Source organism: Diadema setosum, chromosome 18 (genome assembly GCF_964275005.1).
Source record: "Diadema setosum chromosome 18, eeDiaSeto1, whole genome shotgun sequence".
Taxonomy (NCBI): Eukaryota; Metazoa; Echinodermata; class Echinoidea; order Diadematoida; family Diadematidae; genus Diadema; species Diadema setosum.
In genome coordinates, this window is record NC_092702.1 from 15,837,701 (window position 1) to 15,909,789 (window position 72,089).

Consider the following 72,089-nt stretch of genomic DNA (forward strand, 5'->3'; position numbering starts at 1 on the left):
CGGCAACAAAATGAAAGTGAGACTTGACCAACAAATGCAAAGTACGAAACATCAACGCGATATAAAGGCAATACATACGTGTACTACAACCTGTACATGTATGTAGGAATCACGCCAAAAATCCAAAAGGGAGAAATATATACATACATTTATGTGTACTGCACTTATAAAACACGAGCACATGCATGTGCATGTGTAAAAGGGCCGTATGAAAGCAACTTGTTTTACTTTTGTTATGTTTTTTTTTTTTTTTTTTTGAGGGGGGGGGGATATTTCACTTATTTCAAAAACAATTTTCATTAACAACACCTCTTAGAATTGTATGCCTTGTAATATTTCATATAAGAGATTTCTAATTATCTCATATAAAGATAAAAACCTGAATTTCCATCCCAACCAAAACTAAACCAGCCCTTTAAATGCTGCTCAAATATTTTGCATCGGTTGGTATTCAGTTTTTGTTTTCACATTTTAATAGAGGAAGATATAGTCCAGGAGTGATTTCTTTGTTTCAGTAATCCCCCACATTTTCCTCAATTGCCTCTAGAAAAATCTTGTTTACTGGAGGCAACTTTCAGTATCTATGAGAAATGGGAAGTTGAGTCCCATAACAAATCTAGCCCCAGGAAATTTGGCTTCCCTGAGTATTGTATTTATTTATTTATTTATTTATTTATTTATTTATTTATTTATTTATTATTATTATTTTTTTTTTTGTGCTAGCAGGAGCAGAACTGAATCTTTCCTTTGATATAAATGAAACTTGAAAAGTTTAAATCCAATGTTCATCAGTTCATCAACACATGGTGCAAAGGTGATACTGATACAAAGTGATGTCTTAGGGGAATACCCTGTACCAATCCCATCCAAACCCTGCTTGGCTGAGGGCATTTCTCACCCACACACACACACGCACACACACACACACACACACACACAAACACACAAATGCCACTCTTTAATAGCATACATGAACAACAACAACAAAAAGTAACATGCCATTTTTTTTTCATACTGTATCTGATTAGTCTATTGCTGAATTTAAACAATATTCCTGCACTGTGAACTATACAAATCAAAGCAAAAGTGCTCTGTCTAACTACTGTATGTCTGTTTATTTCTCTGCCACAAAACATGGTTACATACTAAATTTATTCTACAGAATAACTACCTACAGCTTACCATGTGTATAAATGGTACAGGCAAACCCTGTTATGAGACATTTGGACCAAGAAAACCTTTCTTGTCTGAGATCGGACACCTATAGGTTGTAACTACAATACAGATGCGATACTTGTGTACACTGCACAGTGAATGTTATTTCTTTGCTTTCCATTCAAGGAGGTGCGAGGAGTGCCAGAATGTGCAAGTCATGTTTACAAGATACGTGCCTGGTTGTACATGTATACTCATACAGATTGTGTTGGAAAGTAGAGCTTATTTGCCCCCCTTTTTTTTAGAGCAAGTACTCTATACGCCGAATATTTCGCGAGGTTTTTATTTTCGCAAATTTCGCGAGTCAGCTGCTATTCGCGAAATTAAAAACACGTGAAAATATTGACTGTGATCCTGATATGGATGTGACGTATGCGTACACATTTCTCCGCTCAGTACAGGACTTTACGATCGCGAATTTAACCACTCCTGTAACTCGCGAAATCGTCGGGAAGTCTCGATTCGCGAAAATTTAGACTCACGAAATATATGGCGTATACAGTATGGGAAATGGTGGCATAACTACAATGTAAATACCTTGTGAAATCATCTTGTACAAACAAAATTTTGTTATGTGTTTCAGAAATTAGCTGACTGTATCAAGTGAGTTGTGGCAAAGATGTGTGTGAAAAAGAAAAAAAAAAAAAAATCAGGGAAAATATTATCGCAACAATTACGTCTTGCCATAACCTTGTGTGTCATAACAGGGCTTGCCTGTACCTATGTTCATTTTACATGGAGATATCTATGACAACATACATGTACATTATTTACAGGCTAAGTGAACACATGAATCTACTGTGATGATGGCTGGCAAACATGAAATAGGAAGGGTCAATCTTGCACACAGCAGCAGTGGACATACACACTGTGTCAAGGTATGGCATCAGTGACCTTACACAAAATCCACCTGTTCTGATAATCACTCAAGAATTTTGACTTGATATATCAACATTAACACTAGGCCAGTAAACACATAGACGTTGATGACTTATAAGCACGCAAATCAAACACACTAGAGATACTTCTGTCTATTTGCAAGAAAAAGGCATTTAGACAAGAAGCCTGTCCAAACTGTAGGCAACGTGCCCACTCAAAATAAATTGCTTGTACTTGCCAGTGAGTATTTGTGGCCAAGAGGAAGCAGGTCTGTAGTACAGTGCACTCCCGTTATAACGAACATGGTTATAACGAAATTCTGGTTACAACGAAATAAAAATCCAGGTCCCAAATTTATTGACTCAATGTTTTGGTGTTGTTTATTTGTTAGGATATAATGAAATTTCGATAAAACGAAAGAAATCTGCCCGTCCCGAGGACTTCGTTATAATGGGAGTTCACTGTACATTGGATGTATCTCTTTAATGGCCATTGCGATTAGATCACCTTCAGGTCGCTTTGTCTTATCACATCCAGCAAATTCCGATGTCTGTATCGTAAGTCTTTTCAGTCATCAGGACATTAATTTCCTTTGATGGGAGAACTTTGGGGATTGTCAGGGGAAAGCGAGAATATGACTGGAGGGAGGTTATTAAAGCCAAAACATAATTCTGGTACGCCTGCAAAAGTTGTCAATATTTCACTCCCAAATGTGCATGTATGCCTAAGAAATGTGTGGAATATCGCTGTAATAACAAGATATTCAATGGTTAATGACGAAACTGTGAAATAATAACCAAAAAGGTTCGCCGGAGTTCCAGTCTCAGAACTTACCCAATCGGGGTCAGGCTAAACTCGGACTCGGGGGACAACTCAGCCTCGCTTTGACGGCGGGACGGGTTGTCCCTCTGGATTGTACAGTGTTGTGCTATGGGAGCGGCCTGTAGCGCTTCGCGTTCTGGCCGGCCACAGTTATGGTCCGAGTTGATACCAAAGGCGTTTAACTGAAAAGACAGGAAAGTGCGCGCTAATCCTGTACAAAACAAATGGACAGCGCGCGGTCCTCGAGCGTATTACGCACATCACCTGAGATGTGGTGTCTTTGAAGTTGTTTATCAAGCGTCTTTGATCGTCTTTTCAGTATGGCCATCACAAACTGCGTGTAAATTGTCTGAAATAGGGCCAAGTTTTCCCTGAGACCGAGTTAGTCTGGATCCTTCTGGACTAAAAGTCGGTATACCCACTCTTATTTTTGATCTCGAAATACTCTAAAACAACTCCTCATCCCGGCAAATCGTGTCAGCCAGGTAGGTTTCTTGGTAGACTCTTTCGATATATTGCAAGCAAATATGAAATGGTGCCAGACGGGTTCTCAAACTCTTACCAAAACTATGTTTTCACTTTAATGGAAAGTTGAATGAAGAATAACAACTCAATGCTTTCCTTTATTCAGGGCTGTGCACTAATCCATTTGTTCTACTGGTTTGAACTGTCGATCGGACCAGTAGGTACCCAGTTTTTCCATTTTTTTTCTGGTCCATTCCAAAAAAGTTACTGGTTCAATGGTGATTTTTACTGGTCAGGGACCGTCAGACCAGAGCCAAAGTGCAGCGTTGCTTTATTTACAACTTATTTTTTCTGCAAAGGCAATTTGTGGGACACTGCAAATTAGACTTCAATGTCGATAACCTGCAATGCAGGGGTCAGTAAATTGAACCAGTTACAAAACAAACTGAATCTGGCAACGAAGTTTGTGTGAATTTTAGGAGGTATGATGAAGCACATTACATACATGTACCATTATCAGGACTATGTACCAGCATTCACTCACAGAAATCTTAGTGACACACATGTAAAAAGGGGAGGGGGGGGGGGGGGGGGGGGACAATTCCAAAGTCTGGAGACCTTTACATTCTTTAGGTTGTCCAGAAGCCTCCTGCAGAACCAGCCAGGCTGACAGCTCTGCATGTAAAAACATTTACTAGCAGTCAGCGTATTGCCAACATATGAAATGTTTGTCCACATTGGTACAAAACTCCCACATTTAGAAAGAAAGAGCATGAACCACTTGCTGCATAGTTTGCTGACTATTCAAGTGACTGTTTGGGTAATTGTTTCAATTTCTAATAGTTCAAATACCCTGCACTGCCATATAACCCCATCGTATATTCAAAGAGCATTAAGATTATTTCCATCTTCAGGGAACACTGCAAGGTAAAACCTTCCTTTTTAAAGATGGGGAAAAAAGGAGCTAAAAAATCTGAAAAAAGAAGAAGAATGGAATCACAAGACTACAAAAATTTTAAGATATGCTAGCACATTGAACACTTGTACACAAAAATGCACAGGATAGATTGTCATACATTTTACACAGAATCAAATAAGGTGAAACCCAATGTCCATGGCAATCTCTTGGTGTTTACAGATATGAACAAAAACCAGAAAAAAATATCAACTGAAAATTTAGTAATCACCTTCATTATCCCAACTTTGTCAACAACTTCTTTCTATCCATCATTAAACAGATATGAGTTCACATGACACAACTTTTTTTGAATGCCTCAATTCACTTGTCTATCTCATGACCTTCATCTCAAGACACCAATTCTCTTCCTCCTATAAACTCCCTTTCCAAGTGTCCAAAAGAGAGAGCATGAAACAATGCTTGACTCCTTCATCTTGACCATATCTGCTGGTGTGATACATGTACATTGTATCTTATTAAAGGGAAGATAAACCCCAAGAGCAATGTGGATTGAGTGAAAGCAGCAACATTAGTAAAACACACCAGTGAAAGTTTGAAGAAAATTGGACAATCAATGCAAAAGTTATGAATTTTTAAAGTTTTGGTGTTGGAACCGCTGGATGAGGAGACTACTAGAGGTTATGACGTATGAGTGGACAACAATACCAAGAAAATATAAAGAAAATTCTACAAAAATCAATTTTTCATGAAAATTACAAATTCCATCAACTTGATATTGACATATGTTAAGGGTAGCAATTATTCCCCCTGCTTTCTGAAAGAGGTTGGTCCATTGCTCTTTCATAATTCTAGAAGAGTGAATTTTTGTCGAATTTCCTTTATATTTTCTTTGTATTGTTGTCCACTCATACGTCACGTCCTCTAGTAGTCTCCTCATCCAGCGGTTCCAACACCAAAACTTTAAAAATTCATGACTTTTGCATCGTTCGTCCGATTTTCCTCAAACTTTCACTGATGTTTTCTACTAATGTTGCTGCTTTCACTCAATCCACATTGCTCTTTGGGTTTACCTTCCCTTTAAGTGAAAAGGACCTTTGAAATACTGTGCATGCTCATCTCACAGCGTCTCTCGGGTATAATGCAATGAACTCTCCACCATCAATGGAGCTAAAGGAAAAAGTGTGCTGGATTTGCAGTGCTGTGCTCGTCAACTGCATTCGATTTCCTCCCACAGATTTGCAGAGTACAGATCTTTGTGGTAGATCAGTCCATTGGTGTTGTTAAAAAAAAACAGAAACAAAACAGGAAACATGTTCAATATATTGATTTGCAAAACTCTTCCTCCATTAACCCGCTGAGGACAGGCTGATTTTTCTACAACATGCAATTCCCACAGACACCAGCCTGAGTACACCTGGGAATCGTCTTCAACAGGTTAACCTTCACAGTCATCTCAAAAAAAGGAAGCAGCACTAAATTCCAAATATGTAGGCAAGAGCTTCCTCTTTGTACCCTCTGTCAAATGTTCACCCGGATATCATCTCTTTGGGTCAGCAGAGCCATGGAATCAGGGACTTCACTTCATGCGATACAGCTGCCCTCATGCGATGAAGTCCAGGGGCCGGTTGAATCCTCCCCTTCTGTTCATGTACTGCCTGCAGATGCATCCATCCAAAGAGTAACAAAAAATGTAGAACAAATGTTACATTATTGTCAATGACAATGGCAAACACACTCAATTTGGTAAGTTCTCAATGTCACAGGTGATTTTTTTTTTTTTTTTTTTTTTTTTTTTTTTTTTAGCGGAGAAAACTTCATTCAAACCCTTTCAAATACGAGTTTGGCTTTCAGAGCGTCCAACACCGCTATACTTTACTAATTTCATGACATATTTCCTAACTCCTTCAATCACATTTAAAAAACAAAAAATGACCTATGAATGCACATTGCGTGAAAGGATGTGCCTAAAATGACACATTACCTGATAGAGTATTCATTTTATGTTTGTTGGTGTACCGGTACTTCATCTTGCTATGGATAGGTACACAACACTCTTTTGTGTGTTTGTTTTCAGCCAGGTTAGGTATGAATAAAGTCAACCCAAATGAAACTGCAATGATTAATACTTCAAATGATAGTTTGAAATGCACAATTTCCTGCAAAGCTTGTGATCTTACCTGTACTTTCTCTTCATCTGGATGTTTGCAGCAAAGGCATTATTTGAGCCAGGCACATGTTTACCCTGTCAAAGACACAGAATTATACTTGCAAGGTGAATCTGGTGAAATCTAAAAGGATGTACATGCAGATTTTCACTGCTGGGGTCACACTGCACTGTGAAAATTTGGATCTTGGTTTAAAAAAAAAAAAAAAAAAAAAAAAAAAAAATAATAATTAAAAAAAAACCCTCCATGTTCCACCTTTCGAGGGGTACACAGGAGTACCCTGATGTATGAACAGATCCTCTTCTGGTACAAGCCGGCATGTGTGACAACAGTAATCAGTTGCTGTGAGGTACTTTTAAATTAAGATAGTGCACATACAACAACTCTACATAAGACTTAATACTACCATCAGCACTGTTCTGGAGTATAAAGAGAGAGAGAGAGAGAGAAGGAGAGAGAGAGAGAAAAAAAAAACCCCAACAACAACCTAGATAAACAGATCTAGCCTAACAAAATACCTTTAAAAAAATTATGTTTCTAATATACCCCATTCATTCATACAATTGAATACTTTATGTTCTATGTTATAAAATATACACATCTTGTATCACGCACTGACTTACTGGTCCTACAGTCATTCTTATTCACGAGCGGAATCCACTGCAGCTTTAATATTACCGTCATCAACCATCCTGCATATCATTGATATCATCATTGTCACACATGTTCAAGGAAAAGAACAGATATACCTCACACACTTTGATACAAGTGATTGAATGGAGATTGCAATGTCATGAAAAAGTCTATAGTGCAAGATGAATGGCCCTGGTGTGGTGGTAAACAATTTTGACGGCAAATGAAAATCTCTCTATCGCACCTATTTGTGCAACAATATTTCCCTTCATGCATTCTTTCCCCCTGTTGAAACATAATTAACACAGCAATAATGATTACCCTCAGTGACAAAATATACATTTTGACACATACATTTTTATCAGACCCCCAGCTCTTTCATTTGATGACAAACATCTTTTTGATTCCATTTTTTTTTTTTTTTTTGCCAGTTATGCTTTTACCTGAGAAAGGTGAAATACAGATATTTTAGGTTGTCCATATGCCTTTTCATCCATCCCGAGTGACATATCTAACATGATATACGGGTAATAGTCATTTTAATTTTCATGATCTCTAGCCAAGATTTCTTACAAAATGTGTTGATGCAGAGACCAGGTTTGGAAAGAATTGTAAATAGCCAATAGTAAAAAAAGTTACTGAATTTGGCTGAAATTTTGAGCCCAAGGAATGTCCAAAGTTTTTATAAGCTAGCAGGGATAGAGACATGTGAATGATCATTTCAAATGATAATTTCATGATCACTTTAATGATATGGGTGAAGAGTTCAGACATCAAATGTCACTAAGTTTGGCTGAAATTATTGCCTTCCATGTGAATCTTTGCATAAAATGTCTAATGATAATGGAATTTGATATGAAGGATATAAATACATAGGGAATTAACATAAAATGTACAATTTCCAGTTAGTGGTCTATGGTAATTAAACTTTAGTTAAAATTGTCCTTTTCCAGCCTTATTTGTGATAGCATATGGTAATGGCATATTACCATATTACCATATTACCTGGCCAATTGTGTGCTGCTATTGAAATTTTGGAAGACCATTCCATTTAAGTACGAGCCATCTGAAAACACTGTGTACTGCAAGTAGAGGTTGTTGATAGGTGCTGGACTCACCTTCGTTGTATCAAACGATGCAAATCCCATCACCTTCATCATCTCAATCTCATCTTCCGTCATGTCTTCTAGTTTGCTCGCTGCAGGGGAATGAATTTAAAAACAAGATTCATGCATACACTCAGCTGGACTTTGAAAAAAAAACCATACCCCTCTCAGTTTTAAAGATGATTCTGGCTAATATATGAATATTTCACACTTTTTTCTGAACGCAAAATTTGACAGAATACTGAATACATGTGAACACTTTTCACTTCCCCAACCTCTATATTACTGGACAGGATATATGTTTTATCTGCCTGAACTTCAAACAGGTATCTCAGTATATCAAGGCTATGCTGGTTTCTCAATAAGATTTTATTTAGGATAAACTTTAGCATGCATCAGTTTGAATAGATTAAAAAGCTACAATATTCCATTTATGGGCAATTTCTGTACACAAAAGACATTATTTGAATTAAATGTAGGCACACTTCTTCTTTCTTTCTGAGTTATTTTCAAATCTCAGTCTGGTGTCTTGGTAACAAAAGCCAATGTCAAAGGTTCTCTCCCTGAAGTGATTGCAAGAGAAGCCAGCACAGGGTTATTACACTAACGGGGTGTTGCAAGCAATTGCAAATATCTACTGCAAACTTTGCAATACTGTAAAAGTGGAAATTTTCGCGGTGTTGAGATTTTCGCGCATTTCGCGCAATCGGAAACTAGCGCGAAAATAAAAGCACATGAATATTTTTGCTTGCTATATGTTCCTGTAGTTGATGTCTTGATACCGTGGAATTAAAAACATGCGAAACTCTTCTTATCCGGCCGAGCGCGAAAAATTAGTCGTGCAAAAACATCCGCTTTTACAGTAGATAGATCAATTGCAACTTGCAATCAATTGCAAGTTTTTGTTGCAAGAAGGGAGCTTGCAATTAATTGCAAGCTGAAATTGACTGCAAATTTGCAATCAATTGCAGGATTTACGATTCGGAGTTGCAATTGATTGCAACTTTCTTGCAACACCCACTTAGCCTGTCAAACCAGCAATAAGAGGCAAGCCCCTGGGTGATTGGGCCCTTTGAGACCCATCCGAATTATTATCATAACCTATACTTTTGCATTACAGAATTTTGCTGCCAGTGTTTAAGGTGTGAAATTCACCACTCATCAGCAGAGGTCTGTTTGAAGAATCGTCATGCACATACAGGGATCAAGTTCCACAGGTGAAGAGGCATCCTAAATTCCAACCGCACCATATTCAACACCATATTCAATGCCTACCATCTATCTCTGGTCTCTCCTCCCTTTCAGTTCTCTTGTGACTTCCACCAGCCTGCTCTTCTGACCTGCACAGGAAAGGGAACAGATAGAACCTTACAAGTTATTCTTTGTCATACATTAGGAGGAATAAGCAATGGTACATGTACTTAGAAATGCAAGCAATAACAGATTTGTACTGACCACAAGTATCGATCAATGTTTTTGCAATGGTAAAGGGCACATACATGTATTATGCTGTCAGTCACAATGAATTTGAGGTCTTCTCCACAGAGAAGTTTTCATTGTGTAGGTGACAATGACTGAAGGTTCTGTGTCAACAATCACAATTCTCAGAGCTAACTGGTTTTCGCAAAGATGTGTCATCATAACACATGCCCCTTCATGGATCTCGCCAAGGAGATGCGAGTAAACACTATTCTAGCTATTTCAAGAGATTCACTGCTTCTTTTCATGAAATTGGGTTATTGACTGCTGATGACAGCAAGCATTTATAAACTTTTAAATTTATCTATTACGAAAGAACTCCACCAATATGACACAACTACGAATTGGTTGATGAATTTAATCCTAACTTACATGTACCTGGGCTATTTTGTGAGCATACAGTCGTGGGGGGGGGGGGGGGGGGAGGGGCCATGATGGCCCCCTCCCCTTACGATCTCGGCCGCGGATCGCGCGTTCGTTGCGAAAATTGACACGCGAGTGACTCGTGATGCAATCTATTAGGCTGTGTACATAAATTTCAATAAATTGCTCTATTCTATTTTATATGAATTAATTATGTTAATTTATGCATAAAATTAGTATTTGGCTGTAAATCATTAAATAAAGCCCCCAAACTTCAAAATTTTTTGCTTGAAGACTTTTTGGTGAATTCTGATGAAAGTTAGGTGAAAAAAAAATTGGTATCAATTTTCATTTCTTATGTATTTTATTGTTGTTATAATTTCTTATGTATTTCTTTGTTTTTTTACTTTTTTTTTTTTTGTTCAATGGGAATCGTTGGCGACACAATTTCAATCATAAGAAACATAAAATTGATTGTTTTTAATCGCTAAAAGTAAAAATAATGATACAATTATGAATTTGAGATAGAAACCCAATTTGCATTGGTTTTGTACACAAAATCACGTTTTTGAGCAATTTTGGGTCTGACATGCACTTACATAATGTTGTATAACTTTGGAACCACGTACCTGGACGTCGCAAATTTGGTCTTAAAAGTTGCGCGAGGCTTTAAGGTAAATTGTCATGAATCGCTGTGTGGATGGGTTCTCGTGTTGCAGAGATATCGCGCAAAGTGTTGGGGGGGGGGCATTATGGCCCCCCCCCCCTTCATATTGCAGTGTGATGCATAGAAGTATAAACTGTACGCACATACAGATTGTAAGTATATGACTAAAAATCACGGCAGAGGACAGCTAGACCATTCATACTCTCCAGGGATGATAGTCATACATAGAAGTAAGTGCAAGTACTCTACTAAACATACACCTGTAGCTACATATCATGGCAGAAGATGGCTAGTAGACCCTTCTTATTTCGAAGGGGTAATGCAAAGAGGTAGGTATATGTTCATAAGTTTATGACTACAAGCCAGCAACAAAAATGGGTCTTGTTTCACTGCAAGGTCGTCTAATCCTTCTTGCACTTACGGGGACTTACTCCTCCGCCTTCTCCTTGGAGACGGTGTTCGGGATCTGTTTGGAATAGAAACAGACAAAACCAATAAGGACAATCACTGTGACACAGACAAGCACTGGAGCTGTGGCAGTATAAGATTTATCACTCAATTATCACCTTTTCGCGAAATTAAAGACACGCAAAAATAATGACTCTGATCCCTATATGAATGTGACGCACACATATACATTTCTCCATTCAGTCTAGTTTGCGAATTTTCACAAAATCATCGGAAGTCCCGATTCACGACAATTTAGACTCATTAAATATATGGCGTATACAGTAGATGTGTAGACACAACAAAAGACTGGAGTCTAGTATAAAGCAATGTGAGACCCAGTCATTAAGATGCATGACCAATACATTCGCCCGGCAAATATTACTGTAAAAGTGGACGTTTTATCAGGGTGGAAATTTTTGCGCATTTCGCTCAACATAAATCTAGCTTGAATATAAAGCATGCATTTTTCTATTTTTTTTCTTTTTTTTTATGGCTTGTTATATGTAACACTACTTCACATTTTCATCATGCTGGGTTACTAGTATGTAAAATTTGTCTTACTCAGCCGAGTGCAAAAAATTACTCAAGCAAAAATTCCAACTCTTACAATATTATATTGTCTCAGGCAAAAGCTGCACCTGAACTTGACACAAATTGTCCACACATGCATGGATACACAGTTGTGAATTCACCACATAAATGAATGTGGAATACGATCATTCCACGGACTGCAATAAAGAGACAAGTACCTTCTCCTTCTTGGTGATCTTGATCTTGACCTATTATCATGAGACAAGGAAAAGAAATGAGAAAAAACAAACAAACACCACAGTTATAACATATTGTAAAACAAGGAATGTTCGCGTGCATTTTAATTTTGCGAATTTCAAGAGAGCCAAGATTAGTGAAATTAAAATGCATGTAAAAGTTCTTGTCTACACTATATGTATTGCATGTTAGAGGCAACTTGTGAAAATTTCATGTCGTGTGAAAGGCTGTGGGCTCCAAGTTGCAAAAATTTCATGCCGAGAAAAGATTGTGTTTTACAGGAGACAGAAAGCCAGCATTTAAGTGGAAACATGCTGATAAAAGAATTCATGACAGGAGTATCCATATTCTAATATGTAGTTTATGCTTTGCTGTCCTTGACTCTGGCACTTGGATAAGGGAGATGCCAGTGAGTGGATGTTGAATAACTGATACACTGTAAGTACACTAGAAGCAACGTATAACATTGGTGTGCACCAGCCACCCAAAGAGCTTTGCTTGACCATTTTGGTTCCAACTTCTCGAGCTACAATTGACACTGTACATAAGCAGAGCATGGGTGGTAACAAAAGAGGTAAGGTGAAACTCCTCTCCATGTTCCCTTGCCTTTGTTTAAACTTAGCTAGTAAGTGTCCCGAGGATTTTGCAGCCATTGAAATGTCATAAAATTGGATAAATAGAAAAAAGTTTAAATTGTAAACTTTTGATTGTTTCACAAGAGGTATAAAAATCAAATACATTTACTTCATTCGCCATTCATTTATTTCACTTTAAACATGACATCATATAACTATATATAAGATGGTAATGCTAGAATACAATATTAGAATTAAAGTTAGTTTAATACAAAGAATGAATTTTTGTTCTGATGCTTGAAATTCATGAGTTAGATGTAGAATATTTTGCAGCATAAGTAGTCACTGTATGAAAACACAGAAAGAGCAGAGGGAGCTGAGGAGCATCTAGGGGTGCGTTCGAGTGCTCTCCTAAAGCTAACTGTACCGTACCGTACCGTACCCGCGCCAGAGGAGCACTCGAACGCTCCTAAAGTGTACCGTACCGCACCCGCGCCAGAGGAGCACTCGAACGCTCCTAAAGTGTACCGTACCATACCGAGCCAAAAGTGGACCACTTCCCGATGTGCTCCAAAAGCGTACCAAAAGTGTGCTGTAAAGCATGCACGTATCATGCGCATATGTCAAAATGCTAAAACATCATTCTCTTTGTTCGGGACAGCTGTAAGTAGTTCAAGTGCCAGGTGGATGACATTCTTGCTACAAAATGCGTAACCTTTTCTAAAAATAACTCGTGAGGTACGCTTTCTCAACAGAGCGCTCAAACACTCAAAAAATGGCATGGTATGGTATGGATCGCTTTAGTTCAGTTCGATTTGGTTCGCTTTAGAGCGCTCAAATGCGCACTTGGAGATAGGAAGACAGAAAGGGGGACAGAAAGACATTGACTTTGACATGTCACTGACCTTGATCTCCTGTATCTCCTTGAAGGTGATCTCGACCGTGACCGTGACCTACGACGCTCTGTACACAAGGTATGATACCAACAGAAATGCTAATGAACCAAATCTGAAGCAGGTCGTAACTTTGCCTACCTCTAACATGTACTGAGCAGTATTTTGTCCTGGGCATATTGAGCATCCAGATTGTGCTACATGGCAGACATATCACGTTTATGAAAAAAGCAACAAACTGTTTGTATCTTAATTCATTCAGAAAACAGAATAAGATTTTGCTTGTGAATAGTCCTATGGAAATACTGTCAGAAAAATAAAGCACCATTATGACAATGTAATCTTGACAGAATACCTAAGTTGCACTCAGAAATTGCAAATCATGCACACTACTATATGTACTAGTCATTGTACATAGTGTACATGCTATGACAATTTCTAATTCATTGAACACATGTCATGTGTCTACTAAAAAGTTTTACTAGTAGTAAAACTACTAGTGTAGTACTAGAGAAAGGGGAAAAAATGATTACCTGTGAATCTCCTCCTTTTTTCTACATCTCGTTCTCTTGATAAGGACCTTGAACGTCTTCTGGTATAATCTGTGAGAATAAGAAGAATGTCATTCAAATTCATGAAATTTAAATTGTCGATCAGTTGCAAGAATGTTTCCTCCATTTACCTTCACTGTAGGCCCTACTTCTGATATTCAATACACACGAAAAACAGATATCTACAGGTACAAAGACTATGTATTAAAACTTACAAACTTCTGCATATCACGATAGTCACTGCAGTAAGATGGTAGACCTACATGTATAATTTACCCTGGTGCGGGGTGCTGTTGGCGTGTTGGGGTCGCTGGTGCGGTTAGTAGACCTTAAATGCCGTAATGAATTTTTAATTCCTTGAAAAAAAAAATAGAGAGGTTCTAGTAGTACTGTAAAACGAGGAATGTTCGCGTGCATTTTAATTTCGTGAGCACCAAGATTCACGAAATTAAAAATGCCTGCGAAAGTTCTTGTCTACAGTTACACTATGTAGGCTATCAACATCATATTCGTATGCATTGAACGCCAGTGGCATTTCACAAAAATTTCATGCCACGAAAAAGGCTGTCCACTCCAATTCGTGAAAATTTCATGCCATGATGTTTTACAGTAACTGTCAGATACTTATAGATCCACACTAGACAGTGTCTAGAAGTCTAGTCATACTCGATAGACCTACCTAACCATTGTTAGAATTTTTCTACGTGAAAGATTAAAACATGTTTGTGCCCATGGAACATTCCCATGCCCTCATTAACACTGCAGAGTTTACACCAATACTTAAATTAATGCCAGATTGTAAACATTCTCTGTTTTAGCTTTCATTTAATATTGAATCCCATCATTTGATTCATGTCGATCTTTGCAGATGCCTGGGGCTGGATGGCAGTCAAGTTCCTGCTTCCTCCGTGCTATGTCATAGTGTCTAGAATCTAGTATGTGATTCAGGCTTCAGTTTGTTGGTGCTACATGTACATGCATGCTAAAACAACGCTACATGTTGCGGCTGGTTGCAGTACTAACTGTGACCAGCCCGAACAAGGGGTGCCCCGGGGTTAATAGTCGCAGTAAATTTACATGTATTGATGATGGTGGCTGCTTGCTGTGAACAGAAAATATCCCACACTTCACAGCAACCATTTTGTGACAGCCATGACAATGTCAATGACAATGTTCATATGCCAATGTGCATGTACCGTGGTGGAGGCAACTTATATAATGCATAGCACAAACAAGATAACCAAAACCTAAATGACTAAATTTTACACGGTTAATGACAATGTTTACCACACTTATTGGCATTATCGTGATAGTCCCCACTCCATTCACCGCCATTTATTTCGTCATGGATAGCCGCTGACTGCTTTCAACCTCCATGCACTTCTTTGCACATAGTGAAGGGGAACCATAGTGAAGACGCACACGCAAAAAAGAGGGGACCAATATCACGATTTAGCCTACTTAATATCCACACTACACTGATCTGTATGTGATGAGCTGAGCCGCGCCAAGAGACTGAGTCGAGTCTTGGTTTCTTGACTGCAGACAATATCTGTGAATCTACTACAAGGACTAGCTAGGATTGTCTAGGGTCTAAAAGTAGTGTAGTGCCTAGTGCCATTTAATATGGTTGAGGGGTCTAGATATCGCGCACGAAAATTTGTGATCTTGGATTCGTAGCCTCCGGAACATTCCACTAGGGAATTTTAACTGGAGGTGTGGCTTTGATTGGTCATTACTTTCAGTTAACTGAGTTTGTGGTTAGTTGGTCAGATAGTTTGCGCTTAAAAGCAATCAATTGTGTTTGCAGAGACTACAGTAGAAGGGAGGTCGTTCCATTCCCTTACAGATCTTGGGAAAAATGAATTTGCGTAAACATCAGTTCTTGTATGATCCAACTGGAATTGCCTGTCGTGTCCTCTTGTTATTGAGTGGGTCTTTGGGTTTATGTATTTGCGATGCGGATGGTCAATATCCAGGGTCCCATTCAGCATTTTGTAGAAGCAGGTTAATCTATTTGCCCGTCATCTCTCTTGTAGTGGCGACCAACCAAGGGAATCCTTAAGCGATGAGACACTTGTATCCTTGCCATAGGTTGATGTGGTGAACCTGGCTGCAGCATTTTGGACTTGTTCAAGCTCTTTGATGTTTTTGGAGGTGAAAGGGTCCCAGGCAGACGTTGCATAATCCAGATGAGGCCGGACTAGCGTCTTGTAGAGCTTTTCTTTACTTGATTGTGAGGTATGGTGGAAGTTCCTCCTCAGGAGGTTGAGTACTTTGGATGCCTTAGATTTAGCGTAATTCACTTGGGTATTCCATCTCAGGTCATTCTGGATATAGACCCCTAGGTATTTACTTTCCTTCGTTTCTTCCATTGTTACTCTCATTATGTTATAATTCGGGTAGGATTTGTTTCTCCCCCTGGAGATTCGCGTAGTGGTGCACTTGGACGGGTTGAATCTCATTCCCCAAACATCTGCCCAGTTTGTCAGCTTATTCAGGTCTTTTTGAAGAGTATCTTCATCTCTTTGGGACTTTATGGTGTTGTATACCAGACAGTCATCCGCAAAGAGTCTGACAGTACTGGAAATTCCATCATGTATGTTGTTAATGTGAAGCAGAAATAGGTGGGGGCCAAGCACAGTGCCCTGGGGTGCTCCACTAAGTACAGGGGACCAGTCGGATGATTTTCCATTCACAATTACTCTTGGAATCTTTTTGTGAGGACGGATGACATCCAGGGGTGGTATTCTGAGACTGTTTTATCTCTGTTGTAAGTCTATTGTAACAAATCGGTATTCTGAACACCATTTTATCTCTGTTGTAACTTCTGTTGTAACTTCTGTTGTAACTTGTGTTTTATCTTGCGCACTCTTTGCCTGCGCATACCATTGTCTTAGGGTATGCGCACGCGCGTAACAGTGGGCGCAAACCTGAACACCCATTAGATTACACGGTATTCTGAAAACTGTTTTATCTTCTGTTGTAAGTCGTGCCTCGTGCAAATTTATGCTTCTGAGATAAAACAGGGTGGAAGGTGTTTTAACTCCGTTGTAACTTTCGCTTTAACTTATGTTCGATAGTGAGATAATTCATTAACTAAATATTGTGGTATGCGAGTTCAAAATAAGAAAGATATACAAAAAATAAAAGCAATGTATGTACAGAAAGGCAAAATTTATAGCAGTTTGACAAAATGTAAACTCATTCCACAATACAAAATTTGGTAACAGTAACATTGCAATTACATACGCGTAGCATACTGTAATTATGCACATACAATTGTAGATAAAAACACAAACACATGAACAGAAAGGTTACCGGCACCGTCGGCAGTTTGTTTTGAGCACTATTCATTTCAAAAATATCTTTCAAAATATCAAACAGTTTTTTATATGATTTCACTATCTTCACCAATAAGAATTCATTATCAGTACCTTTGGGTGTTTCAAAAATATTTATTGCTGGGGATGGCGCGAATCCTGAGAAAAGTATTTAGAAGTCTAAGGCTCCATGATGGAATTTGACGTGATATTGATCTCCAAGAGATATCTTGTGGAGATAGTGACAACAACAATAATACTAATACTTCTACTTCTATTATACTACTACTAATAATGATAATAACATGGCATTGCTAGGGCTTAACTTCATTTAGAAGCGTCTAGTTCCCCATAAACCATGAAATTTGGGTTCCTCTTATAAACGCCAGATATCTTATTTTTTAAACAAAATTTCAAATAAAAAGACTCAATCTGAGATAGCTTTGCGAATCCCCTACCGCACCAACTATACGTCAAAACCGGTAAGAAGGCATAATGATCAAGCTTCTGTTGTAACTTTACTTTATCTCTGGCTCTCTTTACCTGCGCATGCCATTGTCCTATTTGTGCGCACGCCAGAGAAAGAGCGCTTGTTAAAACGCGCAGAGTTAAGCAAGGCGCAGTTGCCCAAGGGAGCAATCTTATTGGTTGAAATGTCTTAGATGCTACTTCTAACAATATTTCTTATTGGATATGATTATTGCAATGGGCGTGGTTATCATGACTTACAACACCGTTAAAACAATTTTCAGAATACCGATTTACAACTGTTTTAGCGGTGTTGTAACTCACAGACTTACAACACAAGTTACAACACAAGTTACAACAGAGATAAAACGGTGTTCAGAATACCACCCCAGGCTTTTGTATTTGAACGTATGCCATAGTGATCTAGCTTGATTAGCAGCCGCTGGTGGGGCATCACATCAAAGGCCTTGGTAAAATCAAGGATGGCTAAATCCGTTGTCAATTTATTGTCGAAGTTTTTAGCCAGGTCGTGGTTGGTAACAATCAGTTGTGTTTCGCAAGATCTCGCTTTGCGAAATGCATGTTGGTGGTCTGGAAGGATATCATGTTCTGACAGATGCCTCATTATGTTACTATCGATGATATGTTCAAGCAGCTTACAGGAGGTACAAGTTAGGGACACTGGTCTATAGTTAGCTGGGTCAGTAGTTTGCCCTTTTTTTTTAGATTGGTGTGATGTTTGCTCTCCTCCAATCTAATGGTAGATCCCCCGTGTCGAGTGAGTGCTGGAAATTATGTTGTAGAACGCTCGCTATTTCATCAGCTGCCATCTTGAGGGCCTGGTTTGGAATGTTATCGGGACCGACAGCCTTGTTGACATTGATGTTATGAAGTAGTTTCTTTACTCCTTCCTCGGTGATTACAATAGGTGGCATCTCAGGAACAGGTTCACCTTTCATTGATGGCTTAGGTGTTGTCTCGTCATCTTCCCTTGTGAAAACACTGTCGAATTGGGCTGCGAGACCTTTTGCTTTATCTTAATCATCTGTTAAAAATTTTCCATTTACTTTGAGTGGTTGTATCCCTGTGTTTTCCTTTCTCCTAGATTTTACATAACGCCAGAAAGATTTTACATTATCCGAATCCATGATGGAAGCAACATAATTTCTGTGAGCGCGTCTTATCGACCTATCTGTCTCCTTCCGAGTATGATTTACGAAAAATTCCAAGTCCTTCCGATTTCCTGATCGTTATGCACAAATATAATGTTTCTCCGTTTTCTTACACAGGCGTTTAAGTTTACTTGTGAACCAGGGTGGGCGCATATAACCTTTGACCGACTTGGTGGGGACTAACTCTTCAACAATGTTGCAAAGGTTGTTTCGAAACCAAGACCAATTTTCCTCGACACTTTTACTTTCAGGGTCACAGCTGAAGTAGTTTCATCGGAGCTTAAAGGCACTCTCCTTAAACTCTTCCTCTGAGACATCTTTCCATAAGTAAATTTTACATGGTGGTATAGGGGCGACTTTGATCTTTGTTGAAACTGAAACTGATGATACAGTGGTCGCTGATTCCAGGACAAGATTCAACATTAGACATTAGCGAGGGTTGGGTAGTTAAAAGCAGGTCGAGCGTGTTTTTAACTCCACTAACATCCTGACGGGTGGGGAAGTTTACCATCGGGGTGAGATGATTCTCTTGCGTAAAATTTATGATTTTTTCATGGAGAGTGTTTTTTGGTTCCACTGGGTCTTCAGACCAGTCAAGGCCGGGAATATTAATGTCACCTCCTAAGATTACATGGGTAGACTTTTTACTCTTGAATATCAGTGAGTACATCTCCTAGGGTCTCAATGGTTGTGGCCTTTTCATTTGGTGGTCGATAGAAAGATCCAAACAGAATAGTATGATCCGCTTGCTTTGAAAGTGGGGCCTGGCACCAGACAGCTTCAATGCAGTCCTGCCCAAGATCTTTCCTTTCAAAACAAGGTATGTCTTTTTTAACAGCTATAAGGACTCCACCTCCCATAGAATTTCTGTCTTTCCTGAAAACATTGAAGGAACTCTTATAATAGAAATTATTCCACAATCGTACCTGAATTTCTCAATGAATATCACGAAAATGCAGAAAAATCACCCCCCAGAATCTCCTGATGATACGATGACGGAGTAGCGCGCTGTCGCCGTTTGTATGTCGGACTTAATTTTATGCACTCAATTTCTCGGGGTAGGCCTATGTAAAGGTCGCGCAGCTGCCCTTTATGTAGTTTCATGCGTGAAAGTGTCTACCCCTCTCAACTCAGCTCTGTGGCTGTAACGTGCTTTCGTAGAATATTAACGATCGATCGAACAAATTACGAATTCTATCGGCTACTATCATACGAACGAGACAAGCGAGACGACATGTCTAGGCTACAACATCCTTCCTTTCAGCTAAGGTAGGTAAATTTAAACAAGGTAAAAAATTGGAAATTTAGTGAAAAATTTGTTCGAAAAAATTGGAAATTCAGTGAAAAATTTGTTCGAAATCAAAATTTCTTACCTGCTTCCTTCTCATGTTTAGCGGTTGTCAGGTATGTTTATTCCATGGGCGTATCGGCAAATTTTGCGCTTAACGTTAGGCCTAGTCCTACGCGTAATAATATTGCTTGCAAAGATAGTAATGTTAGAGATAATTTGATTGCTTGCTATACGCAGTTACGCTATGCGCGACCATTAAGTCCCTGCGCGAGACCTAACCACTGTCACTGTTAGGGCCTACCCTTACTTAGCCCCGGAGACCGCGCCGCCAGGCGCGGTCCTGGCGGCTTCCCCGCAGTTTCGCTTATGGGAGTAACGAATAGCTCCCCTATTGCGCTTGTGCAAGTGATTGTGAATTCTGTGAACATCGCATCGGTGAGCTGCTTATAAGACATCATTTTGTGCATCACAAACAATGAAATGCATCAAACAGTCGCCCCGATGATAGTCATTTAGGTTTCATCGACCCATGTAAATATTCCTAGTAGTTTCTGTTGAAAAATTAAGGAAATATAGCGCCGCAAAGGCACCCGTTTGTTCAACATGAAGATCTGAATGGGAGCACGGCGCAGCCGCCACAGCGGCTGTCGCAGTTATGCTAGTATAGGCATAGACTAACTGCGACCAGCAGCCCGGCCCATACGAGAGGCGAGAGGCTGGTCGGTCGCAGGCATAGGGTCTACTACGTCTAGTGTAGTGGAGTCAGTTTTTTCGTTTCACTGCCATGACTGCTGGGTATTTCAAACTTACCTCTCCTTTTCGGTGACCTCGATCGACTCCTACTTCTCCCCATCTCTGTAGAATAAGCTTTCTACTTGTATGACTTGGCTGTGCCCTAGGAATAAACCGGATGTCAGGAGAGGGGGTTAACTTTCGTTTCTTATCCCAGAGCAGAGGCCCTCTGAACACACATACAGCGACAGTCCGTTTAGTTAGTCCCATAGGCAACAATTACAGTCAGCAAGTAACACACACGTACTAGTACCCAGCGTAAGTAGCCCTACATGTAGTTTTGCTACAAGCTAGTTTTGCTTTTCTAGTATTAATTATATTTTGTTTTTGAATAAGATCCAAATGGATAATATGTCAACCCTTTTGAACATGTATAATTAAAAATTTCATTTTTTTTAAACTTTAAATATTATCACCAATTGATTTCTACAATACTATGTAATATAAATCAACAAAATGCTACAATGAGACTAAATACAATTTGTATAGACTATATATATAATTTAACCACCATAAGCGCCAACAGCCTCCGTGGCCTAATGGATAAGGCATCGGTCTCCTAAACCGGGGATTGTGGGTTCGAGTCCCACCGGAGGTGGAATGTGGGGATTCTTTTTTTTTTTTTTTTTTTTTTTCATTTTAATGTGGATTATAGTCTTTGAATTTTTAAGTCTGTTCATACGTCTCTTGAGCATGAAAGCTTTGATGGATCAGTATAGGCCTATAAAATGCACCGTTCCGTTATGTACAAGCATGTATTTACACGCGGATCGACCAAGCATCGGACCACCCTTCTCCCCACCATCTTGACAATCAATTCCATTCATTATCATCGATACAATATGAAGATTTCCAACATGACAACAAAGAAGAAAATACAATACAATATACATACATACATACATACATTGATAAATGAATAATCATAAATATTAAATAGATTTTTTTTTTTTTTTAAATGAATAAGAGAAAGGGAGGGAGGGGAATTAAGAAAATTTAATCAGCCTTTTGGCTCCTATAGGCCAATTTATGTAACCCAGTCGCTCACCACACGTCTAGAACATTCTCCACTTACCTTAGGTGCCTGACCCCTCCACAAATGCACCCACACCCACATGCATACGCACAACAATAAAGTTACCCGTATACTGGTACATGCATGTATATGCACATTTTGCACGTCACTTCTGAAGTTTAATATATTTATTGTTTTGTATTGTCTACTATGTAAAACCGGAGAATGACCATTGAGAAACCATGCTGGATCTATATAGACGCAGTTTTTAGTGTTATTGCTTCTCGTATACTGCATGGGCATATTAACACAGTGGCATGGTACGGAATATCGGCAACATTCAGCCAGAACAATTGATTATGCCCACAGTTTCTGAATGAGGCAAAGATGCCTATATTGTGCACCTAGTATATTTCTAATTGTCCTTTCTCATTTTGATCCCTCTGCTACATTACAATTTCATTGTATTTCATTGTTTATTGTTTGAATGACATTGATGAAGGAATCACCATTAAAGACTCAAGCATAAACCTTTAATTTGTACGCGTTACCTCAAAAAGTTTCGGAACTTTTCAATGTAAAATTTTTGAGTCTTGTGTCACCGTTCACTCTGTATTTAAGGATTAAGCAAAAATCTAAAGTTTGCTCCCCTAACCACGCTCATGCAAATTTAATACATCGGGCACGGCCTGTATCACTTTGATCACATACACTGGTACTCGGCAAACTTGGTTGTTATCTTTCTCGTCCTTTCTCGTCCTTTCTCGTACGCATCAATGATAATGCTTGTCACAAGTGGTCTTGATTGTCGTTCAATTCCATGAAACTCCTTATTCTATTCGCTCTGCACAATCAGTAGACCATACACCTATTAAATACATGTATAGTATACCGTTTATTTTCTTGTACGGTTTCGTATTGTTGTGACCCTGACACTATAATCTGAGGAACTATACGTACAGGCCTACTTTCAAAATAAATGATATTTATACCCATTAAAACATAAAAGTTGCGCCGAACAGAATACTGGCAGTGACTGGTGTCCATATTGGTGTCAATATCTTCGTGTCGAAGTTATTGATTTACGACAAGCTGACATCTACAATTTGTCAAATACGACGATCCTAATGTCATCTGACATAGCGTATCGATGGGACATGAGAAGGTCATCTTGTAGAAATACCGGGCGATGCCGGGTGGAAAATTTACCTTGCAGAACATCACTTAGTGTGTTGTCAACACGAGGACAAAACTAGGCCTACATTGACGCACTCGTGTTTTTACTTACTATATAGGATTTACTGACTTTCATTCAAAACCAAATAGGACTCAATCACATTTAGAACCTAGAGGTCTCCTTATAACAGTGAACCATGTACAAAGCATAGTAACTGGAAATTTATGGTAAATCACATTGCATGTTAAAACAACCATTGGAACACATTAAAATATCGGATATGCGATGTACGAAGCATAAACAAACGTTATGACATTAGACGTGTTAGAAATGATAAGAAAAGAAAAATCACATTACGCCATGTAGGAAAACATGCCGAGAACACACAGGGAAACATACAGCAGGAAATTAACCCAATCAGAACCAAAGAGACACACAGTAACAAGTATAGGCTTCTAATGTAAACAGACTATTTGGAGCAGGTGCATTTATATGTTTACTCGGGTTGTGCGATGATGACAAAAACGACGGGTATGACTCATTCACGAAAACAAGAAAATCTAAACATAACAGTATGATTTGTATACATTGTATACCTATATCTACGACTCGTGTAACTGTGTGTGTTATGTGTGAGTAAATGTACATGTGTGTGTGTGTTTTGTCTATAATTACCTAGAGTAATCTCTTCAGATTAAGCACTCTTCTCCTATATAGAAGGATCACACCTCCGCGAACCCAGCGCCCAGTTATAGTACGCTTACTAACTCGTTGGGCAAGAGGAACATTAAAATGGGTCAATGTTTCAAAGGATGTTCAAAACAATCTGGGTATAAAATAGGCTACGTCTGATGGAAATGATTACTTAGTGGCGGTTAACAAATGCCATCTCAGAAGACCGACGTTCACATACAATGTTCATTGTCACAACTTTCTTCGAACATTCAGCTGACTCGATGTGTCTCTGTACGATGCAATTGTTTCAGCGCGTTTGCTCTTTTTTTTTTTTATAATCCCCAAGAGTTCCAATGAGTCTCTCAATCAGAGCTTTGGCATTACGTGTCTCTGGATCACAGAATTGTGCAAGCTCCAAGCCAGGCCCACGTCCCGCCTCCGTGGAGCCGGCGGAGTCTCTTCGCCTCCCGACGCCTCCTCTGCCTCTCAAGCTGTTCTCGCTTCTTTCGATCAATCTCATTCTGTCGATCGATGCAAGCCATAGCGAACATTTTAAACTCCTTGTAATCCAGTTCCTGGATGGAGAGTTAGGAAAAAGTTACAAGTTTACTCCCCGTTGAAAATGTATTTTCGTATTATTCAACTTAATTTCTGCATCTCTTGTTATGTATATCTTTTCATGTCTGAATTTCATAACAGTTGCATAGTTAAATTATTACATATTTGATTATCACCGCTTTGACACTGTACCAGTTGTGAAAATCGTGATATCGATTTTTTCCCCCGCTGTTCTTATCTTGGATTGTGACTATGTGGATCTCCCGAAATGATTATGTTAAAAGAAATAAATACATGTCATAGTAACTAATACAGAAAGTGACAGAATAGGCCTACATATTATAATGAAATACTGTAATGAGCAGGATCTTGTAATAATTTAAGGCATAATAGTCTTTTCACAAAAATAAACACCTGATCTCCTGAGATGTCAAAATCATTGAAAATCTGTTTGACGGCATCGCCGTAGAAGTTAAAGAGAAATCCGAAGGCCGAAAACTCTTGGGCCGAGATGCTTTGAGATCCGTCCTCATCCAGGAGTTCGAAGACGGTGCGTGAATGGCGGTAGATGAACTGCTTTTCGTCCTTGTCCTGCGTAGAGAAACGGGCCAGGGACGAGGTGGTCAAGCAAGAAAATAAGTCAGTTCGGTGTTCCACTTTGCGCATGAGCACAAAAAAGTAATTTGTGCCGACAGGGCGAGTTGGTTTTTAAATTCACTGAGATATAATACATCTGTATCATGATTATTCAAGTAATCTTTATAAATGGTGCTAGCCTGCACATCCACCTGACAGCAAAAGCGGTATTTCGCAATATCGATTGAAAAATATTGTTGTAAATATACATTCAAAGCAAAATAATGCAATGAATGTTTTCCCAAGTGTAAACTGACTGACCATTCTGGTCACCTTCGATGCAAGTTCATCCTTTGTTTGAACATGTTTGATGAATTCCATGAATTGTTATGTCGGGCGGGCAAGCTTTATATCCGTATCCTATAATATGTCGCTTTGAAAACAAGAAAAATGTCTATTAACCACCCGAGAAAAGGGTCATCTGAATGTGCACTAATTATTACTTAAGCTAACTCCGAACTGGTTATAGGCATCATGGCTAAAATGAGACCAATCAGCAAAAAGTATGGTCCGGTCTCGGTACAGGCTTATAATCAGTGGCGTATCTAGGGAAAACGGCGCCCGGGGCAAGCACGAAAATTGCGCCCCTAATTTCTGAAAAAGTGTTCAACCCCAACCCCATCCCGGTAGGGACTTTAAACAAGGTCCACATGATGCTTTTTCAAGCACTTAAAAGGGATCTTTTGAGGGTGATTTAAATGTAATAAATTTTGATAGATTTTGGCGAGCGAGCGCAGCGAGCGAGCCGAAAATTTTTGTATTTCAGCTTACAAAACATGGAATTCTTGTCATTTTTTGCTTACCAAATCTTACATTTCTAAACAAGATATAGTGACGGCCTTATAGATAACGATTTATACCAAAAAACTGAGGACTTTAAAAAATACTCTAAATTAGTGCGCGCGAGTGAGCTGAAATTTGTATATGTCCTCGTCATCATCACGTATTGTTCTTATCTTTTTTAATATAAATTTTGGCGAGCGAGCGCAGCGAGCGAGCCGAAAATTTTTGTATTTCAGCTTACAAAACATGGAATTCTTGTCATTTTTTGCTTATTAAATCTCACAATTATAGTGACTACCTTATAGATAACGATCTATACCAACAAAGTGAGGACTTGAAAAAATACTCTAAATTAGTACGAGCGAGTGAGCCGAAATTTGTATATTTCTGCGTCATCATTACGTTTTTTCTTATCTTTTTTGATTTTTTTTTGCGCCCCCCTCCCCCGTATATGTTCGAAACCGTTGGCGTCCTCTTTTGATAAAATCGGCGATCGCTTCAGAACGAATGAAATTGCAGACGCTGCTCCGTGTAACATTTTTCCTGCTAAATATAAAATGACATGAGTGAACACAATAGACATTGTCATTTTGTCCGCGTCATCGTCACGTTTTGTTCTTATCTTCTCTTTTTTATACAAATTTTGGCGAGCGAGCGCAGCGAGCGAGCCGAAAATTTTTGTATTTCAGCTTACAAATCATGAAACTCTTGTCATTTTTTGCATATTAAATCTTACAATTCTAATCAAGATAATAGTGACGGCCTTATAGATAACGATTTATACCAACAAACCGAGGACTTGAAAAAATAATCTATATTAGTACGAGCGAGTGAGCCGAAATTTGTATATTTCCGCGTCGTCATTACGTTGTGTTATTATCTTGTTTGATTCGGGTTTTTTGCGCCCCCCCCCCCCCGGTATGTTCGAAACCGTTGGCGCCTTCTTTTGATCCAATTGGCGATCGCTTCAGAACGAAAGAAATTGCAGCCGCTGCTCCGTGAAACATTTTGCCTGCTAAATATGAAATTACATGTGTGAACACAATAGACACTGTCATTTTGTCAACATCACGTTTTGTTCTTACCTTCTTTTTTATATAAATTTTGACGAGCGAGCGCAGCGAGCGAGCCGAAAATTTTTGTATTTCAGCTCACAGAACATGGAATTTTTGTGTGAACACAATAAACATTGTCATTTTGTCCGCGCCATCATGTTTAGTTTTTATCTTGTTTGATTTGGTTTTCTGCCCCCCCCCCCCCCCCCACCATTCTTCCCCCCCCCCCCCTTCCGGGTGAATTTTTTTTTTTCCTTCTTCTTCTCTTTTTTTTTTCTTCTTCTTCCTTTTTTTCTTCTTCTTTTTTTTTTTTGCGTTTTTTTGCGCCCCCAAGGAGTGGCGCCCGGGGCACGTGCCCCCCTTGCCCCCCCCTAGATACGCCACTGCTTATAATCTTGTGGCCAGGCTTGGCTGCTGAATGCGTGCACAGGATCGTTCTCTCAAATTCGAGATTCCTCCACAAACGCCTCCGCGTAGATCGTGTTTGTTTAGTTTTATGATGAGCCGAGGCCGATAGACGTTAGGAAACATGATAGAGGATAGTGGATGCGTATAGTTTATGCAAGAACAAAAGTTTCTTCCCTGTTATAATTATGTAGGCCTAAACCTTAAAGCCATCTCCCCCCTCCATTTTGAAGTCATAAGTTATTCTCTCATACTGTAGGCAAAACTGCACGAGTATGGCAGCACAACGTCCAAGGGAGCCTGATTACAGCGTACATGAAAAAAAAAATACATTTTTATTTTTTTATTTTTTTTTCATACTTCTCATTTATGAACATTACAACAGAAACCAGACAAGTTCTTTTACCTTGTGAACAATATGCAGAAAACAAACAATATACATGGTGATAACATAGTAATTACATGTAATGATAACTGGTCAAAATCGAAATCGAAATGGGGTTGATCAAAGAGAAGTATGACGGGACCTACATGAAAGCTAGCTTGTTTGGCTGTAAGCCCCGAGTAATCAGTGTTTGTGAAAAAGAAACGGAGAACGGATAGAAGATAAGACCAGAATGATGATGTAATAAGGTTGCCAAATTTTATGTGATAAAAAATAAGAAGAAAAAGAAGAAGAAGAAAAACAAACAAACTATACTTTAATATGAACTTACTGTGACCGAGCCATCATTATTATAAAGCCTACTTTGGTATATATACTATAAACTATTGTTGCATTAAAACTATCACCAGGATATGATCAGTAAGACACAAAAAGTAACATGTACAGCTATTAAGTCATTTGGTGCCTGCCGTCAAGCTCTGCATAGAAAGTTAGAGAGGGGTAGAGCAAAGAGGGAAAGAGGAAGAGAGGGAAACGAAGTAGAATGTGGAATTGCTAATGATGAATTCAGAGAGCCTGATGGCAAGACCCTAAATGGAATCTGCAACGTGCTGACAAAATGTTTGATTGGACAATAATATACCACAGTATTACATAAGACATTACGACTATTCAGTGTCTGCAAAATATGCACTCAATAAAGACTCTTTTAATTTACGTTTAAAAGAATATATTTAAAAGACGAGCAGCTTGTTATTTCGGGGGAGAGGTCATTCCAGTATCTAGGGCTCGTATACATTATCGTTTTTTTAGCGAAAATTGTTCGAGTACGTGGAAGGTGAAATGCGTCACTTTGGCGGGTAGGATATAACCTTATTATGAATCAAATAGTTTTTCCTGAACATGCGAGTAAAAACATCCGGTAACTCCTTGGCAGAAAATTTGTACATAAATATGCCGACGTTGTAACTGAACAGATCTGATATTTTCAGTATTTTATTTTTTTTAAATAAATCATTCGTGTGGGACAAATATCCGACATGGTTGATATTTCTGATGGCGCGTTTTTGAATACGGAACAGTATATCAAGAAGATTTCTAGTTGCATTCCCCCACACAAGAATACCATAATTAAGGTACGGAGTAATCAAAGTAGAATAAAGATTAAGCAGAATTTGACTTGGAAAAACACTCTTAAAGAGACTGTACAGTACTGGTTGAGGTGGGGATTCATGTTTTGAACATTCCTAAGTGAGATAATGAAAAGCCTCTTATGAAACATGAAAGAGCATGTAATTTTAAGAAGGATCCAACATTTATTTGATGAAAATTGGTTTTCAAATGGCTGAGATATCCAAAAAAGTGCTAATAATAAAAGGCGACATGCCACAACTTTATTAGGATCTCTTTGTTTCACATTGTGTTTGGATATCTCAGCCATTTCAAAATCGATTTTCATCAAATAAACTTTTGATACCCCTTAGAACTGCATGCTCTTTGACATCTCATAGAGTGGTTTCTGAATATCTCGCAAAACGTTAAAAGCTAAATCCTCACCTCGACCAGAACTGTACACACCCTTTAAGTTTATTAAGAACACCCGTATTTTTAGAAAGAATATTACTTAAATAACTAACGTGGGATTTCCAAGATAAATCACTATCAATAAAAAGCCCTAAAAATTTTGTACTACTAACTTGATTTAATTCAGTTTCATTAAACTTAATATGAAAAGGAAGGGTTTTAAGACTGTTGCTAAAAAGCATACAATGAGTTTTATCAATATTAAGTGACAATTTGTTGGCGTATATCTAAGATTGCACAGATTTAAGTTCTTTATTCACTGTGTTAACAAGAGTATAAGGATCTCTGTGTGTAAAAAAAACAAATTGGAGTCGTCAGCAAAACAAAGGAAAGAATTGGCGAGGAACTAGAGGATCGTTAATGTACAAAATGAACAATAGTGGGCCTAGTAAGGAGCCCTGTGGAACACCACATGAAATTAACTTTAACTGAGAATCACGGCCATTTATACTCACAATTTGTTTTACATGAATATGTTTATATACAATGTAGTTATGCTTTGCAGGTGAGTTTTTATTGTTATGTTTCACCATTTTCATTTATTATACCTTCAGTGAGATCAAGATGCAGACGAGGAGATAGAACTCATCGAAGTCGATTTGACCAGAGCCGTCGATGTCGAGCATGTCGAAGACACTGTAGATTTGGTTCCGCTTCAGATCCGTCATTGAGCTGAGGACCTGGTAGAACTGGATATCTGTGAGTATAATGACGAGAAAACGCTAAGGTTGAAAACACTTATAGGTTTCACGCACAAACGAAGAAGATAAACGAAGCTTAATATGTTATTCAAAACGTCTATAGGCCTATCTTCCGCCATAACTGTCATTATCGCATAGCTCCCTTTAAGAGTTTCAAATGTCAATGAAAATTTACCTTATAATCGGCGCAATGGCGGATCTGAAGAGGAACTAAATCTACTTGGGTTGTATAAACTTATAGCCCATGAGATTGCACCAGCCTTGTCCTTCCTCTACCAACAAAGCTATGACAGTAGTGTGATTCCGCCTCAATGGAAGCAAGCATTTGTCACGCCAATCCACAAATCTGGTGACAGAAGTGATCCCTCCAACTATCGTCCAATTTCCTTAACCTGTATATCCTGCAAAGTCATGGAACATATCATGCTGAGTCACTTATCCAAGCACATAGCAATAAACAACATCTTTGCAGACTCTCAGCATGGTTTTAGACAAGGCTTATCAACTACAACACAACTGTCTTCTGCTGTCAATGACTGGTCTCAGACACTCCAAAATCGCAGCCAATCTGATGTCATCTTTCTAGACTTCCAGAAAGCCTTTGACAGGGTGCCACATGAGCGACTTTCTATTAAGCTACGCTATTATGGCATTACTGGAGAGTCTCTCAACTGGATATGTGCTTTCTTGGCTGATAGGTCACAAGCTGTAGTCGTTGATGGAACCAAATCATCGTGGAAGGAGGTCTCATCAGGAGTTCCGCAGGGTTCTGTTATTGGCCCTACCCTCTTTCTACTGTTCATCAACGACATCCAGGATGGCATGTCGTCACCCATCCGTCTGTATGCTGATGACTGTGTGACCTATCGGGAAATTAGGTCAGAAGATGACTACAACACTCTCCAACAAGATCTCCAGACACTATCATTATGGTCATCCAAGTGGCTCATGAATTTCAACATCAAGAAGTGCGGAGTAATGTCAATCACTCGAAAACGCAATCCTAAAATCTACAAATACCACCTTCAGAATGGTGTCATTCCAAGAGTTACGGAGTATAAATACCTTGGAGTAACTGTAACACCTGACCTACGCTGGAATACACACTGTCAAAACATCAGGTGCAGGGCCAGCAAGACCCTAGGACTTATACGCCGAACATTGCCATCATGCTCAAAGGAAGTGAAGTGTAGAGCCTACACAGCATTGGTTAGGCCTAAACTGGAGTATGCCTCTGAGGTTTGGAACCCTCACACCTTGACGTCCATTAGCAGCCACGAACAAGTGCAGAAGGCAGCAGCCCGGTTTGTTGCTGGTGACTACAGTTGGTCTACATCATCTACCCGTCTGGTGTCGGCACACGGATGGAACACGTTACACCACCGACGACTCCTGGACCAATGTTCACTTTTTTACAAAATCCACTATGGAGTGGTAAGCCTACCATTGCCCTCAGCGGTTACCCCTGCAACCTACTATGGAAGGAACGATCATGACCTCAAGTTCAACATACCCAAGACAACTATTGATGCATTCAAGTACTCATTCTTTCCAAGGACAATTTGGATCTGGAACCGCCTGCCTAGTCAAGTTGTACATGCCACCACCTTAACAACATTCAGAGAAGCTGCTCTCCCATGTATTACAACCTTGCAGCCTTCTTCTGGATCACTCATCCTTTAAAAGGAGGATGCATTCAGATTTTACTCGCACAGTGCACACTTTTATTGTGAATAGAGATCATCACCATGGCACCTCCCAATTGCACACATGTGTAGTTTCATCCCAGTATAGCTTCTTGGAGCTGCGAGAGGGATTACAGTATCAAGTATCAAGTATCAAGTATGTCTTTGACATGCTCGACATCGACGGTTCTGGTCAAATGGACTTCGATGAGTTCTACCTCCTCGTCTGCCTCTTGAAAGCATACATCCGTAGTATACGAGTATACCCAATTGTGCTCATTGTCTTGTTCATTTACTTTGGTCTAGCTCCCCCTCGATCTATACATGACATAGGATTTAGATGATATTAGGATGATTACCAAATGCGTCGACCTTATCAAAACAAGCATTAAATGCTAGATGTATTGTCTCGGCCCATCGATTTGAAGTTCGCAAACATTCAAACATCCATTCACCAATTGATGCCAAAATGGATTTGCTGTCAAATGTTACAGTATAGACTGGTCTAAGTCTAATGAAAGTTTGTTATATTGAAATGATCATTAATATAGCTGAAGTAATTGATACGTTATACACAGTGGCGGATCCAGGTCGGAGGGAGGGGGGGGGGGGGCGCACCGGGCGCGCGCCCCTCTTATTGTTGTTGAAACAAAAGAAATGAAAAGAAAAAAATAGATGAAACCCGGAAGTAGCACTAGAAATATTGTTTGCGCCCCCGATACATAATAAACGATTTTGATTGTACACAGTAGAACACACTTCTTCTTCTTCTTCTTCTGGTTAAGTCTGCCTCCTTCAATAGCCTGAAGATTCTTGCAGACTGGTGCTATTTACATTATAATACAATTTATTTACAGATATTTACAAGCACATAGAACATTTGACGAAAACAACTAGCCACTGTGATCAACCGTTAGACGGTTTCGAAATGATCCCACAGATGGCGCAGAAACAATGTCTGACGACAGGGAATTCCAGTTCCTTACAGTTCTTGGGAAGAACGAATGGCGATGCGATTCAGTTCTCGAATATGGTATGGTAGCCCTACTACATATCGACCACCCTTATTGAAACCGACCGCGTATAATTCGCGCACTGAACACTTAGTACGCACTTCTCTGCGCGCAAAGCACATAAAAATGGATTGGCTTTGAATGTAGATTAGGATGGTGTGGGAAAACGCGATAATTCACTGTTCATTAACTGTTTTAATCAAGGACAAAATTTCGAATGAATATTTTCACCGAATCGTAATGACAGCACAATGTAATGACTATGGAAGTTTCTAAAAGGCTTCTAAAAAGCTTCGTACAACACGGTGTTCAATACAACTCGGTTTACGTGCATTGTCAATGTAAAATCAGCGGTCGATCCTAAAAACGCGATTTACCGCGGGGAGCTGAACCGAGGCCACGCAAGTTCGTCGGCGATATTTTTGTACTGAAACTTCGAATCGAAAAGGGAACAATGGCATTTGATAGAGCTGGATTTTCTCAATCACGTAGGTCAAGTTTTTTACGTGAATTTCAGTGTTAAATATTCTTATCAAGCAAATAAACATTAGGCGGTCGATTTGTAGTAGGTCCAACCCTACCTGATAGGAGTGTGGTTGCGAGGCTCTCGTTAACTGAGTAGCCTGTAGAATATACTAGGCCCATATGTAGGGTTGGACCTACTACTAATCGACCGCCTAATGTTTATTTGCTTGATAAGAATATTTAACACTGAAATTCACGTAAAAAAAACTTGACCTACGTGATTGAGAAAATCCAGCTCTATCAAATGCCGTTGTTCCCTTTTCGATTCGAAGTTTCAGTGCAAAAATATCGCCGACGAACTTGCGTGGCCTCGTTTCAGCTCCCCGCGGTAAATCGCGTTTTTAGGATCGACCGCTGATTTTGCATTGACAATGCACGTAAACCGAGTTGTATTGAACACCGTGTTGTACGAAGCTTTTTAGAAGCCTTTTAGAAACTTCCATAGACATTACATTGTGCTGTCATTACGATTCGGTGAAAATATTCATTCGAAATTTTGTCCTTGATTAAAACCATTAATGAAGAGTGAATTATCGCGTTTTCCCACACTATCCTAATCTACATTCAAAGCCAATCCATTTTTATGTGCTTTGCGCGCAGAGAAGTGCGCGAATTATACGCGGTCGGTTTCAATAAGGGTGGTCGATATGTAGTAGGGCTACCATATATGGACTAATACATGTAATAGTTTCCACTTCTGTGTTCTACTTGGGCATATAGGTATATTTCCAGAACCACCTATATTTTTTTTTTGTCACTTTAGAGCTCACAATACTCAACAGCACACTTAGTCAAACTTACCATTGATCGATTTTTCCTCGTGAACGTCTATCAGATCAAAATATTCCTTAAGGGTCTTAACATTTTTACCGGTCAGCATGCTGTAAGTTTTGTCCAGATGAAGATGTTGCAAAATGCAAGGCTTTATCTTCATGTTTCCCGCAAATTCACTCAAAAAGCACGAAGAATCACAGAAAATATGGACAGTGGCAACGGTCTGGTTGACAGGTGGGTGCTTTTGTTGCTGATGATCCCTCTCACGTCGTTCAGTCTTTAACGTTACACCACTTGCGTGCACTGGCAGCAGGTTATACGTTATCTACTATCTTTGGTTATAAGTAGGCCTACCCTACGTGCGACGTGAAGGCATAGCGCGCATGCAGCTGAACATGCGCGAAAATAAATACGCGCACTGCGATATGCGGGGGAGTAGCCAGAAGCTAGTGGTGGTGAGGAGAATCTCGGAGGACAAAATCTCTTTGGTAAAAGCATGCATTGGCTAATTTGGACGATATCCTTCGGAGGGTATATCTTCTTCATGTTCTTATGATTTTTTTTTTCAGATTGTATCATGCCATCATTCTCAGTGGTTATCCTAAATTGTTATGGCGATACGTTCTAGTTGTAAATACCTTGACAATTCGGAAGGATTAATACAGCAGGCCTACATGACATCATCTGTTCCCAATAGGGCCTACATGTACCCTATAGATAAATGTTGTCAGGAATCATAATAAAACTGCCAGAGTTTAACTGTCAAACTGGAACTGACAATATTGTCTATATACGCTAATACACGAAGCATCCGCAAAATATTTCTCATGGAAAGAACGCAACTTCTACTTGTGTACTGCATGTTTAGGGCGATATCATTTCCCCTGCTCACAAACAAGTCGAAGGAATGTTTAGGCCCTACTTTCCCCCTGTTTTAAAGAAAAATTAAATTTGTATAATTCTCTTCATTTGTTTTCATTTAGATATCATTGCCTATACAGCTATACTAGAGAGTGTGATCGCCAAACTATTCACACCTATGTGGCGTCACTGAAACTTTAAAACTTTGTTAAGTTTTCGAGGGACTTTCCTGAAACTTCACTGGTGTGTTCTACTGTTTGGGTAAACTCGTTCTTATAGCTCCTGTCTTCATACCGTGTCCAATCATGTTATAAACAATTGATATATGATAATGCTGTTTTTCGGGGCATTGTTAACATCATTCTCCCAAAGGTTATAACCACCTTGTTATGTTTGAACAAAAAAAAAAAAAAAAAAGAAGTCCACAACAGTAGGCCCTACTGTTTTATATACAGAAATAAAATCGCATGAAATTTTACTTTAATTGAAGACGGCGTCATCGCACTAGCCATGTAGTTTGCACATCAAAGTTTCAGGAAAGTCCCTCCAAAGGCACCTCATTGGACAATAAATACTTAGTAAGCTCATTGTGCACATTTCGGGAAATAAACTTTTTTTTTCTCTCATTCCACTGACCATCGCAGGCTCATCTGATCCCCATGTTTCGCGATGAGTTCCGATAAAGTCTGACCCGATAATCCCCATTAGAGACTCGCGTGCACCAACACTGAGTGCCAGAAGAAGACTCATGTTGACCTGTCTGATGCCTGTCCAATCGACGGAAAATCAACAGACTGTGATGTCTCAAGACGTCGGCTGGACACGTCCGATAGCCGCACAACACAAGTCTACCATCGGACTGACTCGACACTTATCGGACTGACTTGACACTATATCCGACACCGATTGGACTTGCGACTGAAAATGGCGTCCGTGCTTATAGTTATTTAGTGAGACGACCTTGCCTAACGGGGATCTGTGGAACGGGGGTATCCAAGGACAGATCTAGCTTTCCACATTGTTTTTTGTTTTTGTTTTTGTCTTTGCTGCCACTTCCTATACCCCCAAAATCGGCTGACCAAAGGAAAAAAAAAAATAGAAATAGGCCTACAATTTTTTGTTGCCATGCACTTCTCTCAAAAAATCCGCTAACAAAACAGAAATAACAAACAAACAAACAGTCAAACAGTCAAACAAACAAACATAACCCATAACCCCCCCCCAAAAAAAAAAAAAAAAAAAAAAAGCCGGTGGTTAAGGCGGTTAAACCGCCTCCCCCCCCCCCCACCCCGATCAGCCAGTCTTGTCTGTGGAACGGGGTATTTATAGCCACTTCACTCGCTTCAAAAAGTACAAATTAGTAACAATCAAAAGAGGAAGTTGCCTCTCAATCAGTATAAAGAAGAAGCATTCATTTCACATGTATTGCGTATACAGGATAACAAAGTAACAAACTATAAGCACTAGAATTAAGGAACACCTGAATCATTACAACACATAGATTCTTATCTCAATGAATTTAATAACATGTATTATACGGCGAATTTCACCTTTTTTCTGTTCTTAATGCGCAAAGTCGAACTACGAAATGGCTTATTGAACATAATCATGTTGAACAGACGAAAGACAATGTCAAGAGGCAGACAAAAGTACATTATCATCCCATACAATAACAAACAAAAACAGACTAAGTCTCAACACGGGGTATAGTATCACCGGATGCACATCATTAGCTCGACACCCACGAATCATACAGCCTACTATAATAATCATATACAACCCAGGAGTCATGCATCCCACGAGTCACACTGCCCACGAGCTATAGACATCGAGTGAACAAAACCCATGGATCAGCTAGACGTCAGTTACAATAGACCCACGAGCTATACGGTCTACCAGTTCGACACTCGGCAAATAAGGCCCATGATCTCGACACTAAGAAAAAAAAAAAAAAACCCAACGAGATGGCCAGTAACTGATCAGTGGGAATCAGTGGGAATTGGATGCTGGGGGATGATTGTTCCAATTCTTGTGGAATCATTTAAGAGTGCCCTGTCACTGTACAGGCATGTTAACCTGGAAACATTAAACTGCACATAGACCATTCTGAATCAAATAATTTTCACACAACAATAGATATATAATGTACTCTTAAATGAATCCCACAAGAATTGGAACAATCACCCCCAGCATTCCTACTGATTCACACTGATCAGTTACTAGCCACCCCCTTTAAACAGTGTCGAGGTCATGACCTTATTTGCCCAGTGTCAAGCTCGTGATGACCCCAATAGGCACTGTCAAAACAGTTACAGGGTATAATATGCATGTTCACCGATATTCCGACATACGGTCTGTTATAAATAAGATTTTTCCCTCGGACAACACGGGAAATGACATGAGAATATAACACAAAGACTGGAGGTGATTTATTTTGGAAATCTCAACTATCTGAGATTATAGTTAGTTTGAGATTATACTTAAGCATAATCTTTTTCAGTGTGGTCCTGTTCGTTGTACAGCGTCAAATTCAAGATGAGAAAAACTATCGTTTTTGTTCATAATCCCTTTCTAATATACCATTGCCTGATAAGGTCAACCAAATCATTGTTTGCCGTATACAATCGGCTAATCCTCGTTTAAGAAAAAAAAATCCAACAACACCGAACAAAACTAAATAAAGCAGATATAGAATAATAGAGGCAAATAATGCGTATAAATAATGATCAGGAATAAAGCCTAGGAATTTGTGCTCATAAAATGGCAGCAACTTTAGAGTCATATGAAATTCCATTATGGGGGGGGGGGGGGGGGCGATGACATAGATGATACAGATCATTTATTTTTTTAAAGATGCAAATACCTGTAGGCTTGCTGCATAATTACATGATTCAGTCATCAATCTTTGCGACAGAATTATCTCCCCCATTAAACAACTAATGACATCGAATTTTCATCGATGGATGATGTAAACCGACCTTCATCGACTACTTTCAATGATTGACTCTATGAATACAGTCATGATAAGCCGATCTCACACGCCTTTCTCTCTTCCCTCCGTCCGTCAACTGAAACAGTGTGTTGATGTGACCTATTTACAGACTATCCATATTTACTGTCACTAGTCTGTGTACATACATCTTGGGGTTTATTTGAAGAGCTTGATTCCAAAAGGCCCCAAATTTATCGCCTTTTGGTTGAAAGCTCTTCATTTATATATATCAAATAATGGTGATATGATTTGTTTTAAAGATATTTTTTCTTATTATATGTAGTATCGCCCCAGTGTTTGTTTGTTTGTTTGTTTGTTTGTTTGTTTGTTTTTTGCTGTTTTGAACTAAAGTATATCTTAAGAATATATTAATTTGGCGGGTTTTATTTACTTATTTTTGTTATGAGCAATGATGAAGGATTGTGTGTGATATACTTCTGTATTTTGGTAAAATATGTGGTAATATTTTTGTGCAATGTATTCGTATTCAGTTCTGATTTCTTTATCATTGTGGCTGTTCTGTATGACAACTCAATGTGTTCTATTCAATTTGGAGGTATTTTATATGCTATATTGCGATGTACTTTAGCCTTCGAGCTACGACTTTGCAAATTTTTACCAAATATACCGTTGTAATAATAGTAATAACAGTAATAAAAATTCCGCCTTCTATGTATGATATGTTAATTTTCTTCTCCAGGCTGTTGTCTCTTCAATCTATATGTATTTGCTTGTTTAGTGACAGCCTTCTACACTTTTTAGACCAATAAATTCTACAATAACTTAGTCAGATCACCGTTTGTTCTTCTATCCTGAACAGTTTTAAATCAACATTATATAGTAGGATCTTCAAATTTTGTTACCATGCGGTCTATCACGTATACACCTCGACAATTACATTTGCATGTACCAATTATCTCTTATTGTTTTCGATGAACTGGAAAAGAGAACAAAATGTACTTCATTAAATTTAATGAAACACAATTATTGTGCTCTATGCAGAAAGCTCTAAATGAATATGAATTTGTGTTTGAAATTGAATGTGAATATCTGCAAGTACTCAGTTGTAGAGTTTCATGTGTTCATGGGTATTATTTATACGTGTCATATTTTACGTGTTAATTATCTCATTCAATAATCTCACAATATCCTACCTCGATATATTCGAAAGATTACAGTTTTTGAAGTTTATAGAATTCGGAAACTTGATTATCACTTGTGGAAGTCATTGGTTGAAAACAGTTATTGAAACAGTTGAAAAAAAATCAGATTTATTCGCATTTTTATCTCTGCTGTATATCAATTCTCTACCCCCTGTAAACCGAATCAACCCTGCCTTATTATGTTTATCTTCACCATTACATATTTTGGTGTTTACAGTGCAAGGTGCTGCTCGTGCGGAAACCAGCTATTCTGTTCATTTCATTTCATTTCATTTTTTTATTTTTCTAAATCTCAACATCGCAAAAGTTACGAATTTCAACATGAGTTGTAAATAAAAAGGGGAATCCATTGTACTTTAGAAAGGGCTGGGGCAAATATATAGACATCATTACAAATAAGCATTACTACAAATAAGCATTATCAATCAGCACTATTACACTTATACAAAGTGTCTTTATGTAACCATTCTTTTAAGAAACAAAGTTTCACAGGACTGCATTCTTTCAAAGGCAATATAACATAATTGATCACTGTGTACACAAAACTGTTCTGTTATGCAGACACACTCCCTTGTTCGTTTCTTTTTAAGTCTTCTTGCATGAATAAATTGTTTAATTGAGCTTTATTGCTTTTCTGTGATCGTTCATGCACATACTTCTATGTACGTGCGTTTGGATGTTCTATACAATGTACTTAACAGTAGCTGGAGCAAGTTTATCAAAGATTGACTAATCATTGCTTCTCTTGAATCGAAAGAGCTTGCCTCACCCTAGCCCCGAAATGATTAAACTGAATCTTACAGTGTCTCCACGAAGTCTGTTCATCAGTTGACTTGTAGTTACACAATTATTAGCCACACCTTCTGTCCTTGCATTGGAAAAGGGAACACAAACGGATCATAATTATGTATGCTTGTTTATTTGGTTGGATTGATTTTTCTTTTTTCCAAAATATACATAACAAAACTATTGAATACAAACATACATTTGAGCATAGCATTATTCGATATGTAGGGCTTATATCAGACGGTGATCCTCGACTTCAAGAATATTCGGTAGTGAGCTGTCTTCGAGGCTAAGCTCGGATAGAAAAGTATGGAGTGTTAAGTGTCGCTTGGTTTCTGTTGTCAACGAAATTGTCATTTTCTTACGAAATTGTCATAATCTTTGACAAAATTGTTATTTCGGTGACAAAATTGTCATTTCGTGACGAAATGACCGATTTCGTGACGAAAGTTCCCATGCGACACTTGGCGTCCCATGTTTAAGCCCCGGTCACACAGCGCTTTACGGCTTAATCACGGCCAAAACCCGTCTAAAAGTGGTGTCCCGTGAAGCAGACGATGTTGTTCGCGTTGATGTCGAGTTAAGACGAGCTACGGTCGATTTATAGACGTTGCAGGACGCGGGGAAAAATCGGAACGGCGTCGGACGCGGTAAAAAGTTTTGAATTGCTCAAAATTTTATTCCGCGGACAACCACGGGCGGAACACGTGGTAAAGACGTGCAACACAGGTGAAACCATGGGCGTAAATCCCGGGGGGGGGGGGGGATGGGGGCCCCCCCCTGAAATGGAGGAGGGGGGGGGATGGCCTGTACAATCATCCCCCCTGAATTTTGAAGAAAAAAAATGGAGGAAGCAGAAATGTGATTGTATCAATTTTGGCATATTGCATGACGTTTGTACGCCGGCCTTCAGACAGGTAACAGAGCTGAACAGTATTCTATCTTGTAGGAAATCGAATGCATAATTTTCTCAAGCGCTCGCTCGCTTCGCTCGCTCGCGGACATGGACATATACTGTAAGGTATGGCTCAGACGTTGACAACGTCAAATAGTGGGTATAGGCCTACATGTAAACATGCTAAGACGAGAGTAACTTGGTACCATCTGCAAAATATGTACGAAAACAAACAAACAAACAATAACAAAACTATATTGCCATAATTGAACCCCCTCCATTTCCTGAATCATTCATGAGGAACGACAGTGACTGATAATTCAGTCAAGATACATCTATGGGTATACCCAGGGAAGATCAGGGGCGTCGAAAATATCTCGGGGGGGGGGGGGGGGGCAAAGGGCATTTGCCCCGCCCCTACGAAAGTGTTTAGGCAGGCAAATCATTTATCCCCCAAGCAATTTCCGAGATGAGGGCAAATTTCGAACTTTCTTAATGGAATTATTGTCCAAATACCGCCAGAACTATGCACCAAATCGTTGAATTGCAATCATAAACATGCAAAAGCTCCGCTATACTGGATCCCTTTCGATAAGTACACTGTTGAGATTGACGTATATTTCCCTAATTTGTCAAAGAGTGTGCAGCATTATCTTTCACTTAACAAAAGCTCCCTCATATGCAGAGGCGTCGATGGGGGGGGGATGGTTCCCCCATAAAAGTGGGACAAACCAAATCGCAAAAATATAGCTAAAAACGGCAGTTTTTGGGGTGTAAAATATCAAAATTTTAAAGCTCGCTCGCTCCGCTCGCTCGCATTTAAGCGCTAAGCCATTCCCCTGATGTTGCTACCAGTTGTGATTGACAGCAGTTGCGCCCGGTGCTCCCCCCCCCCCTAATCTCCAAAGCAAAAAATATAGCTACAAATGGCAGTTTTGGGGACTGTAAGATGTCAAAATTTTTCAAGCTCGCTCGCTTCGCACACTCGCATTTAATCATTATGCCATTCTCATGATGTTGCTGCCATAAATTGCCAGCAGTTTTCGCCCGGTGCTCCCCCTTAATTTCCAAAGCTAGAAATAAAGCTACAAACGGCAGTTTTGGGACTGTAATAAGTCGAAATTTTGAAGCTCGCTGGCTCCGCTCGCTCGGATTTAATCATTATGCCATTCTCCTGATGTTGCTGCCAGTAATTGCCAGCAGTTTTCGCCCGGTGTGCCTCCCCTTAATTTCCAAAGCGAAAAAGTACAGCTACAAACGACATTTTCTGGGATTGCAAAATGTCAAAATTTTAAGGCTCGCTTGCTCCGCTCGCTCGCATTTAATCGCTATGGCATTCTCCTGATGTTGCTGCCAGTGATTGACAGCAGTTGTGCCCGGTGCGTCCCCTTTAATTTCCAAAGCGAAAAATATAACTACAAATGGCAGTTTTGGGGACTGTAAGATGTCAAAATTTTCAAGCTCGCTCGCTTCGCACACTTCTCATGATGTTGCTGCCAGTAATTGCCACCAGTTTTCGCCCGGTGCTCCCCCCTTAATCTCCACAGCGAAAAACATAGCGACAAACGGCAATTTTGGGACTGTAAGATGTCAAAATTTTGAAGCTCGCTTCACTCACTCGCATTCAATCATTATGCCATTCTCCTGATGTTGCTGCCAGTTATTGCCAGCAGTTTTCGCCCGGTGCTCCCCCCCCCCTTAATTTCTAAAGCGAAAAATATAGCTACAAACGGCAGTTTTGGGACTGTAATAAGTCAAAATTTTGAAGCTCGCTCGCTTCGCTCGCTCGCATTTAATCATTATGCCATTCTCCTGATGTTGCTGCCAGTTATTGCCAGCAGTTTTCGCCCGGTGCCCCCCCTTAATTTCCAAAGCGAAAAATATAGCTACAAACGGCAGTTTTGGGACTGTAATAAGTCAAAATTTTGAAGCTCGCTCGCTTCACTCGCTCGCATTTAATCATTATGCCATTCTCCTGATGTTGCCGCCAGTTATTGCCAGCAGTTTTCGCCCGGTGCTCCCCCTTAATTTCCAAAGCGAAAAAATACAGCCACAAACGACAGTTTGGGGGACTGTAAAATGTCAAAATTTTCAAGCTCGCTCGCTTCGCTCGCTCGCATTTAATCATTATGCCATTCTCCTGATGTTGCTGCCAGTGCGAACTGCCAGCAGTTGCGCCCTGTGCGCCCCCTTAATTTCCAAAGCGAAAAAATACAGCCAGTTTTTTTACTGTAAAATGTCAAAATTTTCAAGCTCGCTCGCTTCGCTCGCTCGCATTTTATTGTTATGCCATTCTCTTGATGTTGCTGTCAGTAATTGCCAGCAGTTTCACCCGGTGCCCCCCCCCCCTTCATTTCCAAAGCTAAAAATAAAGCTACAAACGGCAGTTTTGGGACTGTAATAAGTGACTGTAAGATGTCAAAATTTTCAAGCTCGCTCGCTTCGCACACTCGCATTTAATCATTATGCCATTCTCATGATGTTGCTGCCAGTAATTGCCACCAGTTTTCGCCCGGTGCTCCCCCTTAATTTCCAAAGCTAAAAATAAAGCTACAAACGGCAGTTTTGGGACTGTAAAATGTCAAAATCTTCAAGCTCACTCGCTTCGCTCGCTCGCATTTAATCGTTAAGCCATTCTCCTGATGTTGCTGCCAGTACGAACTGCCAGCAGTTGCGCCCTTTGCGCCCCCCTTAATTTCCAAAGCGAAAAAATACAGCCCAAAACGGCATTTTTTTTTACTGTAAAATGTCAAAATTTTCAAGCTCGCTCGCTTCGCTCGCTCGCATTTAATTGTTATGCCATTCTCTTGATGTTGCTGTCAGTAATTGCCGGCAGTTTCACCCGGTGCTCCCCCTTAATTTCCAAAGCGGACAAAATACAGTCACAAACTGCAGTTTGGGGACTGTAAAATGTCAAAATTTTCAAGCTCGCTTTGTCAGAAATATATCACTCTCCTCCCACTTTATATTTCATGCAAAAGAGTGAGAAATCCGATCCCTGTAAAGTGTGTGTGTGTGTGTGTGTGGGGGGGGGGGGGGGTTACCAAGTTTCTCTCATCCCCCGTCCCCCTCAAGGCTGCGCCGGTTCGGTTATGGGCTTGTATTCTAAAATCGTGGTGATGGTGACTATCGCCGATCATCCCCCCCCCCCCCCACTCCTCAGTATGGATTTACGCCGTTGGGTGAAACACACGTGATAATCCGTGTTCCGGCAGTGATTAAGACTTGGGGAGACGCGGTAAGACGCGAAAGTTTAGCGATCTGTCACGGGCAAAGCACGGTCATCTGACGCGTGTTACGCGTTGGTATCACGGGAAATAGCGTGTGTTTAGCGGCTTATCACTGACAAATGGATTTTTCCGCGTACATACACGCGGCTGGACGTGGTTAGCCGTGATTAGGCAGTGCTCCAGCAGTGGAACAGTCGCTGACGGCCATACCCCGTACAAAAGCACGGCCAAACCAAAATTGACCAAAAATTACCACTGACGACCACGTCCACCAGATTTTCATAACTTTTTGTACGTGATTTAGACGTGGAGTGCTGTGTGACCGGGATATTACCTACAAGCTTAGCGTCGAAGTTAGCTTATCCTCGAAGTTAAGGATCACCGTCTGAACGTAACTAAAGTAATTCAAACGGGGATGATTGAGAAAAGATGATTGTAAATTAGCTAGGCCTATATAATGATTGCATATTTATTCAAGATATGAAAAAGATAGGGAAAAGAGCCATTTAAAGGGCGGTGAGTTGGCTCAGTCGGTAGCGTGTCTGCCTCACGATCCTTTGAGCCCGGGTTCGAACCCGAGTCTGGACTGAGCAATGTTGTGTGTAAGCATACCGTCCCCTCTAGCAAGAGGCAAAACACTCTGTCCCTCGGATAGGACATAAAATGGAGGTCCCGTGTATGAGAGAGTAACAACTCATGCACGTAAAAGATCCCGCTTCATTCATTCATCGCAAAGAGCAGGGTGTTTAACCCGGTGAAGTGGTCCCACCCCACATCCAACTGGATCCAATGGAAGACCAGCTTAACCCTATAAAGCCCAAGCTATTTTGACCCTTCCCAGGCCCAAGGGGGGGGGGGGGCACATTGTGCCCCCCTATATAACTTTGTTATTGTTTGATGTTTCATCGTCATATTTGGCACATGGGTAGAGCAACTCATACTCTACATGACCGCATACTTGAATTTTTCAAGGTCACCCACAGAGGGCGCTATTTACCAAAATATAAAGAAATACATAGGAAATATGCTTAAAAACATGATTTTTCTGTATTATTTCTCTATCCCCAGTATATATGTCTTATCATAGACCAATATTTTTCATATTTGCCACAAATGATGTGCAAGTCAAAGCTCATTATTTGTTATGGTTGAAATTTCTCAAGGTCACCACAGGGGGCGCTATTCATAACAAAAATAAAGAAATACGATATGAGACCTGTGAATTCAGTAGTGTGATGTATTGTTTGGGATAGGTACATGCATAGTTATCATATTTCATATTCCCATAATATTGGAATTTTAAGTTTGCAGATTGATAATGTGATACACAAATGATATTAGAGGTATAACTTGGGTGAAGGAATCAAAATGACACAAAATAGAACGCCAATCTGTGGAAAATACTGTTATTTTCAAGTATGTCTTTTATATCTATTGTTTTATGCCGTTGTCACAGAAAAACAAAAAAAAAATAATAGGAAAAACATTTCAGGGCCATAATTACTTCATATTTGCTTCTTCAGCAAATTTCAGCCAAGAAACGCCCATTTCATACATTATAATATTGTTAATTGGAATTGGAGCAGAAAAATACGCAAAATCTGACTGACATGGTTGTCAGTTTACGGTTGCCATGGCAACCAGCAATATCAAATATAGCTATATTATATATATCAAAATGTTCGGAATAAAATTTTAGGAAAAGTCACCAAATTTTGTTATAATTGGATTAAGGGCGAAGGAGTGGCGAATGAAAATCTGGTGGGGGGGGGGGGGGCACAATGTGCCCCCCCCCCTTTGGGCTTTATAGGGTTAACGTAGCTGAATATGGGCTATCCAGCCATCTTCTCAGATGGAAATGAACAATCAATCAATCAATCAATCATTCAAAGTAATAGATTTGGAAATTACGTATCTGTAGTAAATTATTGTAAGAAAAGAAACGCAAAAGATAGCGATCATAGCAGCTGCTTGACATGGATCGAGGCCTTGGAGTAAAATTCGAAATTGTATGACTTTTATAACTATGAGGGACATATCCATAAATAGAACATTATAATCCACTACTTTGTTTGGTCAAAGAGATTAAAGAGAGAGAGAGGGGAAAAGAAGAAAAAACGGTTAAGATTTTATTTGTTTTAAAGGGGAAAGTGTAGGAGTGTATGTATAGGATAAACAAACTATAGTACAATATTGTGCTGAGGCGAGTGTGAATTACAGCAATTTGGGTTGAAGTTTGGGTGTGCATGTATATGTTTAGTTTGGTTTGCTCTTAGTGCCTGTACATCATTTATCTATGTCGTGTGCGTGTGTGTATGTCAGTAGTATGCTTCTGTTTGCGATATTAGTTTCGATATGATCGTGAGTATAATTTGAAAATACACTAATGCTGCGTAGTCAATCGTCTCCTACCTGTGTGAGACTGTGTATTAATAAGGTAACCTAAATAGTTTTCCTGGGGGTATCAAAGGCTTTTTCATTTCAATTAAAGGTGCTGTTTCATAAGAGCCTTGAAGGAATATAGTTTAGTAGTGGCCTTTATTCGCTCAGGGAGATTGTTCCAAATGTCTGTCCCATGATGTCTAGTTGACATGTGTCAAATATTTCCAACAAATACACAAACTAGCACAGTAAACGTCGATCAATTCTCAGGTTCAATGCGAACAAAAACTGCATAATAAATAATTACAATAAACGACATCGGTCTATTACGTCATGATGATTGTACAATGTGTGAATAAAGTGTATCTGAATATGCGATGCCTCTATTACTAATACATCAGTAGCTATTGCAGTTACACGACATGACATTTCTGTATAGCTACGTATCTATGTGTGATTTTATCTCATATGAGTCTAATCGCATTTGTATTAATTACATGAGACAAATATTAATAATAACAAAACCAAATATTTCGAGCATCCACCCTAAAAGATAACGGTTTCAATATCCTTGATAACTTTATATACTTAGAGAATTCTACGGTACGACAGAAACTTTCAGAGAGGATCCCCCTCAAACACGTATATTTTATCAGATTCCTTTAATGCAGATAAATTAGTATAGAAAACATCGCTAGAGAAATGTGTGAGAAAATAAAAGAAATGTTTCCAAAATAGTGAATTCGAAAAATTTAAATTTCGCTGGGGTAAATCGCCTGATAAAAGCTCATAATTCGTGATGTCACGAGAGTACGAGAGAATTTCAACTTATTCTTTTTAAACTGACACATTCTGTCAACTTGTTAATGACAAATGATAAGAGTAGCAGGATTCTCCCTACTAAAGGAGTTGCAGTAAGAAGTGCTTTTAATAACAAAACAAAACAAAACAAAATGTGTGGAATTCTCCCCAGTCCAGTCAAGCGACAACAGCACATCGATTTGTACCAAAAATTTATAAATTCATAACCTTGTAATGGATTCTTTTTTTCCGATTTTCTATAAAATTCATTGGTTCGTTTTAGAAATATCTCTGCATTTCAATCCTCGTTATAATCATGTGTTTGAGGCGAGCTCCCCTTTTATAGGCAATGAAAAACCAAGCGTGTATTTTTTTTCTCTCATAATTTGAATTACGTCATGATAGATTATGAACACCTCCAACGACAAATGCAATATAGGCAAATGCAATATACAATAACATAATACACCATCATCTACTTAGATATAGTCATATAAGTTGTATGTATGAGTTTATGTGTAAGTCCTCACCGTTTCGAATACTCGTATTCATCGTAATTACGTACTCAAAACGTTTTCATTCATCATTCTGACAATATTTTATGTAATTCTTATCAATATCTCTGACAATCAAGTAACCTGCTTAACCATCGGTTAATTACAGTATTATGCGAATGCGTGCACTGATGGCATGTTGACCAGTGTCACACTGATTACAGAAAATGAAATGTACCGGTAACATCATCAATATCATGACAATTTTTTTTTTTTTTTTTAAGTACAATCATCAACACAGTACGTATACATGTCTTGTATCTAACCATAGAGAAAGACAAATATGGCAAAGTATACTACTGTATAGTGTTTGCATATTGAATACATAAATTGGTTATGATTATAATGATTCCTAATAGTACACTGGATACAGCATTTGATTTTGTGACTAATTCTGAAGCGCAGAAGGACACAACTAGAGCGAGTTCATTATGACATATTTGTTTGTTTGTTTGTTTAATAGATACTTTATTTTCTGCAAATCATAAAATCAATCAGCAAATCAATATACAAGGTACATAATCATGAACATGTGGGAAATATACAAAGTAATTTCAAAACAGGGTCGTTTGACTTGCATAAACAAAGATATAAAAGGAAATCAATGATATGATATGCTGTATGCATGTCTATGCAGCAGGGATTACAACAAGAATTGTAGTTACGAAGCGATTATGCAGAGGGCCGCCATTGTAAGCATAGCTTGAAAAGATGGCCGGCCCGAGGAAAAGGTAGGGACGTACTAGATTCGTAACAGTACAAATTCTGCTGCGACATGTTAATGAAATATCATCATGAAATATGATATGCATACAAATGAAACATTAGAACTGAATACAAGAAGGGAGAGATGAATATGCATGTATATAATAATATGTATCGACACGTATAATATAATATGAACACGTCTTAGAAAATTCATTTAAAGCAAGACGTAATAAACATGCATGATTTTAGATTCTATTTGAATGTTTCTATGGATTCTCCTGATTGGATCCCAAGTCATGCCAGTGGAAGAGCTTTCCAGAGAGACGGGGATGTAGAAACAAAAGCGTTTTGTCCAAGAGTTGAGATAGTTCTTTGGACTGTTAATCGTTTACTGTATATAGTTTAGCACTAAAGCGAGGATTTCAAACACCCATTAACCAAGTTTTGTGGAGCCAGATGAAAACTTTGATAACTGCATGGGGTAATAAGAGAATAGCGAGACGTTTCAATGAGGACCCCATTCAATAAAATTTGTAATTTGGCTACTTAGAAAGATGAAACCTTGAATTCGAAGTGCATTTCTATAATCAATAAACTAGACATAAAGTCAAAGGATAGCAAATGCGGCAAGCTTATTTGATGACTTTTTTGATATACATTATTCTGTACTGTGATTATTGCGTAATGCACATAATACGCTGATAAACATGTAGTTGTCAACAACCGTCAAGATGAGTTACAATTGACATTTCAGTTTTCTATACAGCTTGATAAAGATTTCATATTAACACGAATGTACACAATCACTGAATACGGACCCTAGCTGCTAATTAAGTGGTTTGAGACAATTATCGTAATTTCATTTTTTTTTTGGTCGTCATTCTGTGAATGTTTGTCCTGTATCATCTATGACCCCCATATCATCGACACAGACTTCAAGTTCATGTCTAGTAGAGGTATCACTTTTTGAGAGAAACAATAAGTGTTCTTATTGAAGTTATGGAGCAATTAATATCGATATTATATATCTCTTATATATCTATATTTCTTCAATATTATTGAAGAAATTTGAACTACTGAAAGAATGAGAATAATATGTTTACACTTTACACTTTTACTATAATATACAAACGTGTCATGGTTAAACACATAATATAGCAGAAATGTGTATCATAGAAATGATATTTTTAAGCAATGCCGACGGTTTTATGCAGAAGCTTAACTGAGCTCAGACTTAGAGTAGTACTACATCACAAGCAGCTAGAGAAGTACCACTCTAGACGAAAATGTAAATATGCAAATGACATTTTATATGCTTTAAAATATATAAAGTTATTCTTCTGTTTGTTTTCACATATTTCGCGACTTCTCGTGCCGTAATGCAAGGGGAACGTTCCTTTTAATTATTGTTTGTCTCTAACATAAAGTGTGAGTTCGATAACAAGACATCCAGAGTAGTGCATGTAAATTATATTACATGTATGTGCACAACTGGCCAGTTTGGTCATGAAGCTCCAAATTTTTGGGTCAACCGCAAATTTTTAGACGCACTGTCTAATTAATATCGGTGTTCAACTTGCATACAAAATCTTTAAACATGACGTATAAACAGTCGGGAGTCTTCGGGTATTTTCCCTCATTTCTGCGGTCAAATATTTCTAACTGCATATGCGATTTGTCTCTGTGTCTCTTCTTTGAAGGCTTCTTTTTCTTTCTCTGAAATATTGAAAGGAATCATCTCTAAGGGCAGAATAATTTTCTTCCTGCCCTCAAAGGGGTGCTTCACCTCTGAGCCATGGAATTCACAAAAAGTATCCGACCAAAGAGGTTTAAGAGATGGTGTTACAACAATCACCTATTTCCTTTGAATCCATGCTTGATGCCGCCACTCAAAATATCTCAGGTATGTGTCAAACATCTGCCCATGTAAGGCAGACAGTTAATTCAAGTGTTAAAACATTGCGACCAGCCGATCTCTGTAAATATAACACGTCTTCGTGATGGTAATTACTTATCATAATCGATGTTAGTGTTAAAAATCTAATAATTTAGCTGGACTAAATAGTGACATCATGGCACAGCGATGCGCGAATAGAAATTACACAAAGACTGATAAAGTAAAGATCATAATCACTCGACTGGACATCTCCAGACACTAATCTGACATATTATTTTATAAAGAACTAAATTTGAAGATTATGCCATATCTGTTATATTTGACGAAATCAGTGGGAAAAGTGAAAACATCAGCCTTCCACACAAAACACAGCTCTGATTTACACTTTTGCACATGATATTATACTGGGCGGGATTACGCTTTGCTCTATTTTTTCTTATCATCAAGGAATATTTCATTTCATTTAATGAATAAACAAGAAAAATATACCCGCCTTTAAGTTCTTTCTCCAGGTTGCTCAGAGAGGTGGCGATATCAAACCCCGATCATCAAAGGCTCAAATGCACCTGCTGTAGATTTTGTGTGTGTGTGTGTGCGTGTGTGTGTGCATCGCTATAGTACACTGCCAACTAATTACAGCCAGTTGTAACTCCAGCTCTTGAACCTTTTGGTGACATTATGTGACGAATATGTTACGTAAAAACAAGGGGGTATCACCCGGGGTATCACGCGCAAAAACCCCAGGAAAACAACATAGAAATAACACAGAGGTAAAATGGGAATAAAGTCGCATGGCAGTCGCTCAGGTTGCATCCTGACATGTCTGAGAAATTTGCTCATAGATTTACTCTCTAAAGAAAAACGAAATTAAAGTTAGAACGTGTCTGAAAATCGAAATTTTCTAACACTAGATCCACCCTCTCACCTCAATGAACAGACGTCAATGTCAGCAATAAATTCGAGCAGCTATATTATTGAAAAGTAGCAGCTACAATTCGTCATTTTGATACACAGGCTCGTAATAGCTACATCCTGGATCAACCTCAAAATTTCCAGGCGCATCGTCTTTCGTACCGCTGATCAGCTCGCATTCATCCGCCTTATAGTTGAAAGATAAACATTCGCAATTCTTCAGACATTCTCCTGCGCACTGAATCTTGCTCTTCACATCAGTAATGGTCGCCATCACACTTCCTCGTAAGCATTTATCCTTCACTGGTACACCAAACTCGTCCTTCACCAACGAATAAAGACTGGATCTCATTCGGGTTGGAAGCAGAGGTGCAGCTGGGGGGGGGGATATAAACATGAAGTAAAGAAATAATTTTGGCTTTTTAAAAATTTCATATATGGTAATTTTTGGTTTGTGAAGAGCGTATGAATCTTTCTTGATTCGTTTTTAATCACTAGGAATTGAATTATTTTTGTGGAACACATGATAAGTAAACATTTCATTCTGTCATTATTTTGAAGAACTTAAGATGACGATAACAATGTGATAAAGAGAAGCATGTCACTCTTCATATGGACCACTCTATTATGGTTCAATCAAATCGGGAGGAAAATAAATCCTGTAAATTCTTACTACTATTCACCTGTTGGTTTCCTCAAGAGAAGTTATATGTTCATATTTTTCAGTTTTGATGATTATTGAAGTAAACGGTTGACTGAGGTACGACCGATTGCTGAAACTGATAACAAGCAAGCAAGCAAGCAAACAAACAAACATACAAACAAATAAACAAGCAAATGCAAACGCAAACACTTTGGACACTGAATATGAAAACAATGTGTAAGAACTGTCGATAAACTATCTGTAACAGTTGTGCTTTTGGAGAAGTATCCACATATCAAGGAAGCATGAGCTGCATTTTTTTTTTTCTGACGAAGACTGGTAGCGATAACAATTCGTTCTGAGCGATATATCGCCTGACAAACAATGATTAAACATGATATCAAAAATAAAATTGGTGTTAGACTAAAAGTTCTGAGAGCCATTCCTTGTTTTCTTATTTTACCGTAGGCTATCGCCATGTTTAAATCTCTTGGGCAAATATGTCGTTTCTTTGTGTGCCGTATGAGCGTGTGTATTTGTGTGTGTGTGTGTGTGTGTGTGTGTGTGTGTGTGTGTGTGTGTGTGTGTGTGTGTGTGTGTGTCTGTGTGTCTGTGTATGTGTGTGTGTGCGTGCGTGCGCGCGTGTATGAAAAGCGGAATTGCTTGTAGAAAGAGTAGCAATGGATGCAGAAGTTTCCTTCTCGTTGAGGTACAAAACTAGAAGCTGGTGATGCCCTCTCATTCTGCCCACGACCCCCTCCTCTAAAATAAACCGGCGTAGCCAGAATTTGATCTTGGGGGGACATCCTCGCGCCCCCCACGGTGAGAACTTTTTGTATTTTGATGTTGTAAATTGTGCAATTTGATGCATGCTTGTGCGTGTTTTACCGACTTGAAACAGACCTGCCTGTTAAAGGTAGCAGTATATTTTGATATAGAATATTTTTGAACATTTAGCCTATAAAATAGTTTCATTTCAATAAACCTCTTGCATCAATTATTATTATTCTTACAATGAATATCATGAACGCTGTCTGCTATGCAATCAAACAGAAAAAGGCTGCACATAGACCGTGTAAACAAGGGGTATTTCTCCTCCCACACACACGAAGGTGATTTTGCATTGTCAGAGCTGAAATCCAGAGATCTGGTGCAAACATTTGGTGCTATACTTACAATTCTTTTTTGCAGCCCCCCCCCCCCCCCCCAAAAAAAAAATAATAATAATAAAAAATAACGAGATATGAAACTCGTCACCGTGAGGACGAGTTAGGTGATACGCTGGGGTCATCAGATGTCGGTCATCTGTGATCGACAAAGAAAAGAATGTGATATAGCACCTTGAAGTTGTATTGAGATATTTAGTTGAACTTTTTTTGGACCTACATTATTCAGATCATTTTTTTTTCTGTCACACAAACTAAGTGGAAATTCTGTGCGTGTGCGACTAAGTCGATTTACAGGCTTTTGAGTACATAGGGCTACAGTGTATTCACCCAGTGATCCTCGACACGAACAAATTAAACATGACGAGTGTTTTAATAATCATCTTGGTATTAACATTGGCCTTTTAAAACATCACCTTTGACACTTATTCACATAACCAATATGATTCCCTCTAATCTTGTTACCATAATTGGTCAGTTCAGAGAGCTCTTACAGCTATATACAAGCCTGTGAGATTTACCAGCAGTACAAGCAATAAAGCCTCCCATACAAAACAAAGGCATATAGAGCAAGTGTGTCTGTTTACATGAGAATGTGATTTATACCTGGACGAATATCAAATGGCATTACCTCAATTGAAGAAAAAAGGGCAAAAGAAAAACTGAAGAGTTTGTTCCCCCCAAAAAAACCGATAAGTCCATTTTTGACGACTTTGAAGTACGGTCTCTGTCATAGAGTACAAAATAATACCTTTTAAATGATATATTGGTCACTACATAGTAAGGGTACATTTTTGAAGTAATGGTCAGAAGAAGTAAAAACTTTATTATCCTCCTTATTTTTCTTTACCTTTAATCGCAAATATCTCCATTTGGCAAATATGGTCTTATCGGTTTTTGCAAACAAACTCTTCAACTATTCTTGCTTATCATCCTATAAGGTTATTCTAAAATTTCACGTGCCAAAACGTACGGCTCCTGCGAAAGAGACGGCGTCTTTAACCATGTAAATGTAGGTCTCCTCCAACCAAGAGTAGTGAACGTAAGCTAATACGTTAATGATAATTTATTTGACGATCCCACGTGATAGACACACATTCAAAGGGGACAATTAGAAGTGGAAGGAGTGCTTAATCGTCTCATTAATTCCTAATCAATGACACCCCTACATACAGGCATACCATAATTTCGCATCTAAAATCAATGGTATAGGACTCATGCACCATTACTTGTATAGTGCATAAACTTTGCTTTGTAAGCTATGAGTAAAACGTGTCGTAACATAATTCTGTAATACCATCAGCAGTGATTAACATAGTAAAGAAGAAAGATATATCAAATTGAACGCCTAGAACCTAACCAGGGGGATTATAGCATTATACTCGATTCTTTACTGCCAAGATGCCAACAACACCCATCACCCATGGCTACGAATAGAGAAGCAGCCATGGTGAAAATAAAGATTTGCTTTTTTATAGGCACAATGACACACAACCCCTTCAAACACACTGTACTTTGCTGTGTGTGTCATGAAAGAGCTCTTAACTAATACTAAACAGTGTATACCTTCCACTCATGTGGCACGAGATGCCTCTATAGCAACAGATAGCCAGTCTACAACTCCGATAGACGAGCAATAACAACCTGAAATTTCTAAGAGATGAGCGAGACGCTATACACCTGGCCTAGAGTTAATCAATTCAGTTTTCATTCCAAATACTCAAGTTGGATTATGTTAGTAGAAACATTCACATCTGCAGTATAACTTAAACAAAAGTAGAGGAAAGGGAAAAAAGAAGTGGGAAGAGCAAAACTGCGCAACTGCAATTTATATCCTTGCATGATACAAGTGAAGGAAATGTTTCAGATGTCATAGCATAGTCTTAAGCTTAGACTGACAAATAGGCAATGTCTAATTCAAAAACCATCAACTTAATGTCAGAGAAGAAACTAACTTACAATTAAAAATGCAGTAAACCGTAGCGTAAATCGCTGGTCTACCACTCTGCCTAGGAACATCCACACAAACACACGCACAACACACACAGACACACACACACACACACACATATGTTAAGGGAAAGAAACAACTTTACATATAACCATTTTTTGATAAAAGGAAACGAAAAAGGAAAAATGTTCGCATCAGGATAACAAACGTGTCCGCAAGAACACGCATGGTATTGATGGTTGTCTCATTGATTTAAAAGCAATGATTCCTTTACCACCACCACCATTACCACGCAACAATGACGTCTCTGAAATCAATGGCAGCACTCATGCACATGTGATTTCATGGTGCATTAACTTCCGTTTTCCTAAACTACCAGTCGAACGTGCCATATCATAATATTGTGTATTTCGATCAATAGTGATTGACTTTAAAGAAGAAATTATAATGTATCAAATTGAATGCTTACCTCATTACTCAGTGTGATTCCAGTTTGATACTGATCTGTTCTACTGCCCCAGATGCCAACAATACATAATTATCACCTACGGATACTAATGAAAGAGCCATGACGAAAACAAAGGACATAGAACCCCGTCATAAGCACCAAACTTGGCATATTGTAGCACGAAATACCTCGTACTGAAGCCATATAAAGCCCATTCCTTTCCTACCTGTCTACAACTCCGTTATTAGGTCAAATAATAACAACTTGGAATTTCAAAGAGATGAGCGAGACGCCATACACCTGAACTAGACCCCGTTTACAGTGCGAGGCTCGGCCGCGGCCGAGCCGCGGCCGAGCCCAGCCCCGCTTCAGTGTAAACGCGCAAAAGGCCAAATGCGAGGCCAAAATTGGCCTCGCATTTGGCCTCGCTCTGGAGGTGGTCTCGGCCGCGGCCGAGCCGCGGCCGAGCCCGGCCTCTTCTTGGTGTAAACGCAAACTGGGCCAAATGCGCGGCCAATTTTAGTCTGGCTTCCAAACCCTTTGCCTGTATCTTTCGCTATTCAGGATATTAACCCCCTCAACGTCGAAAACTAGTATAGTTTAAGGTGGTTTTGTCCTGCAAAGGATTTTTTCCTTCGGCAAAGGCCTTTGCCAGAACGGCGACTTCGTCGCCACGGAATTCATTTGGCAAAGGGTCTGAAAACCAGACAATACCAAATTGCGTTTGTTTACAAGCAGAGCGCCACTACGACAAAATATTGAAAGGTTTGAATCAAAAGCGCGGCCGAGCCCAGCAGTGTAAACGGACAAAATTGCGAGGCTCGGCCGCGCAATTGAGGACGGACTCGGCCGCGGCCGAGCCGCGGCCGAGCCCGGCCCCGCACTGTAAACGGGGTCCTATAGAGTTCAGCAATTCAGTACCGATTCCTGCTAGTTATGTAAACGTCCACATTCCTACCTATCCTGTTACATCATATTACAGTACAGTATGTGTGTCTTTACATGACAATGAGGTTTATACCTGGACGAAATATGGTGCTATACATATTGTAACTACTTACTGACCCACTTTAAGGGCTCTGCTGCTTGAGTATCTATGTTCAGCTAAATGAATTGTTATTTGGCGATAACCAAAAATTCCCATGAGCAATAGAAACACTCTAACCTCTGATACAAAACAAGGGAAATTGCGTGTTTATGTTGGTGGGGTGTGTATACTTGATGAAATAGTAAAATAAATGACATCGGAGTGAAGCTTAACTGCTTAAGAAAAAAGAAAAATAATGAAAGCCCTTACAGCGACAAGCCTGTGAAATTTTCCAGCAGTAAAAGCGATGAAGCGTCCAAATACAAAACAAAAATAAGTAGAGTGTGTGTTTGTTTACATGACAATGTGAATTGTACTTGGACGAAAGCGGTATTACCTCTATCAAAATAAAGAAAGAGACATCGCTTCTAACCACGTAACATAACGGTAAGTCTCCTCGAACCAAGATTGTGGAACGCAAGCTTCTACGTAAAAGATGAATCATGACGATCAACCGTGACCGACACATCTTCAAAAGGGATAATTAGAAGTGGAAAGAGTGCCAAGCACATTGTCTCAGCAATTCGAAAGCAATGTCACCCTTACATTTAGTCACAGGGGCGGATCCAGGAATTCCGTAAAGAGGGGGCGCGTTTACAAAATTAAAGGGGGGCGCACGCACCCCTCCCCCATTTTTTCCTTTTCATTTCTTTTGTTTCAACAGAAAATAAAGGGGGGGGGGGCGTGCGCCGGTTGCGGTCTTCCCTGGATTAGCCCCTGAGGCATATCATAATTTCGCCTCTGAAATCAATGGTATTAATCATGCACCATTGCTTCATATTCCATAAATTTTGCTTTACAAACTTTCAGTGAGACGATTCAAAAAATAATTCTGCAACTCCGTTTGCAGTGATTGACTATATAAAGAAAGATATATCAAATTGAACGTTTAGCACGTATAACCCAGGGAGATTTTAGCCTGATATTCTGTTCTTCACTGCCCAGATCCCAACAGCACTCATCACCTACGGCTACGTATAGAGAAACAGCCATGCTGAAAATAAAAGTTTTGCCTTTTCTTTGGCAGAACGACACACAACCCCTTCAAACACACTATAATATTGGCAGGGAGTGACAAGAAAAAGTTCATTACTAATACTAAGCAGCATATGCATTCCACTCATATGGTGCGAGATACCCTATAGCAACATAAAGCCTGTCTACAACTCCGTTGGTCGAACAATGACAACCTAAAATTTCAAAGAGATGAGCGAGACGCTATACACCTGGCCTAGAGTTAATTAATTCAATTTTCATTCCTACTTCAAGTTGGATTATGCTAATGTTATCATTCCCATCTGCAGTATAACAAAAACAAACGGAGTGAAAAGATATAGAAAAAAAGTTAAAGATATAAGTATTTTGTTTCGTGCTCTTATGGGGTTCGAACCCGTACGTGTGCACCCTCACATCTCTGAGACGTCGCCTTTATCCTCTCGGCCATGTACGTCTTGACGAGAAAATATGAGGAACGTAAGCTTATATGTGAAAGATGATTCAGGAATCGTCTGGTCCACATTCCATTCTCATTTTCAGTTTTTAGCTGCAAAATTATCAACCTGATGAGGAGATTTGAAAAAATAAAATGCATGATTACTGCAGCTTATTGTCTGAGCTACGACATACTTAAGTTTCAGAGGAAATGGAGCAAAATCAGCTGAGATAAAGGTGCTTAAACGTTGTCAAGTCAATGCATGGTTTAAAAAAAAAAAATCACCTCCCATAGACATAAAACATCAACTTGTCTGATTTTGAGTCTTTACCTTTAATCACAATTTGAAGTATGATGGTAAGTCTTCTCGAACTAAGAGTGTGGAACGGAAGCTTCTACGTGAAAGATGAATCATGACGATCACCCGTGACCGACACATCTTCAAAGGGATCAGTTATTAGAAGTGGAAGCCCTCGTGCCAAGATATTGTCTCAGCAATTCCAAAGCAATGATAATCTTACATTTAGGTATACCATAATTTCCCTCTGAAATCATTGGTATTATTCATGTACAATTGCTTGCCTTGTCCATAAACTTTGCTTTACAAACTTTCAGTGAAAGGTGTCATAACATAATTCTGTAACTCCATTAGCAGTGATTGACTACATAAATAAAGATATATCAAATTGAACGCTTAGCGCGTATAACTAAGGGGGATTTTAGCCTGATGCTCTGTTCTTCACTGCTCAGATACCAACAACACTCATCACCTACGGCTATACGTATAGAGAAACAGCCGTGACGAAAATAAAAGTTTTTCCTTTTCTTTGGCAGATAGACTCACAACCCCTTTAAACACACTATAATTGACATGGAGGGACATGAAAAAGTTCATTACTGCTACTAAACAGTGATGCCTTCTACTCATGTGGCACAAGAAACCTCTATGGCAACATAAAACCTGTCTTCAACTCCGTTATTGGGTCAAACAATAACAACCTGGAATTTCAAAGAGATGAGCGAGACGCCATACACCTGGCCTAGAGTTAATTCATTCAGTTGCCATTCCTGCTCCAGTTGAGTTATGTAAGTTATTTTCCGACCTGTCTTGCGACAGTGTAACAGGAACAAACGTAGAGAAAAGGAAAGAGAAAAGGAAAGGTGGCAAGCGGGGCACTGTACCAAGGGCAATTTAAACAATACGTATGATAAATGAAGCAAATCCAACCTCCAGCCTCCGACAAAAAAAAAAGGGGGGGGGGGAACTTGAGTGACTGTGTGTCGTGGGGTAGTATACTTGATAAGATAATACGATAAATGACATCGCCGATCGGAATAAAGCTGAACTGCCAGAAGAAAAACAAAGAAAGAGAGAGAGAAAAAAAATGATAGCGTCCTGCGGGTCTCGAACATCTCGTCCTAAGGTAGTACATGATGACCATGCAGCGCGCTAAGCGACTATAAAGCCACACGGCTGTCCCGAAGATTGGATGTGAAATTTATATCTTTATACCATTTACAACATGAAAAAGTTCATTACTACTACTAAACAGTGATGCCTTCCACTCATGTGGCACAAGATACCTCTATAGCAACATAAAATCTGTCTACAACTTCGTTATTGGCTCAAACATTAACAACCTGGAATTTCAAAGAGATGAGCGAGACGCCATACACCTGGACTAGAGTTATTCAATTCAGCTCCCATTCCTGCAAGTTATTTAAACGTACATGTTCCTACCTATCCTGTTACAGTATAACAATAACCAATGAAGAGAAAAGGAAAGAGCAAACCAAATGTGGCAAGCGGGACACTGTAACAAGGGGCAATTTACAACATTAAGTGTGACAAAATTAATGAAGCAAACCCAAACTCCAAACTCCAATACAAAACAAGGGAATTAATAGAGCAGCCGTGTTCACGAGTTACGTACATTTGATGAAATAATACGAAAAATGACATCGGAGTAAAGCTGAACTGCCAAAAAAAAAAAAAGAGAGAGATAAAGAAAGAACGGAAAAAAGTCCTGCGGGAATCGAACTTCTCACCTTCCGGTAAGGCGTTATGAACACCCAGCGCGCTAAGCGATTATGCCACACGGCTGTCCTGAAGATTGAGTGCGAAACTTAAATCTAAATACTGTCGTGAATGTGTTGACTTGTGATGGCGCTATTCAACTTCTCACAAGTGGCAGCGTGGATTCGATCAATATACAGTTGCAAAGAAAAATTGGGAATCGTTCTGTACAGATTGCATTCTCATTTTCAGTTTTAAACTACAAAATTATCAACCTGATGAGGAGATTTGAAAACATAAAATGCATGATTACTAAAGGTTATTGTCTCAGCTACAACATACGTATGTTTCAGAGGAAATGGAGCAAAATCAGATGAGGTAAAGGTGCTTAAACGTTGTCAAGTCAATGCATGGTTTTAAAAAAAAATCACCTCCCATAGACATAACACGTAAACTTGTCTGATTTTGAGTCTTTACCTTTAATCATAATTTCTAGTATGATGACGTCATCATATTTCAAAACCATCACATGGACTTGAGAGGCAAATGTTCAAAGTACAACATATCTGAATTTGGGATAATATTGAGCTTAAACAACAGAGATACGAGCAAATGAATGTCAGAAACAGTACCTCAAAAAAATCAATTCCACTTTTTTTATTTAAAATGACGATATGATGACGTCATCGCGTTTTCCTGGCAATATTGATACTTGGAATGTTATTTACAATTCATATACTTTTGTAATATGCAATAGAAATATAGGGTCAACGGACGATTTAAAGAGCTATGGCGAAATAAACAAAGACATGTTTCTTCACTATATTTGCAGAAAGACGCGCACGCGGAATTTCAACTTTGACGCCAGTGCATTCCTTTGTTATAGGTCGAAATCGATCGGAAATCAATGGATATTGTTACTCAAAGTATAAGGAATCCAAATCAGTCAAAAAAATTGCATTTTCATGTTGCTTACGGGCTCTGCGCGCGAAATTGCGCGGACGGACGCGCACGCGAGAAAATGTTTGAAACGCTTAAAATTGTCTGAAACTTCGAGATTTCCCATTGGGAAATCGTTTTGAGCCTTTTAAAATTTTGACGCGCGCTTACGCGCGCGTAATGATGACCTGTGTAACTAGCGTTAAAAAGTAAGATAGAGCGTGACCTGAACTTCATGTCCACCGAAAATGATACAGAAATGACATCTAGTTATGAAGTTATGATCGATCATGTGACAAGGTCCGAAAATCACAAAATGGCGCCTAGATGACGTCATAGATATGTTACTGTCATGAAAACCTTATTGTGGCTAGATTTTGTCATGAGACATGTTGACTGAAAATGTCATGTTATTTCGTAATGTCATTCTTGAGATATTGACGACACAAAATTGTCCAGAAAGAAAGAAGAATAAAAAACGAGATATGAAACTCGTCACACTAAGGACGAGTTAGGTGATACGCTTGGGGTCATCAGATGTCGGTCATCCGTGATCGACAAAGAAAAGAATGTGATATAGGCACCTTGAAATTATTCAGCGTGCATGCAAATCCGTTTCTCTAACCACTCGGCCACGGGACATCCACGGAAATGGTTAGGCAAAAAAAAAAATGTATAGATATTACAGGGGGAAAAAGTCAATGCCCACTCAACAAACGGGGCCGCGTGAACATGTATTGCATTGCTAGACGGAAATGCGGCCTTGTAACGACTGATGTCGCTATGCCATTTCTGGCGACTTGGGAAAAATACGTGCCGTAGACAGAAAACCTATAATCGGCTGGTTTTGATACCTTGCCTTTAATCACAATTTTCAGTGTGATGACGTCATCAAAGTACGAAACAATAAGCCAGTTCGGGGTTCCACTTTGAGCATGAGCAGAAAAAGGTCATCTGTACCAGCAGAGCATGGTGGTTTTTAAATTCACTGAGATAAGCATCTGTAATGTAATGATTATTCAACTGATCCCTATAAGTGGTGCTTGCCAGCACATCCACATGACAGCAAAAGCGGTGTCTGACAATATCAATAGAAAGAGATTGTTAATACATTCAATGCAAAATAATGAAATGGATGCTTTCCAAAATGTCAATGGAAGGATCATTCTGGTCACCTGGTCTATGCAAGTTCATCCTTTGTTTGAACATGACTGATGAATTCCATAAATTGTTACGTTGGGCAAGCTCATGCCTTCTGTCGCTTGAAACTAGTGGAGTGCCTAATCAACTGAGAAAGAAGAAAGGCCTTTTGTACCCATGTGCCCATGAGCTAACCCCGAACTGGCTTATTGACATGGTCTTGAAAGACAATTTTTCAAAGTACAACACCTCCGTCGTCGTCATTACATACTATGATCGGTTTGACAAAGTCAGCCTGCAAAAGTTTGCAGCAGTCGAAGCAATGTGGTCTCCAACACAAAAAAGAGGGATATTGTGTGTGTGTGTGTGTGTGTGTGTGTGTGTGTGTGTGTGTATAGGTGCGTTTATATACGAACTTGACTTCTACATGGACGAATATGTAATACACCATTGAAGAAAAAAAAGTAAAATAGCAAAGTATTTTGTTTCGTGATCTTGTGGGGTTCGAACCCGCACGTATGCAACCTCACTTCTCTGAGACGTCGCCTTTAATCACTCGGCCATACGTCTCGACGAGAAAATATGACGAACGTAAACTTATGTGTGTGAAAGATGAATCAGGAATCGTTTCGTCCACATTCCATTCTCATTTTCAGTTTTAAACTGCAAAATTGTCAACCTGATGAGGAGATTTCAAAGAATAAAATGCATGATTACTGCAGCTTATTGTCTCAGCTACAACATACTTTAGTTTCAGAGGAAACGAAGCAAAATCAGCTGAGATAAAGGTGCTTAAACGTTGTCAAGTCAATGCATGGTTTAAAAGAAAAATCACCTCCCATAGAAATAACACGTAAACTTGTCCGATTTTGCGTCTTTACCTCTAATCACAATTTTCAGTGTGATGACGTCATCAAAGTACAAAACAATGACATGGTCTTGAAAGACAATTGTTCAAAGTACAACACCTCCGTAGTCGTCATTACTTATACTATAATCGGTTTGATAAAGTCAGCCTGCAAAATTTTGCAGCAATCGAAGCAATGTGGTCTCCAACACAAGAAAGAGGGATATTGTGTGTGTGTGTGTATAGGTGCGTTTCTATACGAACGTGATTTCTACATGGACGAATATGTAATACACCACTGAAGAAAAAAAAAAGTAAAATGGCTAAGTATTTTGTTTCGTGATCTTGTGGGGTTCGAACCCGCATGTGTCATGGTATACCCTACTGTAAAGTCATGTAATGTCGTTGTGTTTCTACTGTCTTGTTCTCTCCTGTCTTTGTAAAAAAAAAAAAAAAAAAAAAAGTTTAATGTATTCACAAGAATCCTTTTGAGTGGTTCACAATTTACAAGCATGCTTTTCAGTGAACCTCTCAGTTCTTTCTTTTTTTTTATCCTCCAAACATAACTTTGTATTTTGCCGGTATGCATGTATAATTTCGTATTTGTTAACCATTATCTACCATGTAAAGTCGAATACATGCCTATGTTATATCTTCTGATACATTTCGTGTTATGTTTGACGAAAAAGAAAGAAGGAATGAAATAAATGAAATGAAAATGAAAATGAATGAATGAATGAATGTGTGCAACCTCACGTCTCTGAGACGTCGCCTTTAACCACTCGGCCATAGGCCTACGTCTCGACGAGAAAATATGAGGAACGTAAACTTATGTATGTGAAAGATGAATCAGGAATCGTTTCGTCCACCTTCCATTCTCATTTTCAGTTTTAAGCTGCAAAATTGTCAACCTGATGAGAAGATTTGAAAAAAAATAAAATGTATGATTACTGCAGCTTATTGTCTCAGCTACAACATACTTAAGTTTCAGAGGAAATGAAGCAAAATCAAGTGAGGTAAAAGTGCTTGAGCGTTATCGTCTATGCATGGTTAAAAAAAAAAATCCCCCCATAGACATAACACATAATCTTCGCTGATTTTGATATCTTGCCTTTAATCACAACTTCTAGTATGATGACGTCATCAAATTAGAAAACATCGACATGGACTTGATAGACAATTGTTCAAAGTATAACATAGTCAACGTATGTCGTCAGTTTGGTATTGACTGGACGATCAAACACAGGAACATGAGGCAGCGATTAGTAATCTTCGCTGATTTTGATATCTTGCCTTTAATCACAACTTCTAGTATGATGACGTCATCAAATTAGAAAACATCGACATGAACTTGATAGACAATTGAAGGGGTCGATGCAATATAGTGCTAACCCACACAATGTTCATTTTGAGATAATCGCTGTTGAATGTTTGGAAAGTCCATACATTGTATATTGATAAAACATGAATGCATGCATTTTTTACCCTCTTATTGGTTGAATTCAAATATGATATTTTCACGGAGGTTAGAGTGAAGGATAAGGATTATGAAAATGCTTAATCGTGTCATTAATTCCCAATCAATGACATCCCTACTATAGGCATATCATAATTTCTCATCTAAAATCAATGGTCTATAGGATTCATGCACCATTACTTGTATAGTGCATAAACTTTGCTTTTTAAGCTTTGAGTGAAACGTGTCATAGCATAATTCTGTAATTCCATCAGCAGTGATTGACATAATGAGGAAGAAATATATATCACATTGAACGCTTAGAACCTAACGGGGGGGGGGGGGGGGGTATTATAGCATGATACTCGGTTTTTTACTGCCCAGCTAGATGCCAACAACATCCATCACTCACGGCTACGCATAGAGAAACAGCCATGGCGAAAATAAAACTTTGCTTTCTCATAGGCACAATGACACAGAACCCCGTCAAACACACTTTTCTTGGCAGGGATGGACATGAGAAAGTTCATTACTAATACTAAACAGCGTATGCATTCCATTCATGTGGAGCTAGATACCTCTATAGCAACATAAAGCCTGTCTTCAACTCCGTTGATAGAACAGTGACAACCTGAAATTTCAAAGAGATGAGCGAGACGCTATATACACCTGGCCTAGAGTTAATTTATTCAGTTCTCATTCCTACTTCAAGTTGGGTTATGTTATTGTAATCATTCCCATCTGCAGTATAACAAAACCAAAGTGAGGGAAAAGGGGAGAGAAAAACGAGAGGTGGCAAAAGGAAAACTGCATGCACAACTGCAATCCATAGCATTGCGTGTGACAAGTGAAACAAATGTTTTAGTTGTTATAGCAGTGTTTTATGAGCATAAACAGACAAATAGACAGACAATGTCAAATTTAAAAACCATCAATTTAATGTCAGAGAAGATGGTAAACAAGATGCATTGAAACCGTAACTAAATCGAACATATTCAGATATAACATTCTTGAATTAAAAACAAGATAAAGAAAAATAATGTCCACGTCAGGATTAAAAAAAAAAACGCCGCACGAACATGCATTATATTCTTGATGCAAAGTTCCAAGGATTGTCTCATTAATTTAAAAGCAATGATTCCCTTACCACCACCAGCACCACACCACAATGACGTCTCTAAAATCAATGGTAGCACATATCATTGTATCTTGCATTGAATTAGCTCCCTTTTCCTAAACTACCAGTGAAACGTGCCATATTATATGGTGTAATTCGATCAGTAGTGATTGACTTTAAAGAAGAAAGATAATGCAACAAATTGAATGCTTACCACATTGCTTATAGGGCTATTCCAGTTTGGTACTGATCTGTTCTATTCTCCCAGATGCCAACAACACATATCACCTATGGCTAAACTAGTGAAACAGCCATGACGAAAATAAACGACAGAGAACCCTGTCAAAATCACTACACTAATTGGAAAGGTATTGCCCGAAATTCCTCATATAATATGAAGCAATATCAAGTCACTTCCTTCCCTGCCTGTCTTTAACTCCGTTTTTGTCAAACAATAACAACCTGGAATTCTAAACAGATAAGCGAGACGCCATACACCTGGACTAGAGTTAATTAATTCAGTTCCCATTCCTGTTAGTTATGTAAACGTACACGTTCCTAAATATCCTGCTACAGTATAACAAGAACAAAATCTAAATGAAGAGAAAAGGAAAGAGAAAAAGAATGGTAGCAAGCGTGGCACTGTTTCAAGGGGCAATTTACAACATTACGCGTGACAAAATTAATGAAGCAAACCCAACCTCCAAACTCCAATACAAAACAAGGGAAATAGAGTAGCTGTGTTCATGACATCAGAGTGAAGCTGAACTGCTGAAAAAAAGAAAAGAAAAAAGAAATAAAAGGAAAAAGTCCTGCGGGACTCGATTAACTTCTCTCCTTCCGGTCGGGCATTATAAACACGCAGCGTGCTAAGCGATTCTGCCACACGGAAGATCCGAAGATCCTGTGCGAAACTTAAATCTATCTATGTATGCTATACACAACACAAATTTACATTGATATTCAGTTTTTTGGCGATATACGTCAAGTGACTGATAGCGCTGTTCAACTTCCCACGAGTGGCCGCGTGGATTCGATCAATATACAGTTACAAAGATAAATCGGGAATCGTTTCGACCAGATTCCATTCTCATTTTCAGTGATCGACAACGAAAATAATGTTAAGTAGCGACTTGAAGTATAATATAATATTGAGAAATATTCGTGAAGTCCAATTCTTTATGCAGTCCTACATAATTCAGATGAAATTGTTTCTGTCATGCAACCAATTGAAAATTTCGTGTGGTGTCGGCGTGTCCAAGTAAGTTGATTGGAAAGGATATGTGAATGAATATTTACCAATAGGTCTTTATATTGTAAAAAAAAATCAAACATGGCCATGCGGTCTTTTAAGAGCCATCTTCACTTTAACATTTGTAATTTCAAGTCCAAGTTGCCAGTCAAAGCAATGTGGTCTCCAACACAAAACAAAGGGATATTGTGTGTGTGTGTGTGTGTGTGTGTGTGTGTGTGTGTGTACGTTTACATGAAAACGTGATTTCTACATGGACGAAGGTGAATACTCCATAAAAGAAAAAAAGCAAAAGATGTAAGTATTTTGTTTCGTGTTCTTATGGGGTTCGAACCCGTACGTGTGCAACCTCACGTATCTTGTGACGTCGCCTTTATCCTCTCGGCCATACGTCTCGACGAGAAAATATGAGGAATGTAAACTTATGTATGTGAAAGATGAATCAGGAATCGTTTCGTCCACATTCCATTCGCATTTTCAGTTTTTAGCTGCAAAATTATCAACCTGATGAGGAGATTTGAAAGAATAAAATGCATGATTACTGCAGCTTATTGTCTGAGCTACCACATACTTAAGTTTCAGAGGAAATGGAGCAAAATCAGCTGAAATAAAGGTGGTGAAACGTTGTCAAGTCAATGCATGGTTTAAAAAAAAAATCACCTCCCTTAGACATAACACGTCAACTTGTCTGATTTTGAGTCTTTACCTTTAATCACAATTTGAAGTATGATGGTAAGTCTTCTCGAACTAAGAGTGTGGAACGGAAGCTTCTACGTGAAAGATGAATCATGACGATCACCCGTGACCGACACATCTTTAAAGGGATCAGTTATTAGAGGTGGAAGACCTCGTGCCAAGATATTGTTTCAGCAATTCCAAAGCAATGATACCCTTACATTTAGGTATACCATAATTTCCCTCTGAAATCATTGGTATTATTCATGTACAATTGCTTGCCTTGTCCATAAACTTTGCTTTATAAACTTTCAGTGAAAGGTGTTATAACATAATTCTGTAACGCCATTAGCAGTGATTGACTACATAAATAAAGATATATCAAATTGAACGCTTAGCGCGTATAAAAGGGGGATTTTAGCCTGATGTTGTGTTATTCACTGCTCAGATACCAACAACACTCATCACCTACGGTTACGTATAGAGAAATAGCCATGGCGAAAATAAGGTTTTCCTTTTCTTTGGCAGATAGACACACAACCCCTTTGAACACACTATAATTGACATGGAGGGACATGAAAAAGTTCATTACTACTACTAAACAGTGATGCCTTCTACTCATGTGGCACAAGATACCTCTATAGCAGCATAAAACCTGTCTACAATTCCGTTATTGGGTCAAACAATAGCAACCTGGAATTTCAAAGAGACGAGCGAGACGCCATACACCTGTCCTAGAGTTAATTTATTCAGTTGCCATTCCTGCTCCAGTTGAGTTATGTAAATTATTTTCCGACCTGTCTTGTGCAGTGTAACAGGAACAAACGTAGAGAAAAGGAAAGAGAAAACGAAAGGTGGCAAGCGGGGCACTGTATATCAAGGGCAATTTACAACATTACGTATGATAAATGAAGCAAATCCAACCTCCAGCCTCCGACAAAAAAAAAAAAAGGGAACTTGAGTGACTGTGTGTCGTGGGGTAATGACATCGGAATGAGGCTGAACTGCCAAAAGAAAAACAAAGAAAGAGAGAGAGAGAAAAAAAAATAATAGCGTCCTGCGGGTCCCGAACATCTCGTCCTAAGGTAGTGCATAATGACCATGCAGCGCGCTAAGCGACTATAAAGCCACACGGCTGTCCCGAAGATTGGATGTGAAATTCATATCTTTATATCATTTACAACATGAAAAAGTTCATTACTACTACTAAACAGTGATGCCTTCCATTCATGTGGCACAAGATACCTCTATAGCAACATAAAACCTGTCTACAACTCCGTTATTGGGTCAAACAATAACAACCTGGAATTTCAAAGAGATGAGCGAGACGCCATACACCTGGACTAGAGTTAATCAGTTCAGCTCCCATTCCTGCCAGTTATCTAAACGTACATGTTCCTACCTATCCTGTTACAATATTACAAGAACCAATGAAGAGAAAAGGAAAGAGCAAACGAAAGGTGGCAAGCGGGACACTGTAACAAGGGGCAATTTACAACATTAAGTGTGACAAAATTAATGAAGCAAACCCAATCTCCAAACTCCAATACAAAACGAGGGAAATAGAGCAGCCGTGTTCACGGGTTACGTATACTTGGTAAAATAATACGATAAATGACATCGGAGTAAAGCTGAATTGCCGGAAAAAAAAAAAAAAAAAAAAAAAAGAGAAAACTTCCGCGGGAGTCGAACTTCTCGCCTTCCGGTATGGCGTTATGAACACCCAGCGCGCTAAGCGATTACGCCATATGGCTGTCCTGGAGATTCTATGCGAAACTTAAATTTATGATTATACTGTCGTGACAGTGCTGACTGAGATGGCGCTATTCAACTTCCCACAAGTGGCCGCGTGGATTCGACCAATATACAGTTGCAAAGAACAATCGGGAATCATTCCGTACAGATTGCATTCTCATTTTCAGTTTTTAACTACAAAATTGTCGACCTGATGAGGAGATTTGAAAATATAAAATGCATGATGACTGCAGCTTATTGTCTCAGCTACAACATATTTATGTTTCAGAGGAAATGGAGCAAAATCAGATGAGGTAAAGGTGCTTAAACGTTGTCAAGTCAATGCATGGTTTGAAAAAAAAATCACCTCCCATAGACATAACACGTAAACTTGTCTGATTTTGAGTCTTTACCTTTAATCACAATTTCTAGTATGATGACGTCATCATATATCAAAACCATCACATGGACTTGAGAGGCAAATGTTCAAAGTACAACATATCTGAATTTGGGATAATATTGAGCTTAAACAACAGAGATACGAGCAAATGAATGTCAGAAACAGTACCTCAAAAAAATCAATTCCACTTTTTTTATATAAAATGACGATTTGATGACGTCATCGCGTTTCTCTGGCAATATTGATACTTGGAATGTTATTTACAATTCATATGCTTTTGTAATATGCAATAGAAATATAGGGTCAACGGACGATTTAAAGAGCTATGACGAAATAAACAAAGACATGTTTTTTCACTATATTTGCAGAAAGACGCGCGTGCGGAATTTCAACTTTGACGCCTGTGCATTCCTTTGTTATGGGTCGAAATCGATCGGAAATCAATGGATACTGTTACTCAAAGTATCAGGAATCCAAATCAGTCAAAAAAATTGCATTTCCATGTTTCTTAAGCGCTCTGCGCGCGAAATTGCGCGGACGGACGCGCATGCGAGAAAATGTTTGAAACGCTTAAAATTGTCTGAAACTTCGAGATTTCCCATTGGGAAGTCGTTTTGAGCCTTTTAAAATTTTGACGCGCGCTTACGCGCGCCTAATGATGACCTGGGTAACTAGCGTTAGAAAGTAAGATAGAGCGTGACCTGAACTTTATGTCCAGCGGAAATGATACAGAAATGACATCTAGTTATGAAGTTATGATTGATCATGTGACAAGGTCCGAAAATCACAAAATGGCGCCTAGATGACGTCATAGATATGTTACTGTCATGAAAACCTTATTGTGGCTAGATATTGTTATGAGACATGTTGACTGAAAATGTCATGTCATTCCGTGATGTCATTGTTGAGATATTGACGACACAAAATGTGGCAGAAAGAAAGAAGAATAAAAAACGAGATATGAAACTCGTCACACTAAGGACGAGTTAGGTGATACGCTTGGGGTCATCAGATGTCGGTCATCCGTGATCGACAAAGAAAAGAATGTGATATAGGCACCTTGAAATTATTCAGCGTGCATGCAAATCCGTTTCTCTAACCACTCGGCCACGGGACATCCACGGAAATGGTTAGGCAAAAAAAAAATGTATAGATATTACAGGGGGAAAAAGTCAATGCCCACTCAACAAACGGGGCCGCGTGAACATGTATTGCATTGCTAGACGGAAATGCGGCCTTGTAACGACTGATGTCGCTATGCCATTTCTGGCGACTTGGGAAAAATACGTGCCGTAGACATAAAACCTATAATCGGCTGGTTTTGATACCTTGCCTTTAATCACAATTTTCAGTGTGATGACGTCATCAAAGTACGAAACAATAAGCCAGTTCGGGGTTCCACTTTGAGCATGAGCAGAAAAAGGTCATCTGTACCAGCAGAGCATGGTGGTTTTTAAATTCACTGAGATAAGCATCTGTAATGTAATGATTATTCAACTGATCCCTATAAGTGGTGCTTGCCAGCACATCCACATGACAGCAAAAGCGGTGTCTGACAATATCAATAGAAAGAGATTGTTAATACATTCAATGCAAAATAATGAAATGGATGCTTTCCAAAATGTCAATGGAAGGATCATTCTGGTCACCTGGTCTATGCAAGTTCATCCTTTGTTTGAACATGACTGATGAATTCCATAAATTGTTACGTTGGGCAAGCTCATGCCTTCTGTCGCTTGAAACTAGTGGAGTGCCTAATCAACTGAGAAAGAAGAAAGGTCATTTGTACCCATGTGCCCATGAGCTAACCCCGAACTGGCTTATTGACATGGTCTTGAAAGACAATTTTTCAAAGTACAACACCTCCGTCGTCGTCATTACATACTATGATCGGTTTGACAAAGTCAGCCTGCAAAAGTTTGCAGCAGTCGAAGCAATGTGGTCTCCAACACAAAAAAGAGGGATATTGTGTGTGTGTGTGTGTGTGTGTGTGTGTGTGTGTGTGTGTGTGTATAGGTGCGTTTATATACGAACTTGACTTCTACATGGACGAATATGTAATACACCATTGAAGAAAAAAAAGTAAAATAGCAAAGTATTTTGTTTCGTGATCTTGTGGGGTTCGAACCCGCACGTATGCAACCTCACTTCTCTGAGACGTCGCCTTTAATCACTCGGCCATACGTCTCGACGAGAAAATATGACGAACGTAAACTTATGTGTGTGAAAGATGAATCAGGAATCGTTTCGTCCACATTCCATTCTCATTTTCAGTTTTAAACTGCAAAATTGTCAACCTGATGAGGAGATTTCAAAGAATAAAATGCATGATTACTGCAGCTTATTGTCTCAGCTACAACATACTTTAGTTTCAGAGGAAACGAAGCAAAATCAGCTGAGATAAAGGTGCTTAAACGTTGTCAAGTCAATGCATGGTTTAAAAGAAAAATCACCTCCCATAGAAATAACACGTAAACTTGTCCGATTTTGCGTCTTTACCTCTAATCACAATTTTCAGTGTGATGACGTCATCAAAGTACAAAACAATGACATGGTCTTGAAAGACAATTGTTCAAAGTACAACACCTCCGTAGTCGTCATTACTTATACTATAATCGGTTTGATAAAGTCAGCCTG

At 39.0% G+C, this 72,089-nt stretch overlaps 2 protein-coding genes and 1 non-coding gene across 3 annotated transcripts; 1 reads left to right on the plus strand and 2 right to left on the minus strand.

Moving 5' to 3' along the window:
• Positions 1-5,383: 5,383 nt before the first annotated feature.
• Positions 5,384-22,751, minus strand: LOC140241608 (uncharacterized). The gene is made up of 9 exons (XM_072321343.1): positions 21,015-22,751; positions 13,933-14,001; positions 13,412-13,469; positions 11,913-11,942; positions 11,135-11,179; positions 9,480-9,544; positions 8,217-8,296; positions 6,478-6,542; positions 5,384-5,955 (listed from the first exon to the last, which is right to left on the minus strand). Exons 1-9 carry the CDS (start codon positions 21,055-21,057, stop codon positions 5,901-5,903), a joined length of 510 nt encoding a protein of 169 aa, XP_072177444.1. The 5' UTR covers positions 21,058-22,751; the 3' UTR covers positions 5,384-5,900.
• On the plus strand, positions 21,522-21,594 carry Trnar-ccu (transfer RNA arginine (anticodon CCU)). The gene has a single exon. It is a non-coding gene; the product is annotated as a tRNA-Arg (tRNA).
• Positions 22,752-24,178: 1,427 nt separating the features above from the next.
• On the minus strand, positions 24,179-34,288 carry LOC140241607 (EF-hand calcium-binding domain-containing protein 9-like). Its single transcript, XM_072321341.1, has 4 exons — positions 33,995-34,288; positions 29,818-29,966; positions 24,836-25,012; positions 24,179-24,438 (listed from the first exon to the last, which is right to left on the minus strand). The coding sequence occupies exons 1-4, from the start codon at positions 34,125-34,127 to the stop codon at positions 24,259-24,261; spliced, it is 639 nt and encodes a 212-aa protein (XP_072177442.1). The 5' UTR covers positions 34,128-34,288; the 3' UTR covers positions 24,179-24,258.
• Between the last annotated feature and the right edge of the window lie 37,801 nt (positions 34,289-72,089).

Excerpts from the sequence above, each read along its gene's own strand:
- LOC140241607 (XM_072321341.1), bottom strand. The coding sequence starts at position 34,127 with ATGAAGATAAAGCCTTGCATTTTGCAACATCTTCATCTGGACAAAACT. Across the intron at positions 25,013-29,817 it reads GCATCTTGATCTCACTGAAG|GACAAGGACGAAAAGCAGTT; the intron begins GTATAATAAATG and ends TTCTCTACGCAG. Across the intron at positions 24,439-24,835 it reads TTGACATCTCAGGAGATCAG|GAACTGGATTACAAGGAGTT; the intron begins GTGTTTATTTTT and ends CTCTCCATCCAG.
- LOC140241608 (XM_072321343.1), bottom strand. The coding sequence starts at position 21,057 with ATGGGGAGAAGTAGGAGTCGATCGAGGTCACCGAAAAGGAGAG. Across the intron at positions 13,470-13,932 it reads AAAAAGGAGGAGATTCACAG|AGCGTCGTAGGTCACGGTCA; the intron begins GTAATCATTTTT and ends CCTTGTGTACAG. Across the intron at positions 5,956-6,477 it reads CAGATGAAGAGAAAGTACAG|GCAGTACATGAACAGAAGGG; the intron begins GTAAGATCACAA and ends ATGCATCTGCAG.